The sequence below is a fragment of the Ahaetulla prasina genome, chromosome 7 (genome assembly GCF_028640845.1).
Source record: "Ahaetulla prasina isolate Xishuangbanna chromosome 7, ASM2864084v1, whole genome shotgun sequence".
NCBI classification, from domain to species: Eukaryota; Metazoa; Chordata; class Lepidosauria; order Squamata; family Colubridae; genus Ahaetulla; species Ahaetulla prasina.
Window position 1 is genome coordinate 69,680,313 of NC_080545.1, and position 72,089 is coordinate 69,752,401.

Below are 72,089 nucleotides of genomic sequence, written 5' to 3' on the forward strand. Positions count from 1 at the left end.
GGGGCATTTTGCCCTCCCTGGGCTCCAGAGGCTTTTCCTCAAGCCTCCGGGAGGGTGAAAATGGCCTCCCCAGGCTCTGGAGGCCAGAAACGGGCCCATTTCAGGCCTTCCCGAACTTCCAGTAGGCCTGTTTTTCATCTTCCCCGAGCCTCTGCATGCACCTTGCACTTACCTGCATCCAAAACAGGCTGTGTGGGAACTCCTGGGAGGAGAGGGGTGGGGTGGGCAGGGCCAGCCAGGAGTGGGATTTGGGGTTTTCTGAACTGCACAGAATCTTTCTTAGAGGTTCTCCCGAACCCCTGCAAACCCCCAGCAGCCCACCCCTGTGTATGGTTCTTGGGGGAACCTCATTCAAATTTGAGAGAAACGGAATGGTGATCACTAACCTTCAGTGATGTCCAATTATCATAGATTGCCTGGATAAATCCCTGCAGCTTTCTTGACAAGGTTTTTCAGAAGTGATTTGCCATTCGCTCCTTCCTAGGGCAGAGAGAAAGTGACTGACCCAAAGCCACCCATCTGGCACCTTGCCCAAGTCAAGACTAGGATTCTTCTGGTCTCCTGATTTCTAACCTGATGCCTTGACCACTACACCAAATACCGTATCAAATTTGCTCTCTTGTTTTCCTTACTCTCTTGTAAAGTACTCTTTTCTGGTTATTCTCAGCCTTATATGTACTTTCATTCTTGTAATAGATCAGGAAGAAAACTCAGAAAAATAGTTTGGGAATATTTGTAAGGTAAACTTTCTAGTCCAGGAGTCTCCAACCTTGGCAACTTTAAGACTTGTGGACTTCAACTCCCAGAATACTTCAGCCAGCAAAGCCTTAAAGTTGCCAAGGTTGGAGACCCCTGTTCTAGTCAGAAAAAAATAAATAAACTACTTTTAAGTAGACTCTCCTTCTGATTACCTTTTGCCCTCATTGCAGTATTAGCATTCCAGAGCAGAAATGAAATGGTAGTCCAAAATATGCAAATTATGTGCTGATTTACTACAACTATTTTTGTTTTAATGCAAATGAAAGACATTGAAAAAAATTGCTATATATTAAGACTCTGAGCAATGGAAATAAGGTGCTCCTCTACTTTTTTCTTTTTTTTTCATTTCTTAACTAAGGTTTTATCTACAACCTGGCACAGATATTTAGCTTTTTAAAAAATATGGAGACAAACTTCACCTAGTTAATTTTGATGTTGCTAAAAATGCAGACAAAGGTAATAAAGGGGATGTTAAACCTAGAAAGGAGCTGTAAATTTGTCCCTTTGTGTAATAATGGGAGGGATTTTTAAGACTGTGAGACCTGGGTCAGAATATTCATTTTTGCTCTCTGCATATTTTTTCTCTCTCTCAATCTATCCTGCGTTATCTTAAACTCCTCTTTTATTTTACTCAAAATACTGAAATAACTCTTGGGGTAGCCTTTTCATGCATCAAGATTATTCATTCAAAATGGAAAGTAAAGTTCCATCTGAATAAAAAGAGGAGCCCTTTGCAGTGGATGGGCTCCTCTTTCCCCCCCCCCACTCCTCAAAAGAGATCTGCGGAATGGACATGGGAGGGAGTTCAAAGCATTCAATATCTCAGTCTGGTTTCCTATAATTAGGAAGAAGGATTGGGCAACAGACCATACTAAATGGTTGTCTCATGGATCTTCACAGACTGACAGTGCCTCTTCTGATTCTGAAGCTTTGTGTCAGTTCAGCATCAATTCCAAACCTGTCTGATCATATAGCATCAGCTTGTTTTGAAAGGTGAATCGCTTTTTTCAGAGCCTGCAAACGAAGCAAAAGTTAACATTTTTTTAAAATGGCGCTTCTGCTCTCCAGAGCTTGTGGGTTCTCTATATTCTCATTGGTGGAAATTCTTACCCACTTCCTGGCTTCCGAACTCCAGCCAGGCATCATTCTTCCACCCCAGAGTTTCAATAACTTTCTCCTGCACCTTTCATGGTTACAATTATTAGAAAAATCTCCTATATGTAAAATTGGAAATACATTAATATTTCACTATCCAAGCTTGCAACAAACTTTTATAAATGTATATGTATAAATATGTATATACACATATATTTGTGCATCTGTGAATATCTATCTATCTATCTATCTATCTATCTATCTATCTATCTATCTATCATCATCTAATCTACCTACCTACCTACCTACCTACCTATCTGTCTATCATCTAGCTAGCTAGCTATCTCTATATTTAATCTATAATTTATACATATACACAAACACACACACATACAGACATATATATAAACATCTACATCGTATACATATACATACATACATACACAGATGCATACACACATACATATATTCAGGCTCTGCTGCTAGAATTGTTCCCCTTATAGCAACAACTCAGTTTTGTCAACTGTAATTGAAAGACAAATTGAGGCTGGCTTTGGCTTTCAACTTCCTTTGAGCTGTGGATAGCAACAAAATTGGAACCCAGTGATATAATTACTTATGGGACACCTACTTTGTAGAGATATTGGAAGGATTACAAAAACTTAGAAAAAGCTATTCTGAAAACTGGATATATATTGTGTAGATGTTCAGTTTATGATGGCATTTTAAGTATGTAGCAGCACATCAATCCCCCTAAGGGGTCAACATGTCTGTGGCAGGGATGGGTTCTACTTATCTTTCGGTTCACAATGGGAGATACACATGCACAGAAGCTTCTGCACATGCGCAGATTGCCAAATATGACATCACTTTTACTACCAGTTCACAAGAACTGGAGAGAATCGGGGGCAACCCACCACAGATCTGTGGGCTTGAAAACTAATCTATAGTTTAAAACAGCGGTGAAATGCTCCCAGTTCGGACCGGATCGCTTGATCCGGTGGCGATGGCAGCAGCGGTTCAGAGAAGAGGTAGCAAAAAACCCTGCCCACCCCCATGCCCAGCTGAGCCACGTGATCATCAGACTTTTTTTTTTTTACTTCTTCGGCCAAAAAAATGTTTTTAAAAGTTAAAAAAAAAGCCTCTGATGATCGCGCGGTTCAGCTGGGATCATCAGAACCCTTTAGAAGCATTTTTTCTACAGCCTCTTTGGCCAAAGGATTCTGGCAATCCCAGCTGAGTAGCCTGATCCCTTTAAAAGCAATTTTTTTACAGCCTCTGCGGCTGTAAAGAGGCTGTAAAAAAATTGCTTTTAAAGGGAACAGGCAACTCAGTTGGGATCACCAGATTCCTTTAGAAGCATTTTTTTTACAGCCTCATCGGCTGAAGAGGTTGTAGAAAAAACACTTTTAAAATTTTTTTTTAAAAAAGTTGGCCATGCCCACCCAGTCACATTACCCCCACCACCACCAAGCCACTCCCACAGAACCGGTAGTAACAAATTTTACATTTCACCTCTGGTTTAGAAATTCTAGTTTAGTAGAACAAAAAGAGCATGTTTAGGGTAAAACATTGAGATTGTAGTGTTCAGGAAAAAATGTGTCAAATCTTTTTTCTCTCCTTTAAAAGTTACAAATAAACTTTGTTCTTCTATGTTAATAGTAGCCATCTCCCTAACTTTAGTGGTCTTGGATAATAATAATAATAATAATAATAATAATAATAATAATAATAATAATAATAATAATAATAATAATAATAATAATAATATCATCAGAGTTGGAAGGGACCTTAGAGGTCTTCTAGTCCAACCCCCTGTCCAGGCAGGAAACCCTACACCATTTAAGACAAATGGCTATCCAACATTTTCTTAAAAATTTCCAGTGTTGGAGCATTTACAACTTCTGCAGGCAAGTTGTTCCACTGATTAATTGTTCTAACTGTCAGGAAATTTCTCCTTAGTTCTAGGTTGCTTCTCTCCTTGATTAGTTTCCACCCATTGCTTCTTGTTCTACCCTCAGGTGCTTTGGAGAATAGTTTGACTCCCTCTTCTTTGTGGCAACCCCTGAGATATTGGAACACTGCTATCATGTCTCCCCTAGTCCTTCTTTTCATTAAACTAGGCATACCGAGTTTCTGCAACCGTTCTTCATATGTTTTAGCCTCCAGTCCTCTAATCATCTTTGTTGCTCTTCTCTGCACTCTTTCTAGAGTCTCAACATCCTTTTTACATCATGGCGACCAAAACTGAATGCAATATTCCAAGTGTGGCCTTACCAAGGCATTATAAAGTGGTATTAACACTTCACGTGATCTTGATTCTATCCCTCTGTTTATGCAGCCCAGGATTGTGTTGGCTTTTTTGGCAGCTGCTGCACACTGCTGGTTCATATCTAAATGGTTGTCCACTAGGACTCCAAGATCCCTCTCACAATCCCTCTCTCATGGATTGCCATGCCTTCATTTTGTCAACGGCTCTGCTTAGAAAAAAGAACAGGTGAAAGGTATATATGTAATATGTAATTATAATGATGTCCTTTGTATTATGTATACCTCTGCACATTACAGCCAACATGTGCATAGCTCAGGCATTTGAACTAAAATTTCTTATACAAAGCTTATACAATAATAAAAGTGTTAATTAGTTTGAAGGTGCTGCAGGTTTCCTGGTTGTTTTTAATTTTATAGAGGTTTACAAAGCATTCTGAAATATGCTCCTGATACTATTCCATCTTTTCTTTTCCAGTGGCCAACTTTTGTACTCTGCAAACATGCTGTCTTTCTACAGGATAAAATGGATGTCAGGGTTCCAAGGAACACCCCCAACGAAATAAAGCTCTGAGGCTTGAATGGAAAGATAAGCCCCAGGATTTTTGGTTTTTTTTCTCCCTCACCACTAGTAATATAGTTCTTCTGAGCTCATTATTCTGGCTAGGTATAATTAAAAGGCGAGCAGAAGGATATAGTCTCTTTAAGCATGGACAAATTACTTTGCTATTTCAAGAAACCCATCTTATCTTATCTTTTTTCTAGGTCTAGGACAAGAAGCAATGGGTGGAAACTAATCAAGGAGAGAAGCAACCTAGAACGAAGGAGAAATTTCCTTATAGTTAGAACAATTAACAATTGTTAGACAGAACAATTAATTCCAATGTCAGTGGAACAACCTGCCTCCAGAGGTTGTGAATGCTCCAACACTGGAAGTTTTAAAGAAGAGATTGAATAGCCATTTCTCTGAAGTGGTGTAGGGTTTCCTGCCTAAACAGGGGGTTGGACTAGAAGACCTCCAAGGTCCCTTCCAACTCTGTTATTCTGTTTTCTGTTTTAATTCATATATAGAAAAGCATTTTGGAAGTTATCACAGCATGGAGGGAGGGAGAAGATAGAAGGATTATTTCTTCTCTACTTACTTTTTGAAAACTTTACTCTTTTGTGTTAATGAAACTTAGTGATTTTTTTAAAAAAAATCCTTTGAACCATTTTATTGACCTTCCCTTCCCAACCTCTGTGACAAGTTTTAAACAATAACTCCACTAATTTTATTTGTTATATGGAAGCAAAGGCTTATTACAAGTCTACAGAATATTATAGTGATAGCATAATAACAATAGCACTTAGACTTATTATATAACACTTCATAGTGCTTTACAGCATTCTCTAAGTGGTTTACAAAATCAGCATATTGCCCCCCACAATTTGGGTCCTCATTTTACCAACCTCAGAAGGATGGAAGACTGAGTCAACCTTCAGCCAATCAGGATTAAATTCCTGGGTGTGAACAGAATTAGCCTGCAATGCTGCATTCTAACCACTGCATCACCATGGCTCTTAAAAGTGTACATATTAGAGAACAACTAATAATGTTTCAGTGGTAGGTCATACTGCAATGAAACAGCCCTGTGAAGAGTAAAACTATTTAATAATATATTATGTCAATACGAACTCTTATTCCCCGTCTCATATTAAGGAATACAGTGTTGCTTTTGGTTTAGTGTTTGCATTTGAACTTTCTTTGACTATACAAAGATAATATGACATTACAGCCTTACATTCCTTGATCACAATGTAGACAATTTGAAGCTGTATAGATTATACTGGGTTAAAAAGTTGGTTTAGAAAAATAAGTTTCTCCAAAATGCTGAGTTATCAGTGAGGTAAAAATACATTCAAAATTCTCTCTTAGATGGGCCTACAACCAAATATGGATTTCCACCCTTTGATGATCATACACAGCTGGAGCAGTTTTTCTCAACCTTGGCAACTTTAAGATATGTATACTTTAACTTCCAGATTTCCTAGGCAGGATTTTGGCTAGGGAGTTCTGGGAGTTAAAGTCCACACATCTTAAAGTAGCCAAGATTGAGAAACAGGAAAATAGAAAATCTCCTGTTGTTTTCTTTAGTTATTAACTGCTATTGAGTCAAAGTCAGCCTGGCTGTGATCCTCCAGTTTGGTCATTATCTCCATAAATTAACTCCTAAATTACATTTTATTTCTTATCATCACTCTTATCCCTTACAAGCTTCAAAAAAAGAAAGAGAAGAATAGAACTCATTATGATTTTTCTCCTCTGTTTGACAGAGAAAGGTAAATGTCTTTCTATTCTTTTCAAGAATCTTTTATTTCCAGCTCTTTGGGTAGAGGGTGCATTGCATTTGCATATGTGAGAAATGTCAGGGCAGTTTCCAGAGTCTGACATCACCTAGCATGGATGAGTAGTTTTCTTTGACACTTATTGCATTCCTTTAGATTGGGACTCTGGGGAAATATGTTCATAACTCTGAATGTAACCGAGAACTAGGTGTTGACCTCAATTCCAGAAAAGAAAAGAAAAAAATCAGTGTTAGAAGAAAGGGATAAAATTCAGATTTTTTCCCACTGATTGAAAAAAAATGTTGTTTTATTATGTTTTTATAATTGCCTGAATCCCACATTTTTCTCCTTCCTTCCTTCCTTCCTTCCTTCCTTCCTCCCTCCCTCCCTCCCTCCCTCCCTCCCTCCCTCCAAATTAGAAGGAGGAATGAAGCAGGAAGATAGGCCTTAAGATAATGAAGAACTGATCAGCATACACTGAGTGCAGAACAGTTTCCAAGCAGCCAAAAGGACAGAGGTGCCAAAATGAAAGGAAATTTCACATGCTGCAATGCACATGGAATGATTGTGTCAGCACCTCCGGCAGCCAAAATTATAAAGCAGAAGGATATAGGAGTGTACAAGTAAAGCACGGTCCAATTCAACTTCAAGATTCAAATATGGCATGACTTAACCTAAATTTGTGAACAATAATTTATCAACAGCTTTCTATTTGATAAGATTCAGGGTTTGGCTTGATAAGGACTTTCAGCATTGTCCATAATGGGAAAGCATCAAAATGCCTGCAGTACCTCATTTGACCAAATGAGATGAACACTATATAATATTAGCCCTTCAAAGTTTTAGCCAGATTGTATCAATACTTTTACTGCAGTATATTCTTTTAAAAAAGAAACAGCAAGAATGAGAAAAGGATTCCAGAACAGCTTCTAAATTGCCCAGCAAAGAATTTATAGATAAAGTCTGCAAAATCAGTGAAGAACATTCCAGCTCCAACTTAAAAATTAAAACATTCAAAACTAAAATTATGTAAAAATAATTTTTGGCTACTTGCTTTTGTTTTGGGAATAACTCATTTAACTTTATATAGAATAGAATAGAATAGAATAGAATAGAATAGAATAGAATAGAATAGAACAGAACAGAACAGAACAGAACAGAACAGAATAGAATTTTTATTGGCCAAGTGTGATTGGACACACAAGGAATTTTGGTGCATGTGCTCAGTGTACATAAAAGAAAAGATACCGGACTTCCGCTTGGTGCCACCTTTCTCGCTGGGTGCTAATTTATGGCACTCCACACTGGATATGGTAAAAGCCAGTGAAAACAGCAACGCACAGCTGTTCCCGGCTTCAATTTCCCTCTCTGGTTGAAAGAGAGAGAAAGAGCAGGGGGGGAGAGTGGTAGATTCCCCTAGGGGCTTTGTTTTTGTTATGCAAAGTCCCGAAAGGTCGAATCCCATTGAATCCTCCTTTAATCTCCAGTATTCAGTGCGCTTCTGCAAAAGCAGGAAAAGAAGAAGGTGTCCACTTCTGCTAACAATTGATTTCTTTTTGTGGATTTCTATAAGCAGACGGAAGAAGCATGAGTGAACAATTATTGGTTTGCAAGTATTTTTGACTTTCTGACTTCCACCTTCTTTAAAAAGAGAAAAAAAATTTAAAAAGAGAAAAAAAAATTATTTTTTTTTTCCCGGGCTTCTGGGTGGCGCCATCTTTCTCGCTGGGTGCCAATTTATGGCACTCCACATTGAATACCGTAAAAGCCGGATTTAACAACTGATCCTGGCTTCATTTCTCTCTGGTTGAAAGAGAGACAGAGCAAGGGGAGGAATTGGGTAGATTCCCTAGGGCTTTGTTTTGTAATACAAAGTCCTGAACGGTGAATCCTTATTTACCCTCCCCACCTCCAGTATTCTCTGCGCCCTGAAAAGCAGGAAAAGAAGAAGGTGTCCACTTCTGCTAACAATTGATTTCTTTTTGTGGATTTCTATAAGCAGACGGAAGAAGCATGAGTGAACAATTATTGGTTTGCAAGTATTTTTGACTTTCTGACTTCCACCTTCTTTAAAAAGAGAAAAAAAATTTAAAAAGAGAAAAAAAAATTATTTTTTTTTTCCCGGGCTTCTGGGTGGCGCCATCTTTCTCGCTGGGTGCCAATTTATGGCACTCCACATTGAATACCGTAAAAGCCGGATTTAACAACTGATCCTGGCTTCATTTCTCTCTCTGGTTGAAAGAGAGAGACAGAGCAAGGGGGAGGAATTGGGTAGATTCCCCTAGGGGCTTTGTTTTTGTAATACAAAGTCCTGAACGGTGAATCCTTATTTACCCTCCCCACCTCCAGTATTCTCTGCGCTCCTGAAAAGCAGGAAAAGAGGAAGGTGTCCACTTCTGCTAACAATTGATTTCTTTTTGTGGATTTCTATAAGCAGACGGAAGAAGCATGAGTGAACAATTATTGGTTTGCAAGTATTTTTGACTTTCTGACTTCCACCTTCTTTAAAAAGAGAAAAAAAATTTAAAAAGAGAAAAAAAAATTATTTTTTTTTTCCCGGGCTTCTGGGTGGCGCCATCTTTCTCGCTGGGTGCCAATTTATGGCACTCCACATTGAATACCGTAAAAGCCGGATTTAACAACTGATCCTGGCTTCATTTCTCTCTCTGGTTGAAAGAGAGAGACAGAGCAAGGGGGAGGAATTGGGTAGATTCCCCTAGGGGCTTTGTTTTTGTAATACAAAGTCCTGAACGGTGAATCCCCTTATTTACCCCTCCCCCACCTCCAGTATTCTCTGCGCTCCTGAAAAAGCAGGAAAAGAGGAAGATGTCCACTTCTGCTAGCAATTGATTTTTTTTGTGGATACGAAAAGCAGGCGGAACGAATGTAAGGAGCAATTATTGGTTTGCAAGTATTTTTGATTTTCTGACTTCCTCCCCTTCAGTTTCGATTTAGAGAAACTGAAAGCAGAGCGATACATCAAAGGGAGCTTTGCTGTTGAATCGAAACTGAATGGAGATTTTATCTTATTGTGTTTGACTGTGGACTGTTGGATTATATTACGCTGTTTAAGTACGTTACAAGGGATTCTCAGCAGGAATTTTGTTATGGAGGTTCTTTCAGAAGAATGGGTTCGGGACGTTATACAGGACTACACAGAAAGAATGTATTTAATTATTCAAAAATACAAATTGATAAAAAATGGGGACGTTTTGGATGAGAGTTTGGAGCAAATTAACCAGTGCAATTATTCGGAAAATGGAATGGAGGATATACAAATAAAAGTGGATAAATATGAAGATTTGATCGTGAAGAAACAGGGTGATCTAAAGAAGTTTTCTTTAAATAGTTTGGATAAGCTGCCTGAATTTGTGCTACAGGAGATTGTCCCTCAAATGGAAAAGACTCACAAGCTTAATGTTTCCCAAGAGTTCTCTTTTTGGACTGATGGAATATACGGCAGTAATTTTTGGATTTCTGGACATAAGGAATTACTAGGAAATATTGTGATTGACTTTTTAAAAGGAGCAATGAAGGAAAGACAGAGATTAATGCACCAAAAAAAATGGCAAGAGACTATAGTATTATTTTTGAAACAAGGTTTTTTTAAAATATTAATAGACAAAAATATTTGTGTCCCCGAAAGAATTATATGGTTATATGGTTATAGAAGCTATAAGGGAGATATTCTCTGAACTGGATTGGATTTTTATGTTTTAGCTGGTTTTAAATATTTTAGGATTAATTTGTTCTACTGATTTATATATTTTATTATTGTTTATTGTTAATTTTTTGAAGGATTTGGTTATGTAAGGAGGAAGTCAGAGCTAGAGAGGGAGAATTGGTATAATAGTTTTGGGAAAAAAATTTTTTTTTTTAGCATATGTTTGTTTTATTTTTAACTATACCTTGTGTTTGTTCCGGGAAGCCAGGGGGGGAGGGGGAGGGGGTTTGTGAAGGGAAAGGGGTTGGGGGGAAAGGGGGAAAAAAATTTTTGTAAAACTTTTTGAATAAAAAAAAAAAAAATTTTTTTTCCCCTTCCCTTAATTGTTTAAAATGGTGTTTTAGAGCAACTGAAAGTAGAGCAAGGAGCCTTGCTGTGAAATCGAAACTGAATGGAGATTTTATCTTATTGTGTTGGACTGTGGATTGTTGGATTATATTACGTTGTTTAAGTATTTCATAAGGGGATTCTCAGCAAGAACTTTGCCATGAAGGTTCTTTCAGAAGAATGGATTCATGACTTTATACAGGATTACACAGAAAGAATGTATTTAATTATTCAAAAATACGAATTGATAAAAAATGGGGACGTTTTGGATGAGAGCTTGGAGGAAATTAACCAGTGTATCAGGACTTGGAAAATGGAATGGAGGAGATACAAACAAAAGTGGATAAATATGAGGATATGATCGTGAATAAACAAGTTGATGTAAAGAAGTTTTCTTTAAATAGTTTGGATGAAATGCCTGAATTTGTGCTACAGGAGACTGTCCCTCAAATGGAAAAGACTCACAAGCTTAATGTTTCCCAAGAGTTCTCTTTTTGGACTGATGAAATATACGGCAGTAATTTGTGGATTCTTGGACATAAGGAACTACTAGGAAATATTGTGACTGACTTTTCAAAAGGAGTAATGAAGGAAAGACAGAGATTAATGCATCAAAAAAATGGCAAGAGACAAAAGTATTATCCTTGAAACAAGGTTGTTTTGAAATATTAACAGACAAAAATATTAGTGTCCCTGAAAGACAATATGTGAGGAAGATCTGGAAGAAATGGGTTGATTATATGTTTTATATCTATCATAAAAGACTAGATATTTGGATTTATACTGGATTTTGATGAGGAAGGACTAAAGTTGAATAGATATTGTAATTTTCTGTATTGAAATTTTATAATGTGTTGTATTGAATTTTAAATAGAATATTTTGAAAGATCTTATGTAAGAAAGACCTGGGGAAAATTATATGGTTATAGAAGCTATAAGGAGATATTCTCTGAATTGGATTGGATTTTTATGCTTTAGCTGGTTTTAAATACTTTAGGATTAATTTGTTCTATTGATTTATATATTTTATTACTGTTAATTGTTAATTTTTGAAGGATTTTGGTTATGTTAGGAGGAAGTCAGAGCTAGAGAGGAGAATTGGTATAATAGTTTTGGGAAAATTATATGGTTATAGAAGCTATAAGGGATTCTCAGCAAGAACTTTGCCATGAAGGTTCTTTCAGAAGAATGGATTCGTGACTTTATACAGGATTACACAGAAAGAATGTATTTAATTATTCAAAATACAAATTGATAAAAATGGGGACGTTTTGGATGAGAGCTTGGAGGAAATTAACCAGTGTAATCAGGACTTGGAAAATGGAATGGAGGATATACAAATAAAAGTGGATAAATATGAAGATATGATCGTGAATAAACAAGTTGATGTAAAGAAGTTTTCTTTAAATAGTTTGGATGAGAGTTTGGAGCAAATTAACCAGTGTAATCAGGACTTGAAAAATGGAATGGAGGAGATACAAACGAAAGTGGATAAATATGAAGATTTGATCGTGAAGAAACAAGGTGATCTAAAGAAGTTTTCTTTAAATAGTTTGGATGAAATGCCTGAATTTGTGCTACAGGAGATTGTCCTCAAATGGAAAAGACTCACAAGCTTAATGTTTCCCAAGAGTTCTCTTTTGGACTGATGGAATATACGGCAGTAATTTTGGATTTCTGGACATAAGGAACTACTAGGAAATATTGTGATTGACTTTTAAAAGGAGCAATGAAGGAAAGACAGAGATTAATGCATCAAAAAAATGGCAAGAGACTATAGTATTATTTTTGAAACAAGGTTTTTAAAATATTAATAGACAAAATATTTGTGTCCCGAAAGAATTATATGGTTATATGGTTATAGAAGCTATAAGGAGATATTCTCTGAATTGGATTGGATTTTTATGCTTTAGCTGGTTTTAAATATTTTAGGATTAATTTGTTCTACTGATTTATATATTTTATTATTGTTTTATTGTTAATTTTTTTTGAAGGATTTTGGTTATGTTAGGAGGAAGTCAGAGCTAGAGAGGAGAATTGGTATAATAGTTTTGGGGAAAATTATATGGTTATAGAAGCTATAAGGAGATATTCTCTGAATTGGATTGGATTTTTATGCTTTAGCTGGTTTTAAATATTTTAGGATTAATTTGTTTTATTTTTAACTATACCTTGTGTTTGTTCCGGGAAGTCAGGGGAGGAGGAGGGATTAGTGAAGGGAGGGGTTTGTGAAGGAAAGGGGTTGGGGAAAGGGGAAAAATTTTCTTAGCATATGTTTGTTTTATTGCTTTACATATCTTATTACTGTTAATTGTTAATTTTTGAAGGATTTTGGTTATGTAAGGAGGAAGTCAGAGCTAGAGAGGAAAATTGGTATAATAGTTTTGGGGAAAATTTTCTTAGCATATGTTTGTTTTATTGCTTTACATATCTTATTACTGTTAATTGTTAATTTTTGAAGGATTTTGGTTATGTTAGGAGGAAGTCAGAGCTAGAGAGGGAAAATTGGTATAATAGTTTTGGGGGAAAATTTTCTTAGCATATGTTTGTTTTATTGCTTTACATATCTTATTACTGTTAATTGTTAATTTTTTTTTGAAGGATTTTGGTTATGTTAGGAGGAAGTCAGAGCTAGAGAGGAAAATTGGTATAATAGTTTTGGGGAAAAAATTTTGTAAAACTTTTGAATAAAAAAAAAAATTTTGTAAAACTTTTTGAATAAAAAAAAAAAAAAAAAAAAAAATTTTTTTTCCCCTTCCCTTAATTGTTTAAAATGGCGTTTTAGAGCAACTGAAAGTAGAGCGAGGAGCCTTGCTGTGAAATCAAAACTGAATGGAGATTTTATCTTATTGTGTTGGACTGTGGATTGTTGGATTATATTAGTTGTTTAAGTATTTCATAAGGGGATTCTCAGCAAGAACTTTGCCATGAAGGTTCTTTCAGAAGAATGGATTCATGACTTTATACAGGATTACACAGAAAGAATGTATTTAATTATTCAAAAATACGAATTGATAAAAAATGGGGACGTTTTGGATGAGAGCTTGGAGGAAATTAACCAGTGTAATCAGGACTTGAAAAATGGAATGGAGGAGATACAAACGAAAGTGGATAAATATGAAGATATGATCGTGAATAAACAAGTTGATGTAAAGAAGTTTTCTTTAAATAGTTTGGATGAAATGCCTGAATTTGTGCTACAGGAGGCTGTCTCCCAAACCGAAAAAACTCACAGGGTTAATGCTTTCCAAGAGTTCTCTTTTTGGACTGATGAAATATACGGCAGTAATTTGTGGATTCTTGGACATAAGGAACTACTAGGAAATATTGTGACTGACTTTTCAAAAGGAGTAATGAAGGAAAGACAGAGATTAATGCATCAAAAAAAATGGCAAGAGACAAAAGTATTATCCTTGAAACAAGGTTGTTTTGAAATATTAACAGACAAAAATATTAGTGTCCCTGAAAGACAATATGTGAGGAAGATCTGGAAGAAATGGGTTGATTATATGTTTTATATCTATCATAAAAGACTAGATATTTGGATTTATACTGGATTTTGACGAGGAAGGACTAAAGTTGAATAGATATTGTAATTTTCTGTATTGAAATTTTATAATGTGTTGTATTGAATTTTAAATAGAATATTCTCGAAAGATCTTATGTAAGAAAGACCTGGGGGAAAAAGTATATGGTTATAGAAGCTATAAGGGAGATATTCTCTGAATGGGATTGGATTTTTATGCTTTAGCTGGTTTTAAACACTTTAGGATTAATTTGTTTTATTGCTTTACATATCTTATTACTGTTAATTGTTAATTTTTTTTTGAAGGATTTTGGTTATGTTAGGAGGAAGTCAGAGCTAGAGAGGGAAAATTGGTATAATAGTTTTGGGGAAAAATTTTCTTAGCATATGTTTGTTTTATTTTTAACTATACCTTGTGCTTGTTCTGGGAAGTCAGGGGAGAGGAGGGATTAGTGAAGGAGGGGTTGGGGAAAGGGGGATTTTTTGTAAAACTTTTTGAATAAAAAAAGAAAAGAAAAGAAAAGATACCTTCATCAAGGTACAACACTTACAACACTTAATGATAGTCATAGGGTACAAATTTAACACTTAATGATACAACACTTAATATCTGGAAATAATGAATTATGTTCTGATGTGCAGTTATTTAAAAAAAACATGAGTGCTAGCCTATTGTATATGTAAATAATTGTGATATAAAGAAATTTGTTGTTGTTAGTTGCGAAGTCATGTCTGACCCATCGCCCCATGGACAACATTCCTCCAGGCCTTCCTGTCCTCTACCATCCTCTGGAGTCCATTTAAACTCATGCCTACTGCTTCAGTGACTCCATCCAGCCACCTCATTCTCTGTCGTCCCGTTCTTCTTTTGCCCTCAATCTTTCCCAGCATTAGGCTCTTCTCCAGTGAGTCCTTCTTTCTCATTAGATGGCCAAAGTATTTCAGTTTCATCTTCATCTGACTGCTAAAGAGCAGTCAGGGTTGATCTCCTCTAGAACTGACTTGTTTGTTCACCTTGCAGTCCAAGGGACTCGCAGGAGTCTTCTCCAGCACCAGAGTTCAAAGGCCTCAATTCTTTGGCTCTCAGCCTTTCTTATGGTCCAACCCATACATTGCAACTGGGAAAACCATAGCTTTGACTATACGCACTTTTGTTGGCAGGGTGATGTCTCTGCTTTTTAGTACCCAAGCCCCTTCACCACGACAAGGCAATAATCCATGAAAGGGATAAAGAAATAGTATTCCTTATATTATATTCTTTGTAGTAGTCTAAGGGAAGTATACTATTGTAGACCCACTCTTGCATTTAATCTTTCTTATCTTATCTTCCAACAAATGAACCTGTAACAATTCTCATATAAAAGCATTAGACACAAGCAGGACCATAGTACTCAACTAAATGAATGATGGATCTGGTTTGTAGATTTATGTAGTCACATCAGTATTGGAAAACCCATTCTATCACTCAGTTTCCCCTCCTAGCTTTGCACAAAATCTGCTGGTGTTTCAGTAATTGTATGTTAAGCAAACACAATTAATAAAAAGCAACAATGTTAAGAATCTACAAAATCAGAAAGTCCAACAAATCTCTTCTAAGAAATTTGAAGAAACACAATTCAATTAAAAACAATATTGACTGTTAAACTTTTGGTGTTGAGAAAAACACTTGAGAATATCATGGATACCCACAAAAACAAAAAATTGGACTGTAGAACAAATCAGTCTAGGGTTCTCATTCAAGGCAAAAATGGTTCAAATTATCATAATTTTGAGTCATTATTGAAAGATCAGTTCACTTGAGAAGTCAGTAATTCTGAGAAAAGTAAAAAGAAAGAGAAAAAACAGTGAATAGCAAGATGGATGTACTCAATTACCAGCAATGGTACACTATTGCAAAGGTCAAGTTGCAGGACTGGGTATAGGTATGTGGTATTTACTTGATAGCACATAATCAAACGATTAAAATATATGATGTTAATATATTAACCAGGTCTATTTTACTATTCTGAATCTTATCTCTTTAATTTTCTTTGCTTGGTACTTCAAACTATTTGTGTGTGTGTGTGTGTGTGCTTTGCGTGGTTTCTTCCTTGCATGATGGTAAGATGTATGTATGTAGTCTCCAGTTTTGCTGGCTTGCTTTCAGTTTCTTTTGAAGTGGGGTTTGAGGAATTTTAAGTACTAAATGACAGCAAGGATGGAAAAACATGTATTGTTTTTATTGGACTGTGTATATACTTTATTACAAAGTAGTCTGTATGTGAAAATCATCTTGTATAATAAAATTGTTCTAGGATTAATATGCTACTTCAAAAAGAAGGAGAAAAGGAGGAGGCAATAATTAAAAATAAGGAACAATCACTTTCATTACTAACCAAGGATACACTTTCTTATTTTATTTATTTATTTATTTGTCAAGTATGTATTAGATAATATATATAAATATAAACATGACATGAATACAATTAAAGGGAACATTAGGACACGGATGGTAGGCACGCTGGTGCTCTTATGCACACCCCTTACAGACCTCTTAAGAATAGGGTGAGGTCAACAATAGCCAGTCTAAGGTTAAAATTTTGCAGATTTTGGGATGAAAGCACAGAGTCAGGTAGTGCATTCCAGGCATTGACCATTCTGTTGCTGAAGACATATTTTGGAGAAGAAGCTACGCAAGATTAGGTTTACAACTCTTAGAGCCTTTTTTGTCATGTAGTTGCAGTGGGCTTTGGCGCTTAGATCATTTGATATGAAAACACCAAGATCTTTAACAGGGTAGAGGTCATCTGTAAGGTAATGTCCATCGAGTTTGTATTTAGTGTTTAGGTTCTTTTTTCCAATATGTAAGACTGAGCATTTGCTGGTTGAGATTTGGAGTTGCCAAGTTTTAGACCATTCAGATACAAAGTCAAGGTCTTTTTGAAGGATAGTTGTATCGTTGGTGGTGTTAAATAGTTTGACATCATCAGCAAAGAGATCACAATTACTTGTGATATGGTCATAGAGATCATTAATGTATAATATGAAGAGTGTTGGTCCAAGAACGCTGCCTTGGGGAACGCCACTTTTGACAGGAACAGGATTTGATAGAGCACTGCCAATTTTGACCACTTGTTGTATGTTTGATAGGAAAGCTGTTATCCAATTGTGGAGGGGTCCTGAAATGCCGTAGGATTTTAGTTTTAGGAGAAGTTTATCATGTACTACTGAGTCAAAAGCTTTACAGAAGTCTATGTAGATTGCATCTATTGCTTTGCCCTCATCAAGATTTGTAGTCCATATGTTTTTGCAGTGAAGAAGTTGTAAATTACATGATAAATTTTTTCTGAAACCAAATTGTTTATTAGAGAGTAGGTTGTTTGTTTCTAATTGGAGGGTAATGGATTGGTTGATGATAGATTCCATTACTTTGCAGGTGATGCAGCATAGAGAGATTGGTCTGTAATTTTCAACTAGGCTGGGGTCTCCTTTTTTGAAGACAGGGATGACTGTGGCTAGTGACCAAAGTTTGGAAAGGGAATTGGTCATGAAAGCTTTTTCAAAGATTATGCTTAGGGGTTCTGCTATATTAGTGGAAAGTTTTTTTAAGAAGTATGCTCATAGTCCATCAGGTCCAATAGATAGGGATGGTTTCAGTTTGCGAAGAGCCTTTTTCAACATTATCTTCTGTGAAGTCTATATGTTTTAGGTCGTTGTACTCATTGTTGGTGCGATTGGGGAATGTCGGGTATGAGCCATTACTGTTAACAAAGACTGAGTCAAAGAATGTGTTAAACAGGTTTGCTTTAACTGTTTCATCATTATATTCTTTGCCGTTAGATTCTTTTAGTGGTGGGATGGATATCGAGTTTTTAAGTTTGTTGTTCACAAAATTATAAAAAGCATGGATGGAATTTGTGCGCAGAAGGTCTTCTTCTTGCTTGGTGTGGAAATTTGTGCATTTAGTTTTTTTTTTTTGGTTTACATTTATACCCCGCCCTTCTCCGAAGACTCAGGGCGGCTTACAGTGTATAAGGCAATAGTCTCATTCTATTTGTATATTTTTACAAAGTCAACTTATTGCCCCCCCAACAATCTGGGTCCTCATTTTACCTACCTTATAAAGGATGGAAGGCTGAGTCAACCTTGGGCCGGGCTCGAACCTGCAGTAATTGCAGGCTACTGTGTTCTTAATAACAGGCTTTACCAGCGTGAGCTAAACCGGCCCTTTTTATTTGGTTGTATATATTTCTGTAGCGGTTTTTGAAATTTGCTACATAGCCCTTTTTGTTTCTTCTCCAGAGGGATTTTTTTTTTTGATTGAAGCTTTTTTATTGATATGGGTAATTTGTTTTTTTTTTTATTCTGGTGGTGGTTTGTGGTATGTAAAGTTTAATGACTCTATTGACTTCAAGTAGGAAAATTCTGTAGTGGTCTTCAGCAGTGATACAGGTTGAGAACAGATTTTGCCAGTCAAGAGATGAGAGGTCATTGTTTATAAGGTCATAGTTGGCTTTTTTGAAATTGTAATTTGGAATACTATTATTATGATGATTTATGTAAGGGCGTATATTGAGACAAAAGTCTATCATGCAGTGGTCGCTGTTGGAAAGGGGTTCTTTTATTTGTAGTCCATAAATTGAGTTTGTGTTGTTGCAGAAGATGAGGTCTAGGTAGTTGTTGAGTCTTGTATTGTTAGTTACTAGTTGTTCAACATTGGCCTGATTCTTCCCCATCACCATTAAATGTACATCCTCCCCCCCCCACCTATTAGGTTGTTTTTTATAGCAGCCATTTTAAACAAGGTATCTCTCCAAACTACATGTGAAATAAACCAGGTGTTAGTGACACCATGAGATATTGAACTTCACTTACTATATATAGAGCCAAGCCTTGAGCTATTAAAGCAGATGAGGACATGAAGCAGCAAGGTCTCAAATCACAGCTACCTTTATTGTGTGCATGCCAGTACTTTCATCCACACAAACCAAGAAGACTGCTCCATCTTCCCCATCACAATGTCCTCTGGAACAGTTGGGCTTCAGTCAAATAGTCCCCAGCCAAGTGTTGCCCTGAGTGTTCTCATTGCTCTAACCTATTCTTGGGAGAGAGATAAAATGACTTCCTTTTATTAACAAGATCCATGAGGTTCATATGAGGCAGCATCATGTATATAAGAATCTCCTTCTGTAGCATCACAGTGTAATGAATTGCTTTGTCCACTGAATTTCTGCCCACAGAATTGTGCTGTCCAACAAGCACACATTTCTGTTTTAAACAAAGAATGTCTATTTGTGGGTAAAACATCTGTCTCTATCCTGCACTGGAAAATATTTCTCCCTCCCTCTAAAAAGTTAAAGGATCTAAGCAAATTTTGCAGTAGAAAATTTGTAGTAATTTTGAATTATAGAACTCTGGTGGGTTTTGCAAAGAAAATGTTTGTAGCATACATGTACAGATTACTGGCACTTACGTTCCACACACAAGCTGCTGACGTGGAGCATTATGAAAGAGACAAATCTTAGAGTTGTACTTATGGGACTTCCTGGTTTCCCCTTAAGAGAAAACACAGTGGAACAACCAGATATTTATTTATTTATTTATTTATTTATTTCAATTTTTATACCGCCCTTCTCCCGAAGGACTCAGGCGGTGTACAGCCTAGTAAAAATACAATGTATAAACTCACAGAAAAGAAGTTAAAAAGAAATATTATAACGTGGCCAAAATTTTTAAAACCATTTAAAATCATAAGACATAAATAACCCAATAAAATATCAATCCAGTCCCGCTTGAATAAATAGGTGCGTTTTCAGCTCACGGCGAAAGGTCCGAAGATCAGGCACTTGACGTAAACCAGGGGGAAGTTCATTCCAGAGTGTAGGAGCTCCAACAGAGAAGGCCCTTCCCCTGGGGGCCGCCAGCCGGCATTGCTTGGCGGATGGCACCCTGAGAAGGCCCTCTCTGTGTGAGCGTACGGGTCGGTGGGAGGCAAAAGGTAACAGCAGGCGGTCCCGTAAGTACCCGGGTCCTAAGCCATGGAGCGCTTTAAAGGTGGTAACCAAAATCTTGAAGCGCACCCGAAAGACCACAGGAAGCCAGTGCAAGCTGCGCAGGATTGGTGTTACATGGGAGCAACAAGTCGCTCCCACTATTACCCGCGCAGCTGCATTCTGAACTAGCTGCAGCCTCCAGGTGCACTTCAAGGGCAGCCCCATGTAGTGAGCATTGCAATAGTCCAAGCGGGAGGTGACAAGGGCATGAGTGACCGTGCATAAGGCATCCCGGTCAAGAAAGGGGCGCAACTGGCGCACCAAGCGTACTTGGTGGAAGGCCCTCCTGGAGACGGCCGCCAGATGATCGTCAAACGACAGCCGCCCATCCAAGAGGACACCCAAGTTGCGCACCCTCTCCGATGGGGCCAATAACTCGCCCCCCACAGCCAACTGTACCGGGGTGCCGGCATCCACAGCCACTCCGTCTTGGAGGGATTGAGCTTGAGTCTGTTTCTCCCCCATAGGTCTAGCTGTTATAACTCCAGGCTAGAAATCAGGAAACTGTGAGTTCTAATCCCACTTTAGGCATAAAAACAAATCACTCTCTCTCAGCCCAACCAACCTCACAAGATTGTTGTTGTGGGGAAAATAGGAAGATGAAAGACTATGAAGCATCCATGGAGGAGGATATTTGTAGTTCAGAGTTGAAATGATGGGTGCTTGGTTGTTTTCTTGCAGACATTTCATTACATCTAAAGAAGTGCAGTGATGATATTACATAGTTTACATAATGAAATGTCTTCACGAAAACAACCAAGCTCACAGAGCACCAAGAACCGCTTAATATTAGGTATGTTCTCCGCCTTGAGTTATTTATAAAAATATAAAATAAATGCGGGGTATAAATATAAATAAATAAATACATAAATGAAAGGCAATTAACAGCACTTTTGCGAAGGTTGGACGTGCTGGGAATTAGGTCAACATGTAAGTGCTCTAATGTTTCATTCAATGCAGAAAATTAATCTTTGTTAAAACTGACAAATTATTATTATTTTTATTCTGACATTTTTTTTAAATTTGCATTTATATCCCGCCCTTCTCCGAAGATTCAGGGCGGCTTACATTGTGTAAGGCAATAGTCTTCATCCTATTTGTATATTTATATACAAAGTCAACTTATTGCCCCCAACAATCTGGGTCCTCATTTTACCTACCTTATAAAGGATGGAAGGCTGAGTCAACCTTGGGCCTGGTGGGACTAGAACCTGCAGTAATTGCAGGCAGCTGTGTTAATAACAGACTGTCTTACCAGTCTGAGTCACAGAGGCCCTAGACATTGCCTAGGTTCCTCTCACATTGCTTTCTAGCTTTGCTGGTTGAGAGTGTTTGTTTTTATTTTTTTTATTTTTTTTAGCTTCTTGTAAAGATCAGCTATGGTCAGCACAGTCAAAATAATGGTTCTTTGATTGAGATTGTTTTATTTCTCATCATTTTTATCTCTTTATGATTTTATATGGGGCTGTAGTTGTTATCATCATCATCATCATTGTTATGACTGGCTTTAATCTCACTGTGGAAGATTTAATTTCATTTATATTGCCTGTAGACTGCCAAGACTGATTTGCCTGCAGTGGGGTAGAAGTCAAATAAAATAAATGCGGGGTATAAATATAAATAAATAAATACATAAATGAAAGGCAATTAACAGCACTTTTGCCAAGGTTGGACGTGCTGGGAATAAGGACAACATGTAAGTGCTCTAATGTTTCATTCAATGCAGAAAATTAATCTTTGTTAAAACTGACAAATTATTATTATTTTTATTCTGACATTTTTTTAAATTTGCATTTATATCCGCCCTTCTCCGAAGATTCAGGCGGCTTGCATTGTGTAAGGCAATAGTCTTCATCCTATTTGTATATTTATATACAAAGTCAACTTATTGCCCCCAACAATCTGGGTCCTCATTTTACCTACCTTATAAAGGATGGAAGGCTGAGTCAACCTTGGGCCTGGTGGGACTAGAACCTGCAGTAATTGCAGGCAGCTGTGTTAATAACAGACTGTCTTACCAGTCTGAGTCACAGAGGCCCTAGACATTGCCTAGGTTCCTCTCACATTGCTTTCTAGCTTTGCTGGTTGAGAGTGTTTGTTTTTATTTTTTTTATTTTTTTTAGCTTCTTGTAAAGATCAGCTATGGTCAGCACAGTCAAAATAATGGTTCTTTGATTGAGATTGTTTTATTTCTCATCATTTTTATCTCTTTATGATTTTATATGGGGCTGTAGTTGTTATCATCATCATCATCATTGTTATGACTGGCTTTAATCTCACTGTGGAAGATTTAATTTCATTTATATTGCCTGTAGACTGCCAAGACTGATTTGCCTGCAGTGGGGTAGAAGTCAAATAAAATAAAATGTACTGATAACTAAAGGTTGACAACAAAGTCCACTTGCCCAGTGAAGCTATCATAATGAACTATGTGCAGTATATATTAAAAGGTCTGTCTGGAAGCAGCCTTCAATTGTTTTATTCACTTATACAAATCTTTAATCATTGACTTTTAAATTTATGCATGTAAACATCTTGTCATTCTTAATGAGGGTAAGAAACCAAGAGGAAAATTTACATAGGGGAAATGAGCAATCGCTGTAAATATTTGCATTTCTGATGGAAGTGCTTTAAACAAGCAGAAACACACCAAATGGAAGACCAAAAAGGATTCAGTTGATATTTCACAACTGCACTGGATCTATTGTAATAATGTCTTCTAGTGTCCATTTAAAGCTGCAATAATTTCCTTCAACATGGACACGCTGTAATGTATGTTTGTGTACATGCAGATATTGGCCACTTGTTTATGTATTTGATGAGTTTGTATAATTAACTTACAGCTAACTTTGAAAATGAAGCAAAAATATAACTATCAAGGGTTATATAAGATTCATATATACATCTCTCCAGTACTACACCAGCTGTCTTTAAGAAATGCACAAAAAACACTATTCGTGACAGAATTGTAAAGTTCATTTGTTATGATATCACCTTGGGATTTAGGTTTGAATTCTGTTTATCAAATTCTATGGCTGCCCATCTCAGTTGCATGACTTTGGGCAGCTAACAATGAGAAACAAAATAAAACAATTAAGCTATTAAAAGAATGATGCATTTAGTCCAAAGGAGTGATTTTTCAAAAGAAGATATTTGAATATCATCTTGCCCAACCTCTATCTCTGCACTCTGTACTATGCCATTAATTTGTACTACTTCTTGATAACCACAATATCATTATTTATAGCTTTAATATTATATTGAGTTATTTCACTCATTCTCTCCAAGAGCAAAGACCAATAGGATCAAAACTAAACTGGGTCTTTAAGAAAGAGGGGATGGGAATGTTTAGAGAAATCAAGGTAAGCACCATCATCCTCAGAAACAATTTTCAAAGAAGAATACTTAGAACAGCCCAATGAGAGTTGCAGATTATAAATGGGAAAGAAAAGCTGAAGGCGATGGGAGGAGACAGGATTGTAAGGGCCTGCTTGAGCCTTGAACTCAGCAGCAGGTGACCTTTTTCTCCTGACCAAAGTGTATTGCCTCAGGGAGAAAGCTGGAACTGAAGACTACAGAGGGACTTTGAAATTCTCACTAGACTCTCAGGAAGCTCACCTGTGCTCTAAAAGCTCAGATCAGGGTGTACATTTTTTTTTCATTCAACATATTTATTTATATTTTATATAGCTGCCCATCTCAAACTCAGGGCAGCTCCCAATCAAGAATTAAAGCAGCATAAAATCAATATAAATATTAAAAACATAAACCATACAAAGAAAAAAGCCAGTGCCAAGCGAAGATTCCCACAATGCCGTCACCTCTTCCTACCCCAGTGTGCTTACAGCAGGACTGTCATACTTGTGGCCCACGGGCCAGATGCATCACATGCTGGCCCCAGCCATGCTCGGTTTAGCAAAGGGGGGGAAAGTCCCGATACGTCACATGATACCGCCATGATGATGCGAATTTGACACGCCTGGCTTAGAGGAAGATCTTCAGTACATTTCAGAAGACTAGGAGAATAGAGGCTTGCTGAACTTCAGACAGAAGAGTGGTTCAGAATGAAGAATGAATTAATTAGAATTAATATGATTGCTCTCCACTTATCTATATAATAACAATGCTATCTTTTTGTCACATAAACAATTAAGATTTGGCAATCATTTTTGGAAGTGTTTCTGTCTCTTTTTAGAGGTCTCATGCAGCCTTCGATTTTCAGGTTCCACTCATCAAGTCTGCATAATTCTAAACAAAGGCTTCTAAAATTCTGAAGAGATTCATTCCACAAATGGGATGGTACATAGCGATTGACCTCCTGGAACCCTGGAATTTTGACTGAAAATTGAAAGAGATAGGACCTCTGCGGGACAGAGAAATCGTCCCGTATTTTTTCCACTGATTCTTATTCAATATGAATCATGGTTTGCTTTAGACATATTTCTAAAGAAGAGCAACACTTTGGAGAAAATCCAAGGGTAGCAGGATGGCTATGAAGTTCGCAAACTCTGCATGTGTGAATCAGGGGTGAAATCTACTTACCTTCCTTACCGGCTCAGGTGTGCACGTGCCTCATGTTAAAACCAGGAAGTAATGACACGTGGGTGGGTGGAGCTTTGCTCCGCCATCACTACCGGATCGCTGAACTACAGGGCTCCATCACTACCGGATCACGCGATAGAATAGAATAGAATAGAATAGAATAGAATAGAATAGAATAGAATAGAATAGAATAGAATAGAATAGAATTTTTTATTGGCCAAGTGTGATTGGACACACAAGGAATTTGTCTTGGTGCATATGCTCTCAGTGTACATAAAAGAAAAAATATCTTCATCAAGGTATAACATTTACAACCCAAATGATGGGCATAGGGTACAATTTAACACTTAATGATACAACACTTAATGATAATCATAGTGTACAAATAAGCAATCAGGAACAATCAATATCAACATAAATCATAAGGATTACCAGCAACAAAGTTACAGTCATACAGTCATAAGTAGAAAGAGATGGGTGATGGGAACAATGAGAAGATTAATAGTAGTGCAGATTTAGTAAATAGTTTGACAATGTTAAGGGAATTATTTGTTTAGCAGAGTGATGGCATTTGGGAAAAAACTGTTCTTGTGTCTAGTAGTTCTGGTGTGCAGTGGGTAGGAGTTGAAACAGTTTATGTCCAGGATGTGAGGGGTCTATAAATATTTTCACAGCCCTCTTTTTGATTCGTGCAGTATACAGGTCCTCAATGGAAGGCAGGTTGGTAGTACTTATTTTTTCTGCAGTTCTAATTATCCTCTGAAGTCCGATCCGGTCCAATCTGGTAGCATTTCACCCCTGGTGTGAATGTCCTATCTTTCATTGTACAATCTTTGGTGTGCAGCCATCCTAACATCCCGCTAAAATCCAATGGAATGGCACCATGAGGAAATTCTTTCCATTAGGCTTTCTCATTTCTTTTGCTACCACCACCAATGGAGACGCCTATCTCTGAGCAGTTTTTGAATAATTATTCCTCTCCTGGAGATTCTTCCACTTTCTCTGTCCTCAATCTAGTGGAAAGTTTTAAAATTCTCAATTATTTTCCACTATAACATTTTTTTTCTTTTAATGACCCTGTGACCCCTTGTATCTGGATGGTATTGGATTATTTTTCTTAGAGTTATTTTTAATTAAGCTCTATTGATGTATCCTTGAATGAAGGATTACTGTATATACACTACTGCAATGTATGTCTTTTGTTTAATTTAGCTATACAATCCATAGTAAATCATATGTCTGAATGTGGCTTTTGGAAATTGTTTCTCATTCAAAAAGGCAAAGTAATAATAATAATAACTTTATTGTCATTGTACGTATATACACAGTATAAATTCACTTAAAACCCAAAGACCAGGTCCAACACACATAACAATCCCCAAACACACCCCACCCACCACAAATTCCACACCCCTAAACCACCCAAACATCCACACAACAGACCAAGTAATGTTGTCCAACAGTTCACTGATTGTAGCCCTTTAGTTCATTGTTGAGTACAATTATAGCTCTGGGATAAAAACTAATCAGAAAACGTGTGGCCCGAGTTTTAATTGTTCTGTATCTTCTGCCAGAAGGCAACAGTCCAAAAAGATTGTAAACAGGATGGGAAGAGTCTCTGACAATGTTGTGCAACTTCCTCAAACAGCGAGATTCGAAGATGTCATCCAGGGCTGGTAGCTGGAGCTTGAGTTAAAACTTAAGGAGGAATAGGAATAGTATTCCATATGCAATCATTGCTCATTTGCAGTAGATGAGTAATGCCTCCTAGGAGTTTTTTCCTCCAATCTAATGATGGGATAGTAATTTTGATAACTTTGTGGTTCACAAGGAGAGCTGCATTAAAATGTATTATATGTCCAAGTACCAAGCAAGCAAAAAGGCAAGATTAACCATCTCTACATAATAATCCACTCACAGCTATGGCGGTGATAAAAATATTAGAGGAACCCACAATGCTAGACCACAGAAGAGGATTAGAAAAAGAAAGATAAAGATGTTTTAAATAACATCAAAATGCTTCACCATAGGTACGATCTAAGAGATACATTTCAAAGAGTGAAGACTGAGATCAACTAGCAGAGGAATATAAGCATTTTAAAACCAATGAATAGCCTTCTATCAGCCTTTTCCCATGCTATAAAGATTAGATTATGATTGGCTTCACACATTGCAGGAAGGCATAATGTGGCTTGACAGCTTTTCACTTGGTGAAGGGCACAGTTATTTGTGTGGTTATTCTTAACCTAAAAACCTACATTTAGCATTCACTAGAAAGTAAGTGGGACCACTGCAAAGATGGCAGGATAGAAGAAAAAATAACCCTGATTTGATGCAAATGCATACCTGGCAACTCTATCAGATTGGACAAGTCAGTCTCAATTGGAGGCTCAACCTACCAGGAAAACCTTGTTTGGTTTTTACCTGTAGCAGGAAGAAATAATCCACTAGGAAGGATGTGGATGCAGGAGCAGATTTTATTTATTTTATTTTATTTTGTCACACAGTATATATAAGCATAAGCATGAAATAATTGTACAATATATAAGCATATATATAAGTATGGGTACATAATAACTATATTAATTGAATACAATGAAAGGAAACAATAGGACAGGAACGGTAGGCACACTTGTGCTCTTATGCACGCCCCTTACAGACCTCTTAGGAATGGGGTGAGGTCAATAGTAGACAGTTTTTGGTTGAAGCTTTTGGGATTTTGGGAAGAGACCACAGAGTCAGGTAGTTTATTCCAAGATTGGGAGCTGATTTTGACACTTCCAATTAGTTGTGAAGGAGAGGAAAAAAGAAGAAGGGTGTTCTGCAGCCAGTTAGAGATGCTGCACTCTCAACATAATGGAGATGCCTAGGGAAGATGGGAAAGGAGTGGTCAAGGCATATTTCAGGAATTACTGTTCATAAAAAGATGGAAGGTGCAATGTTAAGTGTGGGTGAAGACCTTTGCCACAACCCAACTGAAATCAACGAAGCTAAAAAGGCATTTAATCATCACTCTTTTAGTTTCAGTAATAAGCACTAAAATTGCACTCCTTTCCATTTTATTTTAAGAATGTTTTTAAACAGTTTGGTTAAGAGGGCTTCTTTACCGTATTTATTTTCAGAAACTGAGAGTTCTCAGAAATTCCACAATATGGTGAATTTGGTCTAATGATTAAGGCACCAGGCTAGAAATCAGACGTCTGTGAATTCTAGTCCCGCCTTAGCCATGAAAGCTAGGTGGGTGACTTTGGGCACAATGTCAAACTCAAATGGATCAATTTCCTGCACTTATGGGAAAATGCTAGGAAGAAGATTTATTTTCACAAACTGCTTAAGTGCTTTAGTCAAAAGCTTTTCACATCCTTAACATCTAATGCTTAAGTAAGAAAACTCCTTGTCCAAAAAGTAGTTTCCCTTCAAAATCTGATGGTTGTGTTGTATCCAAAGCAAAAACGTTGTGAAACCCGAGTTATCTCAGAAAGAAAACATTTTTGCCTGTTGTAAAATATTCACTCGTACATTCCCAATATCCTATTGTGAGATTTATGATGGAAAGGGGCATATAGCTATCAAACAAAGGCGCAACATGGAAATCCAAGTTTAATATCCTGTCCATGGCAGGTGGAAATGATCAATTTCACACAATCCAGCAACAGGGAGAGGAATGGGGGGTGCGGGAGTGTGATATGTGGTTTAATGCAAAAACCAAGTCCTGACATTCCTGGGATAGCCATGTGCAACCAACTTAATATTTTTAACTTGTACCTAGCATTTCCCTATTACTTCTGAATCTGATTTGCTAGTTTTGGTACTAATAATTTTTCATGAAAAGTGCTGGAACTTCTAATTTTTTTTCCAAAAAAACAAACAAACAAAAAACCCTGAATCCAGAATGCAAATAAATTTAAATATGGCTTGTTAAACCATACAAATGTACACTTAGATGGTTCAGTTTCTCTCTCATACAAAGTAATGCCCTATTTGTGAACATGAACTAGTCAAACAGGGTAAATTCTTACTTCTTTGTAAATCAAATAACTAAAAGAAGCTTTAAATATTTTTCAGCAAGTACATTAAGGCAGAACTACAAAGCTTTCACTTGAAAGTATGGCAGGGTCATATATCTGTGTATTTTCACTTTTCACTATATATTCAAAAGCATGATTTAATTAATTGAATGCTACAACTTTTATGCCAGTTTTCTGGCTCATGGTTTTCAAAAGTAACTATGAGGAAGTCATTATCAGCAGGAAATGGATGCATCTATCCTTTTCCTCTGTCAAAATAGTTTGTGGCAGAATGATAATTAATCTCTACTTTGTCATTGCAATCAATAATGTATTTATACTTTTGCCATTCTGAACTAGCATTTTCTTGAGCTTTGTGCTCTCCAGAAACATTGGACCATAATTCCTAGAATTTCAAGCCAGAAATTGAATTATGGGAATTGTAGTCCTAACATATCTGAATCTGTAGAGATTCTCAGTCATCCAGGTCATGGTTGTCCCAAAAGTGCTTTTTCAGGGTTTTTTCCCTGTGGCAATCCGTTCCTATTCCACACTATTCAAAGGGTAAAGCTTCTTTCATGAGAAGCGAAACATCTTCAAAGAAAAAACAAAGTCCAGTTGGCTCCTGAAAAAGCACTTTTGGGACAACCATGACTTGGATGACTGACAATCTGTACAGACTTTTAGCTATACAATTTGGGATGAACACCTTTGAATGGTGTGGGAGCAGGAACGGATTTCCAGGGGGAAAAAAGTACAGACTATAGGAACCAAGAGCACCACTCAAATGACCCTGAGGACACAGATAAACCTCCAAGTGCTTCAATGACCCTCTAAAAGGATGCAAATGACCAGCTGTCTGCAAAGAATATAAATCCTTCCATTCCCCTCTATCCTGTCAGAGCTGAAGAAGCTTCTTGGATGAGAAGCAAAACGACTTAAAAAAACCCCAGCAACAAGAAAGTCCAGTTGCCTCCTGAAAAAGAACTTTTGGGACAACATATCTGAGGTTTGAGTTTTGAGAAAAAAACTATCTTGAAAAGCTAGTTATTTCTGCAGTTTCACGAACTGGACTATTGTTAATATTGGATGAATAATCATCTACAACTATGACATATTGCCTATTCATGCACCACACACAAAAAGGGGCTTGGATGATTGTGGGTCAGTATATTGTTAAAAAGAACATTGTTAAGATATTGCATGAATCAGCCTATTATAATAAACTATTATATGGTTTAATTATTTTGGCACAGCATGACCTATCAATTTATGAGCTGTGTTTTATTGGACTGGAATTAAGTTGTAGCAAACCTCATCAGCCAAGCCAAAGTGTCCATCCACAGAGGTTTGATTTTCCAATGAATGAACACCTGCTTTGGGATGGCTGCAGTCTTCTGGACTGTTTTTCAGAATTTCTGGCTCTGGAGAAGAGTCAAAAGAAGGGATGCTTGTAAGAATACAATTAGGAAGAAGGTGAATTCAAATTTGGTTAAATGGGGGCCAGACGCCAGAGTATCTGTAGGTATGTGAAATAGTCAAAATGGCAGCCACATTGGTGAAATGGAAACTGTCGGTTTTTATATGCAAAACATACACATATAAATGGATAGAATTTTGATCACACCATTGCAGCTGTCATTTTATTTTACCATGCTCTACACACACACACATACACACACACACACACACACAAATGAATGTATTAGAGAAAACAGGAAAAAGGCCCATTGGCACAGTTTATGTAGAATAGAAGTACAGATAGAGTTAAGATACAGAGATACTAGAAAACAAGTTTCAAGTTCATTTAAGTCAAATGTTAAATGACGTTTTTCCTTTCTCACCTTTCCTCTTACCTCACCCCCACCCGATCATATATTGCAGACTGAACTACCTAACCCTGATGTTGAAGAAAATGGAAAGCAAATTCATTTTCACATGATCATAAACTTATGTTCCGGAGTTTTGCATTTCTGTGTTCAGAAAAAAGAAAACCTGGAATCTAATCAAGCATAAACATCAAAGATTCCTATAGTCTCCAGCTGAGCAAAATGCACCTTGAGGAGGTTAACATGATATCTTTTATTGAATCAACCCTTCTTAGTGGAACCACTGCACAGCTCTTCCTCAGGCAATAAAAAAATAGGTCAAGAAAGGGAAATGTTTTTGTACTCACATGGAACTGAACAAAATAGGTGCTACTGAATCTGCAAATCAGATGCCCCTGAAACTAAGAAAGTATTTGTTGAAATTCATTCCATTTCATTTCAGGAGCAATAACCACAATCCACATTTACTAATACTAAGGCAGCATTTTCAACCCTTGGGATGTGAATCCAGAAATATCCATGATATTCATACCTGGGCCTTCAAAAATAAAGCAGTTAGATGAGCTTGGCTTGGGAGGCTATTGATCCAACTAGTGGTGTGTAGGCAAATTGAAAAGAAAGCCCAAATTATGAGGAGAGGTTGAAATGCCCAGAAAGTGCAATGAATTGAAAAAAGATTTGCATTCTTTAAAAAAGATGGTTTTGCCTCTGGACAAAATTGCTAATCTGAAGGATTGGGAGTAGACAAATCATGTTTACTTTTGTTTTCAGATCAGTTTGTAGAAAAACAAGAAGCTAGGCTACCCCAACTCCTAAATTTAATTTGTTTTGTCCATTATTTAATTATTATTAACTTTAATTTTAACCAATTCTTTTTCTAAGGAGCTCGAGCAAATGTAGCTGCATTCTGCCTAGTTCCTCTCTCACAGTACTCTGTAGTGAGAGTATTTAGACCAGGGAATGGAGGGTATTTTTTAAAAAATGCAAGGACATTTTTAGAATTCTGGAAGTACTTAATGGGAACACTCACAAAATGACTGCCACAGGACACTTTTCAGTTCACAAAATGGCTAGCAAAGTGGGTAACAGCTAATATGAGTTAAATTTCAAGAGCTGGCAAGGCTGGTTTCTGAATTACATAGTGATATACAATTGCCACAGGCATCTAAAAATGCATATTTTAACATTTACATTTAGCCTTTTAAAATCCCTTTATGTGGCACAGGAGCAGATGTCCTCTGATGATGGAATTGCTTTATTTATTAGCCCTGCGCAAGGCGACTTGGATTTGCTTTAACTGGGTGCTATATGTCACAGAAGTAATGGGATTCTTCCTGTGGAGGTGAAATGACAACATGAACCGCCTGGACAAAGCACTTTGCATTGCCTCAAAACCTCAACCATGAATTGGTGCTGCAGGAGGAAGCCTCAGAAGTGAGATCAAACAAAGCAAAGAAGCCACTTCAGTCCTTGAAGGAGGAGGAGAGGGGAGAGAGACACGAATTACCTCATAACACATTTTGAAGCATGCTCCAGTTGAAGGATCATTGAAGCAAAGCACTCCTTTGAAACTTTATACAGTTCAGATATTGATGTCCCCATAAACACAAAGTGTTATTTCCCCAGTATATGTACCTGTGATCCTGTGCATCATCTTTCAACTTTCTGATGGATGTTGCAGTGTGCTCATGCTCACTAGCCAGCTCATGCAGAAGGTCCTGCTCAGAGGTGGGTTTCAGCAGGTTCTGGAGAACTGGTAGCAGAAATTTTGAGTAGTTCGGAGAACCTGTAGTAAAAATTCTGATTGGCCCCACCCCCATCTATTTTCTGCCTCCTGAGTCCCAGCTGATTGGGAGGGAATGGAGATTTTACAGTATCCTTCCCATGCCAAGCCCACCAAGCCCCACCCACCAAGCCCCACCCACAGAACCAATAGTAAAAAAATTTGAAACCCACCACTGGTCCTGCTGAATGCATCATGATAATCTCAACTATGCACTCTATGCAGAGTTCTCCCTGTTTCTTTTTCTTCAATAAGAATAGAAGAATAGAACAGAATTCTTTATTGGCCAAGTGTGATTGGACACACGAGGAATTTGTCTTTGGTGAATATGCTCTCAGTATACATAAAAAGAAGATACACACATCAAGAATCACAGGGCACAACACCCAGTGACAGTCATATGGTACAATAAGCAATCAAATCATACTAGGAAACAATCAATATCAATATAAATCACAAGGATACAAGCAACAAAGTTACAGTCATGCAGTCACAAGTGGGAGGAGATGGGCAACAGGAACAATGAGAAGACCAATAGCAGCCTAATGTGAATAGTTTTTTGAGGGAATTATTTGTTTAGTAGAGTGATGGTGTTCGGGAAAAAACTATTCTTGAGTCTAGTTGTCTTGGTGTACAGTGCTCTATAGCATCGTTTTGAGGCTAGGAGTTGAAATAATTTATGTCCAGGATGCAAAGAGTCTGTAAATATTTTCACAGCCCTCTTTCCAATAATGGAAAGCTGAATATCAAAGAACAAATGGTAGCCTCTGGAGCAGCAGGTATACCTGAAAAGAAAGAAAGACGCTTGGACATCATGAAGGAATCCTGAACTGAAGCCATCAGGAATTGAACAGGAATGGTAGTGTTGAGGGAGATGTATTATAGCCCATGTGGGCATGAATGCATTGTAGGGCTGGCCAAGTATTCTAGGATACAATTCTTTTTAGAAAAGTAAAGCAGAGATGAACTTGGGGTGCAGTTTTGTTGTGCTTGTTTCATGCAAGTTGACAGGGATAGTTTTGTTGTGAAAACTATGAGCAATTCTCTCCATGGCTGTGTGTTTAGTACCATTAATCATTTAGTCCCATTAATTATTTGTGACTAATCATTTGATCTATGTTCAGAAATGATACTGTTCACATGGAATGTATACAGAGGTTGAGCAGGGAGTAGCGCATGTGAAAATGGAGTTTGGAAGCATGAATATCTGGTTGTTTATCTACTTGGCTTCCATGTGTGGGTTGATCTTTCTTATTTCTATTTCTGCTATCCACTGCTAGTTCCTCATCATTTGTTCCTGTGCAAGCATAGGTGAAGCATCATAATGAGAATGACTAGAATACTTTGTATTTTCTCCCAGGCCTGGTTTTGTATTGTGCAGCAGAAAATTACTTCCACCTCTGCTTGGTGGCATCTGTTGTACATGATGGAATCTTTATCATCTAGCAGCACATTTTTAATCTCTTCTCCCCGTCCTCTACCTAGCTAGCATTCTTCACTGTTTGCTCTCAATGGAATCTGCAAGTTGTCCAAATCGAAGAAAGTAAGGTATTTTATTATTTGTTGTCAGAGCTGAGTCAATTGCTTTGTTGTGAGGTGAGGTCAAGACGGAACTGCAATTTAGCCACTGGAACCTAATTTTCAAGAAAATTGTAGAAATACATGGACAGGGATACCATTAAACAGTAACAGAGGCCAGACAAAAATGAACATGATGCATTTGGACTGTAAGGATGTCATGCTACAAAACTCTACATCTGGGATTGTTACACATCTCAACCTTAGAATTAATTAATTAAATCTACCTTGGTTCTTGAAAATAGGTGGTATATAAATTGTTGCACAATTAAGGAAGCAAACTGATCAAAAGGCAATTTATATTATAGATTTGCATTTTGTCCAAAGGTAAACACATGCACTTAACTACAGGAACTGTAAATTAAAGAAATTTCAAAAGTGTGCGTCCAAGAATGCAGTGTTTGTCTTCAGCACTGCCTTCTTGGGGAAAGTTAATATCTGTCTGCTGATCTAAACAGAATGTTGCATTTTATTTGAAAAGGCACATTAGAGTCTTTGCTTCTTGTATTATTGTTTCTTAGGTATATAATATCTCCACACTATAAGACAAATCTCTCTTCATGGAGCGTATTTTTTCTCATTATTTTGGTAGGTAGTTGGCTGCCATTGTGTCAAGCCAGACTGTAATTTTCAAGATGACTCCTGCTCCCTTTTCTGTGCTCACAATAAGTCTTCTAACATCACAAAGTAAACTGTTACTACACCAAGTATATATTTATTAGTTTGCATGAAAATTCATCAAGAGGTTACAAACTGGAATGCACAAGTGGTCTAGTTTTTCTTTATTTCTTAGATTTATATCTGCCTACCCTCCAGAAATTCAATGAAGCATTTCTTTCTCCAGCGTTATCTCTACAGCAATGATCCCTACAAAGTAAGTTACAAAGGAAGTATAGCCAGCCGGACAAACAGGTTTAAAAACAGCTTTTATCTAGTGGTGGGTTTCAAATTTTTTTTACTACCAGTTCTGTGGGTGTGGCTTGCTGGGCGTGGCTTGGTGGGCATGGCGGGAGGAAATTAGGATTTTCTCCTGCCATGCCCACCAAGCCACGCCCAGCAAGCCTCACCCACAGAGCTTGGTGGGCATGGCGGGAGAAAATCCCAATTTCCTCCCGATCAGCTGGGACTTGGGAGGCAGAGAATAGATGGGGGCGGGGCCAGTCAGAATTTTTACTACTGGTTCTCAGAACTACTCAAAATTTCCACTACTGGTTCTCCAGAACAGGTCAGAACCTGCTGAAATCCACCTCTGCTTTTATCCATGGGCTGTCAGACTCCTAAATACAACTGTAATCATTCCATGCATACATGGAAACATATGACTGGTTTCTCCCTAATTACTTGTATAAGGACTATTTTCTATATTATTCATGTTGTTTTGTATTTTGTTATGGATTGAACCAGTAGAGGCTAAATCAATTTCGTTGTATATATGTACAATGACAATAAAGGTTATTATTATTATTCTTTTATTCATTAAACATGAAACTCAGTCAACTGAACATTTAAAAATGTATCATAAATACCATTGACTGGTGCTAATGGTTGATACAGGTTGCTGCCAGCGTCCTAGGTAGCAACCAGTGGTAGGTTTCACTTACCTTTGCTACCAGTTCGCTCGCTCGCACGTGATCAGGTCGCTTGTGCGTGCGCCATTTTTGCACATGTACAGAAGCTTCTGAGCATGTGCAGAGTGTATTTTATGACATCTGGGCAGAGCCTCCCACCACCAATGCTACCGGTTCACCTGAACCGGTAGCAACCCACCACTGGTATCAACCAAGTATTTTTTTAAAATATACGATGCTCCGAGTAGCACAGTTTTTTGTAGTTCCGCTGGTGTTATTGCAGGAAGCTGCAGTTTCTTGATGTGTTTTGTAAAATTCTTTGACATGGTACCAAGTACCCCGTTGACTATGGGTCTCACTGTTTCATCAATAACCGTGTAGTTTCAATGGCCAGGTCATGATATTTCATGATTTTTTCCAATTCTTTTTCTTCAGCAGTATCAATAAAATGTACACTTCGACTCAAGACAACTGTGATATCTGGTGTGTTGTGTTATTATTATTATTAAAGTTGGGCTTAGAGAGTGAGAGAGGGAATGAACAAATTGCCCCGTTAGCTTATGTGGCTGACCCCACCAATTGGGGTCTCCTCAAAGATAGTCAGCATGCTTACTATTACACCATACTGTCTTTCAAAGAGGGAAGGTTATCTTAATTGAACTCAGAGAACTGGAATAATATTGACAATGGGGTTTGTCAGAATTTAGTCCTGAAATAGATTTTAAGTGAATCATTATTGCAAGTTGGTTATATCTTATGAATTGCATTAAGATTGGATTCATACAGTATGACATTTCATTTTTCATTATTCTAATGAAATGTAGCCTGGTATAGTCTTTTATACATATTATCACTTTTATGAAATAATGCTACTGACTTTCTGTTATAACTTGTAATGCAATGTAAGTGATGGGAAGAATAATCCTAATTCTTACCAAGAGAATGCTGATATTGGACGTTATACAGAGTTTTGCCAGCAAGAATCTGGGAAGGTAAAAGAGAAACATAAGAGTCCCTCTCTATTTTTTTAAAAACTGTTTCTTTCCCACTGCAAATAATGGGAGGGAAATTATTTTAGCATCATCAATGCTTGCATTTATTTCCTTGTTTTGGGTTTACAGACAAAGACAGTTTCAAATCTGCAGGATCCTCTATTTATCCTTCCTAGAATGTTGGAACTATGATTGTTTCAAGTGAATTTAGAAAAGGTAACCGAGGCTGGATCTGCCTTTGAGAATGTGGGATAAAACCTGGATCATTCTAAACGTGCAAGTAAAAGGAAAAATAAAATATGCCTGTCACAACCCTTTGAAATAGTTGGATTTCCTTAAAAATTTTAATTAATGATCTCCATGTTAGAGACACCCCATTAGCTTTTGAGAAAGTAACCAAATTGGGATTTTTAAAAAAATGAATTTCACTCTTAGCCTCTGGGGTATACCCTTGTCCCAAGAATTTACTGGAATACATATAATCTCTACATACATTATAATGTTCTCCTGAGTTTTGAGTACTTCCGTGGTGAACCTCTGCTTTATTTATAGAATTATTAAACACGGTGTTGCCTTTTTGCCAATCTGTGCATTGCAGTTTCACCAGATTAGGAACAGTATGAATCAAATATGATTTGATGATTCCCTCATATGCAAGAGGTACATATGTGATATTCAAATAACTAGAAGTTTCTTCCAGTATATAAGGGATCAGAAGAAAGTCAAGGAAATGATAAGTCCACTAATGGGAGAAGATGGCAAGATGGTGACAGGCAGCAGGGAGAAAGTGGAACTGCTTAATTTTTTTTCCCCCAATTTGTCTTCATGCAAAAAAAGATAGCCCAACCTATCAAAATCATCACAGTAGGAGACATAACAGGAAAAAAGTTCATAGTAGGCAAAAAATTAGTAAAAGAATGCCTTTCCATTTTAAATAAGTTCAGGTTGCCAGGATTAGATGAATTACATCCCTGGGTTCTGAAGGAACTGACAGATGTGATCTTGGAACCACTGAATAAAACCTTTCCTTTTTTAATGATTCTATTCCAATATTAGTGTAACTCTTGTCCTGTGGCATGTTGTCCTGCATCGAATTGGCAGTGGCGAGTTGTCCTAAACCCACCAGTGTAATAAACATACCTCTGGTCGCCTCTCCAGATGCTAGTTTGGAAGAGGAGAATGAGCCAGTCCCTGGCACCTCCAGAGAAGACAGGGCAGTGAGCTCTGGGGCTGTTGGAAATGCAGATCACAGAGCAGCAGACTCCAGCTCACTCCAGCTTGATGGAGCAACTACAGCTGGAACAACCAGAGGGCAGCCAGCTGAGTCTGAGCCGAGAGAATGACAGCTGCAACAAATTAGCCTGGAGGCTCCAGGCAGGGAGCGAGAGCAGCTGCCAGTGGTCAACACGGATGAAGAAGAGGAGTCGCCCCTCTGATCTAAGGATGTGAAAGGCTAAGAGGTGAAAGGAACAATGCCAGTCGGCCAAATTACTCTTTTGAGACAGAATAATGTACCTATCATATACTTAGCATAGTATAGTTCAGGGGTCTCCAACCTTGGTCCCTTTAAGACTTGTGGACTTCAACTCCCAGAGTTCCTCAGCCAGCTTTGCTGGCTGAGGGACTCTGGGAGTTGAAGTCCACAAGTCTTAAAGGGACCAAGGTTGGAGACCCCTGGTATAGAAGTAAGCATATAATAGTAGCATAATATTTCTGCTATTTCCCGGAACACCCTCATACATTCTTAACATAGAACATCTAACCAAATTATAAAAAGATGCCGACCAAGCGTTTCAAGCTGTCAGGATCTTTTTCCTCTGATGTTTTCTCCTCTCTCACTTCTTCCCCTTTCTTGTCTGCTTCCCCTTCTTGTATTTTGCCTTTGAATTTCATGTTCAGCACTCTGGAGCCATTAGAGACCTGCTGCGGACATGGTTAGTGAGCATTAATTAAGAACCATGGTGGGACTCTGCTGATGGTTTTTGCTGCCTCCCTCTCAGAATGGAGACTCTGGGCTTTCTACTCTATGTCAAAAGTAGTCACAGCAAGAACAATTATCAGTGATGGTTATTTGCAATAGTAAATATTTGGATAGGATGAGATGCAGTAGTCCTGGTGAGTCTGAAAAGATAATCCATATCTTATTATTACTCAGTTGCTTTCTTGTTCTTGGACAGATTCTTCTTGTTTAAGAATCAGTAGCACCCGCCTCAAAAAAAAAAAAAAGTCCCAAATACATTTTATTCACCCCCTACTTTTGATACCAGTGCTATGCTTCAAGTATAGTCTATACCCTTCAAGTAAAATAATTGGCACATTCAGGAGACAGTCTGGTTCCTATCACTTCCTGATGGGCTAGCTTTCAAACACTCAAGGATGTCACATTAACACAGAGTCTGAACAAACACATTTGATATATTTAGAATGGCAGGAGAAACACTGGTAAATAAGAGTCTTCGGCAGATCAGATCAAACAACCCTGGAAACAACATAAAGTATACACAAAAGCACAGTCTATCACAATCGCTTTTTTAAAAATATGAAATGTTATTATAAACATACAGCCATTTTACTTTCTTCAAGCTGATGTTAAAAAAATAGCGTATATACAGAAACTGAAATACTGAAACAAAGTAAAAAAACAATAGAACACATAAAAATGTTAAAGGAGGAATTTTCATTAATTCTGTTCTCTCTTCTCTTTCATTGTCCTTAATCATTAATCACTACTTAAGTATTTGGCCTTTTCTTAAATTATTGGAGATGGTTGTTTATATTTATTTAAATTGTTTTTTTCTGCAGAACAAATGGCAAAGTTCCTTGGCTCCACCTGTTTGCTAGGCCTCGTGAATATGCAGCAGCCAACAAATTTTACACTCTTAACTATACCTCAAGAGCTGAGGGAAAAAGAGACAGAGCTGAATAGAAGTGCTCTCTATTCATCCTTGAGTCAGCAGAAAATTATGCTGGCATAAAATGTTGTTGATTCCTGTGTCTGTTGGGGGATGAGATGAAAAAAACATCATAGAGACATAACACACTGCCAGGGTATGTTTGTAGATCAGGCTTGTTGGAAATGGCTTTGAGTTGGACTATATTGTCTTGATGCAGCATTATGCCCAGGCTTGGATATTTGCCTTAGCTTCACCATTTCACTACCCAATTTGCAATTACTAAGATGAAGGGGGGAAAAAATGGTACACCAGCCAACTGACTGATGCTACAACCTCATGCCATTTTATTTATTATATTTTTATTTTGCCTTTTTTGCCAAGGGAATTTTTCTCTCCTCAAAAGCAAACTTGTGTCGTACAGTCAGTTGTTACCATGCTTTTTTTTTTTTTTTTTTGCAAACTGGGCAAAAAAATTAAACATAGACAAAAGAATCCAAGGCCTTCTGATAAGTAATTTATTGTAGAAAAGCTAACAGGCCACTGTGAAAGAATTCTAGCAACTCCTGAGTAAACAAATGCAAAGTCTCACATCTATCAATATTTGGGTTTCTTTCATCTTTTTCTCCTGTCCCCTCTACATAAACAGCTAGGAGTGATTCTCTTTTAGGCAGGAGAAGAAGTTTCTATTTGTTCTTTGTATTGATTATGGCTTGATATACTGTAGTTGATTGCATGAGAACTAACACTCATTCAGTGTGAGAGAGACGGTGCCTGGCCCAGAGTTCCCCAGTGAGTTTTCCTGGATGGGGGTACTGTAAACCTAACTCTGGAATCATCATCATTGAACGACCCCATAATCCCTTGCGAGGTGGAGTCTGGGCAACTAAATGGAGCTAGCAGAGCGTTTAATGGCCAGATGCCCTTCCTGTCACCAGTGCAGAGCTTTGTTCAACAGATATATTCTCATTGTGCCCAGAGAGAGAAATATCTGCCTCTACCTAGGATCAAACTCACAGCCTCCTGATTGTGAGGCGAGAGCTCCACCTCTAGGCCACCATACCACTCTAAACGTAACTCTGAAATCCCAAGTCGTAATCCAATACTTTTACCACTTTAACCATCTTGGTTTTCATGGTACAATAATTTTTCAATTGTACTAAGTTGAACCATTAGATCAGTGTTTCTTAACATTGGCAACTTCAAGACATGAGGACTTCAAGTCCCAGAATTCCCCCGCATGGTGGCGGGTGGGCGGATTCTGGGACTTGATATCCACACATCTTAAAGCTGGCAATGTTGAGAAACATTGAATTAGACACCGTTTCTCGGTATTGGAGTCAGTTTTTGAATGCACTGTTCGTGTGCATTGTTTTTCTAGCCATAATAATAACCCTATGAACCATGGTGGCACGGTAGTTAGAATGTAGTATTGCAAGCTAACTTACTGCTCACTCCAGAAGCTTGATCCTCACTGGCTCAAGGTTGATCCATCCTTCCAAGGCCGGTAAAATGAGGACCTAGATTGTTGGGGGCAATATGCTGACTCTGTAAACCGCTTTGAGAGGGCTGTAAAGCACTGTGAAGCAGTATATAAGTCTAAGTACTATTGCTGTTATGGGCATCATTTGTGGTTCTTCTAGATCAAAGACCCCATTCTTTGTTCTATGGGCACAAACCACTTTTTCAATAATTCATTATGTGGAATTGTATTTAAAACACTCTCCCAGCTCAGGAGTCTAATGCTTTGAAAAAGAAAATCTCTAAGAGGTGAGTTATTTTCTGCATTTGATTTAAATTCATGTTTTTACTTGGATGTAGGGCTGTGAAAGTTGAACCATAAGAAAGGCTGAGTGCCAAAGAATTGAGGCCTTTGAACTATGGTGCTGGAGGAGACTTGCAGGAGTCCCTTGGACTATAAGGCAATCAAACTGGTCAGTCCTAGAGGAGATCAACCCTAACTGCTCTTTAGAAGGCCAGATCCTGAAGATGAAACTCAGATACTTTGGCCACCTAATGAGAAGGAAGGTCTTACTGGAGAAGACCCTAATGCTGGGAACAATTGAGGGCAAAAGAAGAAAGGGACGACAGAGAACAAGGTGGCTGGATGGAGTCACTGAAGCAGTAGGCGTGAGCTTAAATGGACTCCAGAGGATGGTGGAGAACAGGAAGGCCTGGAGGAATGTTGTCCATGGGATTGCGATGGGTTGGAGATGACTTTGCAACTAACAACAACAACAATTTACTTGGGTATTGACAACCTAAAAACTCTGAATGGCTTATATATTTTGCTTCGGAGAAAACCCTGACTGAAAAGTACAAGGTGTGTTTGGTAGGAAGTAAGTCTGAGATTCAATCCAAGTTATCTGGGGCTTAGAAAAAACTCCTGACTGGTAACCCTGGATGGTCAATGAAATATAAAGTTGCACACAGCTTAAGCCTAACCGAGTCACTCTGCCAGGTGCTACCCAATTAAAACTGACCAGAGAACAGAAATTATTAAAAAGATGAAGAATAGTTATATTAACTGGATCTGAAATGGTTCAGTTCAAAGTAAATTAAGGCATATTTTATCTCTGCTTTGCTTTGCCTGCTCTGGTGTTCTAGCCTTGCTTACATTTTGGAGTAAAATCCTTGGCATCCCACTAACAGGCTTAATTGCCTAGCATAGACAATCATAACATACTAAACATCCAAAGAACTTTTATTATAATAATAATAATAAATAATAATAATATTTTAATTTGTATACCGCCCTTCTCCCGAAGGACTCAGGGCGGTGAACAGGCAGATAAAATATAAATACACACAGTAATTAAAAACATCCCTTAAAAAACTAATTCAAATGCCCAAAAATGTTAAAAAACGTACTCCCCCGTAAAATAACAAAATTTTAAAAACCCATCCAATAAAAATAAAAATCAGGCTAGTCCAGCCATACGAAATAAATAAGTTTTAAGTTCGCGGTATACAAAGGGTATTGCTCCCTTTGATTTTAGTATTATAACTTAATACTCAAATAATTGTAATATTAACATAAAATCGATATAAAAGGAAAGAGTAGAAATGTAGGTCACTACCCCCGATGTTATGAACTGTCTTGCAGATAGAAAGTGATAGTCTTGTATTTTATTTGTAGTCCTACAGCCACTAGCTCACTGGTAGGAAAATGCTTTCTAACAGATTTGATGGCCCCTCCAATCAATGCTTGGGATCAAACTGATCTTTCCTATGAGGGTTATAAATATTGCAAAGGAAGTAATGGAAGCAGTGGTTATTTATATGGAAACTACTTCATCCCACGGGCTACAATCCAATCAACCCTTGCATTCTGTTAACCAGCAGGGATTTAAAGTCAGTTGTAGTAATCCAGGATCTTAGCCAAGACAACTGTTCAATCTATTGTCCTATGCAATTAAGTTACAGAGTTTAATTCCCTGGCTTATCTTTCAAAGATGCTGTACAAGATTTCCTTTTAAGACAAGGCTCAAGAGAACTGGAAACAATGTTTGCCCACAAGCAAAAAGGGGCCTTTTTGTTTCCCCCTTTTTAGTTTATAATTATAGAAAAGTCTAGGAACTGTGAAATTTTTAGTGCTCTCTGAGCTCGGCAGATATTACATTGCCCAACTAGCTGACATTATCAGGGCACCTATGAGCAGGTGCAACCACAGCTCTCCTAATAACAGTCAGAGAAGATGATGGTTATAGTCCAATACCAGCAGATTATATACTCTTGTAACCTCCAAAGCACCATGCAAAGAAAAGAAGTGGAAATATTTAGTTCTTTTGTTATTACATACCTGGAGGGTAACATTCTCTGACTTCTGCCAGCTTCCAAAAGATCAATTATTGCATGCATCTATAGCTTTCCAAGATAAAAATCGAAGCAACAAGGAATTCAATCATCTCGTGCTGTCCATGTGTCACGGATGAAGCAGTTGCTTGCACCTCCCTATGATAAAGAAAAGGTAGAAGAATTTTGCAATTAGGTACTGGTGCCCTTGTCTTTCTATTTTAATCAATTTCTGCTTTTTAGCCATTGTTTTTGCACTGCATGACTGAGAATAAGGGCTTTTTAAAATACTGATCTGTATAATCCCCTCTAGGTATGCTTGTTGGGGTTGGCAGGATGGAAAAGCATAATAAACATGCTTTGAATATATATATCACATTTCCACCCTTGGCTTAGCTTTATAAGATGATAAATGTCCTTTGCAGCACACCAAAAAATAGTGGGAATGGGATTCAATTATTTTTCTGGAAAAGAAAAAAAAACTTTGGATCTTAGAATTCAGCTAACGTTGATACTGTGTAATAAATACAAATAGTTTTAGTAATGTGGAAAAATAAAGTCAGTGGGTAGGAGGAGCAAATTAGGATCTCACAGCTGCCGTTCTAGCAAAACAGCTCTTTGTTTTGGGAAGAAAACTTCCAGATGTGTCCATGGAGCTGTCCTCTTGGTTTAATTAAATGCTTCATGGAATTGAAGCAGGGCTGGAAGTGATTATACTACCCTCCCTTTACCAATATGACTCTATCTCACCCCTATTTTACTTATTTGAATCTCCTAGACATGGAAGCAAAATCTTATTGGCTTAGCCATGTTGCCCCCCCAGAGGCTTAAATTACCCCTCTCCTTTCCCATTCAGAATGTAAATGCTCATTTTTTATAAACATTTAGAAATAACTATAGCATTTGTGATAAACTGCACGTAGTATCTAGTGCTGAACTGGAGTAAAAGAAATCAAGATGATGACCATGGCCCCATCTCTTTTTGCATGTGTCATTCAAACACTTATAAATATAAGTGGGCTTCAGTTACATCCTTGTAACTGACAGCTTGATTTTGTGATACACCCCTTCCAGATACCCCTGGTTATTCCACTATAAAATATTCATAGCATTTGTAAAATGGTACGTGTTGTAACATTTTCTTCATCTCCCTTGTGAAATCATGTGATTCACCATCTCACTGCCAATGCTGTTTGAAAGTATTAAGTGCTCTTTTTTCAGCAGCGGTATAATTTTTGCTGGGATCATGTGGTCCACTTCTGGCAATTAACACTTTATGAACTGATTAATCAGTTACCTACAAATTACATTACAACATGGAGATGCATGAGAAAATGCCACCAAAAGAGTTTGGTAGGTTATCACTTTCTGCCATTTCTTTCTCCCCGCTTCCGGGCAGACGGAACAATTTTTTAAAATGTAGCATAATTAAGATTGGAAGGAGGGTCCTAACCATATCCCACTCACATATACTGATTTTCAGCCTTTCCCTTCCCATGTGCCTAAGTCATAAAGATGAAATTCCTAGAAAGGCTCTATTTTCACTAAACCATTCTAGGTTTTAATCTCACTCTGAGGAGAGTTAACAAACACACACACACACAGATCAGTGAGCAGAGCACTTATTCCAACCCAATTAGGACTAAATCTAACCCCTTCAGGGTTAGCTGGCTGGCTTAATTGGAGTTCCCCTAACAAACTTTCTTCCCCAGTGATCTTATTAAGTGTGTCATGGAAATAAGGAGGCTGAATCACAAATTACCTAACTGCATTATATCTTAGACAATGATTGTGTGAACCAACCTTATCTATAGAAAGTCTTTATCCCACTTGCTCAGTTTAAAAATAGGCTTATAACTGACACTTTAGAGAATGAGAATCTGAAACCAAAGCACAATCATTTGAATGTAAGAAATCAAAAATTGCAATAACCAGCTTCTATAATGAACAGAATATGTAGCAAAAGGGAAAGTTTCAGTCAATTTAACCAAAGCTTACAAAAGAGGCTACCAGACACCCTTTATCTGAGGGATTGCTCCCAGAATTTCAAATTATTGCAGAGTGGGCCCATGTTTTACCCTTATAATACAATTTTCAGTGACCCTAAGAGTTGTGAAAGACATTTAAGCAGAGATGCTTCTTCAGATAACATGGGACTTGTGTACCTGGTGTTTTAAATGGAGAAAACCTGCCCTTTGAATCAGACCCTGGAAACAGGCTGGCAATGAAGCTGAGAGTCAACGTTATATGTCATATTGTCATACGGACAATATGTTGTTCTGCAAATACTGTAATTAATCAAGTGTTCACACAGATGTAGAGACAGGGAAAGAGAAGGTGTAATGAGAGTGTCAGAAGCATTCCCGAACCATAAATACGCTCTTGGCTGCTATTAATTTATATTGTGCCAACCAAAAATAATTCTCACACAGGTGGAAGATCCTAGGGAAAGCTGGGATAAGGTAAGAGTTTTAGTTTGATTTGGAGAAAGCTTAGACCCCAGTGCTGATATAAAGGAGCCCTTTCTTCCTCTAGGGGACAGGAGTGCCCTCTGCTGGCAGCTTCTTGGTGCTGTGACCTTCCATTGGAATGCAATGATGGTTCCCCATCAGGCTGGTTCACCATGATCCTGGCATCTAATCAGCAATAGCTCCACTGATCCATTAACCTTTTTGCCCCTCCGTACTTTCTTCGCCTGGCTTGCAATCCAAGTTTGTGTCCTGAGGTTTAATGTCCTGACAACTGGTAATTATCTGCTGAATACATGCTTGGCCCAAGCTCTGGTTCCCTTCCTTCCCTCTCTTGAAATACCAACATGAATGCCCCTCCACCTCTCCCTTGTTCTATCAACAATTATTCTTTTACCCATCATTCCTTTTTTTAAAAAAATTCTTTTTGTGTCTCAGAGCATTTTTCTACCTCTTTTTATGTTCAACTTTTTCTGTGGGGGAGAATGAGATTTAAAAGAGAGTAGAAAGGAGAGGGGAGGGGGAGGCCCCAGCCCACTAGAAACACACACAAAGGCAGTTTATCTATTGCACAGTTTTTAATTGGTGGCTTTCTGACAGATCAGCCATTTTCCTGCTGATGAAATGGCGTTTGGCTGCTCCTTTACAGAACCTGCCTTAGGTTCTGATGAGGGGTGAGGAGGTGATTAAATGGGAAGCTGCAGAACATTCACCACTGATAGTAGCTTGCTGGGAAACCGGGGTGTTTTTCTTGTGTGTGATTTATTTGTTTATTTATTCAATTTATATAGCCACCAATTTCTCATACATGACTCTAGGCAGCTTATAATAAAAAAAAATGTATGACATATATCCAATGGTGGGATTCAAATATTTAACAACCGGTTCTCTGCCCTAATGATTTCTTCCAACAACCAGTTCACCAAACTGCTCAGAAAGTTAACAACCGGTTCTCCCGAAGTGGTGCGAACTGGCTGAATCCCACCACTGCATATATCCAGTAAAGTAGAAAAAAAATAAAAATACAAACCAGACAAACATTGTAGGACAAAGATCAACATAGCCAAGGGATTGCCTCTGTCACTCATGGGGTTCCAAGTATGTGATAGGTCTCCAGTCATTTGTATTTGCCCATTAAGAGTAAGAGACCCACCCACACCATGGTGGGTCTCTTTTTGGCTGAATGGGTGCAGAAGTCTTGAGCCATTTTACTCAACCTGGTGAGAATCATATATTTATACTGGTGAGACACACTTTGGAATACTGATCCAGTTCTGGACACCTCAACATAAAAAAGTGTTGAGACTCTGAAAAAAGTGCAGAGAAGAGCAACAAAGATGATTAGGGGACTAGAGAATAAATACAATAATAGTTTCAGGAACTGGGTATGTCTAGTCGAAATGAAGAGTAGGCCTAGGGGAGGCTTGATAGCAGTCTTCCAATATTTCAGTGCCACAGAGAGAAGGGGGTAAACTAAAGGTGGGTTTCAGCAAGTTCTGACCAGTTCTGGAAATTTCTGTAGCGAAAATTTTGAGCAGTTCGGAGAACCGGTAAATACCACCTCTGACTGGCCCCACCCCCATCTATTCTCTGCCTCCCAAGTCCCAGCTGATCGGGAGGAAATGGGGATTTTGCAGTAACCTTCCTCTGGATTGGGGAGGGAATGAAGATTTTGCAATATCCTTCCCCTGCCACGCCCACCAAGCCATGCCACGCCCACCAAGCCATACCCACAGAACTGGTATTAAAAGTTTTTGAAATCCATCATGGGGTAAACCTATTCTCTAGAACAACCAAATCCAGAACAAGTTGGATAGAAGTTTAATAAAGAGAGATTCAATCTAGAATTAAGGAGAAATTTCCTGACAATGAGAACAATTAATCGGTGGCTTTCTTCCGGAAGTTGTGGGTGCTCCGACGCTGGAGATTTTTAAGAAGAGATTGGACTGCCATTTGTCTGGAATAATATAGGGTCTCCTGCTTGAAGACCTCCAAGGTCACTTCCAACCCTATTATTCTCTATTCTCTTGTAGAGGGATTGTAGCTCCCCTCACTCCAAACATAAATGAGGATGATATGATATGCATGCATCTACCATTTTTTGTGTTTGTGTGTTTCCTTTACCTAGAGACCTCTGAACTTTACCAATGTCTTCCTTTGGGAAAGACAGGGGGACAAAGGTGCAGAATGCTACAACCCTTTTCCCCTCAGTCACTTGACCAGAGAGGCACAATTATTAAGGAGGTAACACAAATTCCAGGCTGTAAATGCTTGCTACCTTGTTTTATTTTCCTCTGTTGGTTAAATCAAACTGGATAAAGAATGGAATTTGGAAATATCCGTACCCTCTGATTTATCATATTATCTGTCTCTGAAAACAGCCCAAGAAGGCTGACATTTTCAACTTAGTCCATTTCTTCCAAGTAAAGTATAGCATGTCAATTGGTATATGTTGTGGAGACACCAACTCTAATTCACTCAATGCAAGATCAGGTATAGCACCCCTGAGAGATGGCTGGCCACCCACTGATTAAATAACTTCAGGAATTATGTAGTCCAAAGCTGAACTTCAATGTGGCAGTCTAAACTGACTTAGAAAGCGATTTCTGGGATACCTGCCTGTCAAAAGGATAGCATCATTACAATAGACAGTTCAACATGCCTGGGTTGATGAATGGACTATTTGTGATGGACCACTTTGACCTGTGTTTTTGCAGTGGATAGTGCACTCTGAAAACAAACAAAACACTGAAAAGAAGAAGCAGTGGGGTGAATTTTTGTTGTCTCGGTGGTTGTTATAAAACCATCTGGAATTCTTGAAGATTTTTTTGTATTTTTACTCATTTGTGCTGTCAATGTGTGAAATGGTTGAGTATGAGAATTTCACACCAAAGCAGTCGTATTGTTCTTCTGTCTATCTAGGAGCAATGTGGGAAGGTGGATTTCTTTCTTGCAGAACTCATTTCAGCCAGTGACTCTGTAGCATGCTGGGCTGGCTGCCAGGAGGCTGCATACATTATTCCTTCATGGGTGGTGGTGTCATTTGTGTAGCCAACAGCAACCAAGGCTCCGTTTTTCATTTTTGGAAGAGAAGGTTGATCACCCTAGAATTTCGGAATTGGGCTTTCTTCCATGTGGATAGGCAAGTGGCCATTTTCCATGTGGATAGGCAAGTGTTACAATATTTGAGAGGCTGTTACAGAGAGGAGGGGGTCAACCTATTTTCCAAAGTACTTAAGGCCAGACAAGGAATAATGGATGGAAACTGATCAAGGAGAGATTCAACCTAGAAATAAGGGGGAACTTTCTGGCAGTGAGAACAATCAACCAATGGAACAGAAGTTGCCTACAGAAGTTGTGGGAGTTTCATCACTGGAAGCTTGCAAGAAGAGATTGGACTGCCAGAAATGAGCAGTGGGGTTGGACTCAATGATCTACAACAGTGATGGCTATCCTTTTCTGGACCGAGTGCCCAAAGTGTGTGTGTCCAAACTCCCAAAATGCAATGCACATGCAGCCTCCTGCATGCACCTTGCCCCTGTGCATGCGTGTGTGCCCCCCCGCACATACCCTGCCCTCATGCATGTGCACGTGGGTCCCCAAATGCGCCCCACCCCCGTACTTGCATGGCAGAGACCTGAAGACCAGCTGGCCGGTGGGAGGCGCATGCACATGCACAGCGGACCTGAACTGGGGCAACAGCTTGTGTGCCATCAGAGAAGGCTTTGTGTGCCACCTCTGGCACGCATGTCATAGGTTTGCCATCACAGATCTACAAGATCCCTTCCAACTCTGTTATTCTATTCTATTCAAGTATTATTTTGGTCCATATGCATATTTAAGACTTTTTCTAAATGAAAGCCGAAACAGTACAATTATTACTGTTGGTGATAACAATATTACAACCCTATACATTAGTAGCAAGCAGACTGAAGTAGGAACAATACAAGGGCTCCATTAGGCAACATATGGTATTCACAAATGAGGTGCTTTTCATAAGATACTCAGGGCAAGAATATCTAATTGGTATAGCTTCACAAACCCTTACACACAGATCACATTCTCCATATTTTTCTAATTATTCTTATCAGGGATACAACTGGGGAAATTCTTTTTAAATGCAGCTGTTCCTGGGAGTAAGAAATCCTGGGTGTTCTAATTAAAATCATCCAGCAGTTTACAGTATACCTTTGGCTACTTTCTGCTTGAGTGAAAATACTGCATTATCCAAGATGGATAAATTACATTTGGATAAATTACATGTTTCCCAAAGTCAATCAATCATAATTCCAATTTCTCAGATTCTTTTTTTTTTTCAATTCCCGTGCCCTGTATAACCATAATTTGTCAAAAGATAGTTTTGGGAAATAATTCAGTGTCATATTAACATGTTGAAATTTAAGGATTTCCCCATAATTCTATCTACTGAAATGCTATTCCAGAAAGGTACCAACCGCTCACCATTTCAGATTATAGGGCTCAATGATCCCTCAATTTGTTTACATTTCCAACAAAAAACATTCAATCTCCATCTTTTCAAATATTGTACATTCTTTGTAAAGACCAGAAGAAACAAAATGCAACTTTTAAATGAATCACTTATAGTCTGAAATCCAATTCCACTTTAAAGTTTTTAAGGACTTACTTCTATTGGTTTTGTGATTGATATATGTCATTAGCATCTACTTTTGAAATGTTAACTTTTGGTAAATGTACAATACTGTGTTTCCCTGAAAATAAGACCTGGTCTTATACACAACAGTGTATAACAAAGTGTATAATACAGTGTATAACAGTGTATAACAAACACAACAAAGACACAACAGTGATTGGTCTCATTCGAGACAATGACGAATCTGCATATAGACGAGAGGTCGAACGACTAGCCTTGTGGTGCAACCAAAACAATCTGGAACTGAACACACTCAAAACCGTAGAAATGGTGGTAGACTTTAGGAAAAACCCTTCCATACTTCCACCTCTCACAATACTTGACAACACAGTATCAACAGTAGAAACCTTCAAATTTCTGGGTTCTATCATATCGCAAGATCTCAAATGGACAGCTAACATCAAAAACATCATTAAAAAAGGACAACAAAGAATGTTCTTTCTGCTGATCCAATTCTACAGAGGAATTATTGAGTCTGTCATTTGTACCTCTATAACTGTCTGGTTCGGTTCTGCAACCCAACAAGAAAAACACAGACTTCAGAGGATAATTAGAACTGCAGAAAAAATAATTGCTACCAACTTGCCTTCCATTGAGGACCTGTATACTGCACGAATCAAGAAGAGGGCCGTGAAAATATTTGCAGATCCCTCGCATCCTGGACATAAACTGTTTCAACTCCTACCCTCAAAATGACGCTATAGAGTACTGCACACCAGAACAACTAGACACAAGAACAGTTTTTTCCCGAAGGCCATCACTCTGCTAAACAAATAATTCCCTCAACACTGTCAGACTATTTACTGAATCTGCACTACTATTAATCGTTTCATAGTTCCCATCACCAATCTCTTTCTACTTATGACTGTATGACTATAACTTGTTGCTGGCAATCCTTATGATTTATATTGATATATTGATCATCAATTGTGTTGTAAATGTTGTACCTTGATGAACGTATCTTTTCTTTTATGTACACTGAGAGCATATGCACCAAGACAAATTCCTTGTGTGTCCAATCACACTTGGCCAATAAATTCTATTCTATTCTATTCTATTCTATTCTATTCTATTCTACTTTTTGGGGACTCCAAAATAAGCACTAGGGCTTATTTTCGGGGATGTCTTAATTTTTCTCCATGTACAGGAGACATAGTTCTTCTGCTTGTTCACAGCACAATAGGACAGGAGACCACACAGAATGCCAGTACCACCGCCATGAGGTGGGGGGGGAGTGGAGCTGCCCCATGCACCCTCCACCAGTTTACCTCAGGGCCCCATAGCTAGGCAATCCATGCCTCAACACCTGCCTCACCTTGCGATGGCAGCTCCAGCAGCCCCATTAAGTAGGATCCCGCATGGCTGCTGGCCCACTTCTTCTGCTTGCTCGTGGCCACAACAGAGCAGGCAAGCTGAGAGGTGGTGGAACAGAGTGGGAGGCCAGTTGCAGGAGGCTTGTCTTCATGTGGTGGCACCGGCAGCAGACAGAGGTAGAAGTGTGGGGAGGAAGGCACACAATCTGGACATGCTGCGTAGGCCGCAGGCAAGTCAAGAGATGGTGGAACAGGGTGGTCGGTCAACTACAGGCGACTTGTCTTCACCCCACTTGGCTTGCTTGCAGCTCGTGTGGATCATCAGGATAGCCTGCCTTTCCCCCCCCCCCATACCTCTGCCTCCATCTGCTGCCAGTGCCACTATGTGAGGCAAGCCTCCTGTGGCCAACTGCCTCCTCTGGCCCACCAACTCTCAGCTTTCCCATGGTTCACACAGCACATCTGGATTGCCTGCCTCCCCCCAGCTCTGCCTCCACCTGCAGCTTGGATAGGCAATCAACTCACCTGTGCTGTGCAGGCTACAGTTGCTACTGGACACCGTCAGCCCCCAGTGCCCTTGCTTCCTCCGGTGCTGGCCATGCCCCCCCCCCAGCTGATGACAATCTTCACTAGGGCTTATTTTTTGGGTACAGCTTATATTAGGTGCATGTTTAAAAAATCAGGGTAGGTCTTATTTTCAGGATAGGTCTCATTTTCGGGAAAACAAAGGATGATGTGAGTTTGTTCCATTGTAGATTCTATCAGATAAGAAGCCACCTCAATTCCCTCTGAAGTGGCAAAGACATCTGGCTCGTATTGGAAGACTGATCTAATATAGTCACATTTCAAATACTAAGAATATGACATTTTGAATTTAAATCTGATATTTGCAAAATGTTCATTTAGTTAGAAAATATAAGAAAGTCACCCAAAAAATTGCAGACAAGACAAAAACTAGGATTATGGAAGAAGTAAATATTTAATATAGTAAACGTATCTTTTTAATTAATTAAATGCTAATTTACATAAAGTATATGTCCTAAATCTCCATAAAGGTCACGGGCCTGGTAACTGAAAGAAGCAAGATAATTTCTTCTAGAGAGTAATAGAAACAAAAAGATAGAAACAGAGAAAATTTATGGCAGAAAAAGACCTAGTGGTCCATCAAGTCTGCCCTTTGAGGTTTTTTATTTTTTATCTTAATTTATAATTTAATAATAACTTAACAATTCTTTTAATAATACTTAGAACTCAACAAACAGGTGGGGAAATCTAGGTTTCATTCTTTTTTTCCCATTATGCTTGAGGCTGTGGCATATTTCATGTTACTCATCACAATCAAAATGAATTAAAAAAATAAATGAGCAAATTACATATGCATATCCCAGGTTTGAGAGAGGCACACACAGGTACTAAATTAATACCATGCAGCCGGATTGACAGTTCTGATGGCATATCCTTTGCTTGCTCTTTTTGCCCAAAGGAAAAGGAATAATGTTCTTCTGTTTTCTTCCTTTTGTCTTGCAATCATTTGAGCAGAGGAAATCACAAAGCTGCTGCTCCTCCTTCCACTTCCACCTCCACCCCCTCTCTCTTTTGCATGTTAGAGTAAAGCAAAGCCCATTTGTCCTCTTATCTTTGGATGGCTATTAATGGTGTAGATACCCAACCTGTTGCCTTCTTCAAGGCAGGGCTGCAACATCAGCTGCAACGTTTTTCCACCTGGCTCTCTCAAAGATATAATCGTTTTCCCTTTTAATGTACCTTACATCACTTAATGACAAGCAAATTTATTATGACATCTGATTTCACTGGCTCAAAGCTCTCCTGGGTATATTGTTTTGAAGTGAACTGTAGAATTTTAAGATCTCTGTTTATGCATGTAAAATGCTTAGAGACATGGCTTTTATATAAGAGAGAGGGGAAAAGGGGGAGAGAGAGAGAGAGAGAACACACGAAAGGAAATCTAACCATTTATGTCAGGGGTATCAAACTCAAGGCCCATGGGGTGTTTAAATCTGGCCCACGGGACTGGCTTGGAAATAGCAAATAGCCTGCAGTGCCTCTGGCAGCCAATATGGGGTGGTGGTGCTTGCAACTCCTGTATGGTCTATTTTCAGCCTCCTGAGGCACTCTGCCGGCCAAAACAGGGCGTGTGGGGCCATGCACCCCGTTTTAGTTGGCAAAGTGCTTCAGGAGGCCAAGAAAATGCCCTCCCCCTGGCCTGTGGAGGAGAACTACAATGCTGATCTGGCCCTCGAAGAAATCCAGTTTGACATCCCTGATTTATGCCACTGTAGTGTAGGATTTCATTGCTGGTATCTATTGGGCTATGTTGGGTTTCCAGGTTTCAGAGAACTTTAAGATCTCTGTTTATGCATGTAAGAGTAGCTTAGTGGCTAAGAGTAGCTTAGTAGCTAAGCTAAGAGTAGCTTAGTGGCTAAGACACTGAGCTTGTCGATTGAAAGGTTGGCAGCTCAGCGGTTTGAATCCCTAGTGCTGCTGTGTAATGGGGTGAGCTCCCGTTACTTGTACCAGCCTCTGCCAACCTAGCAGTTTCGAAAGCATGTAAAAATGCAAGTAGAAAAAATAGGGACCACCTTTGGTGGGAAGGTAACAGCGTTCCGTGCACCTTTGGTATTGAGTCATGCCAGCCACATGACCATGGAGACGTCTTCGGACAGCGCTGGCTCTTCGGCTTTGAAACGGAGATGAGCACCGCCTCCTAGAGTCGGGAATGACTATCACGTATGAGCAAGGGGAACCTTTACCTTTACCTTATGCATGTAAAATGCTTTCAAATACTATAATATATATTATATATGTTTGTGTAAGAAAGAAAGTAGGAATGTATGAATGAACCAAGAGAAATCTAACCATTTATACCATCATACTAATGTAGGCTTTCACTGATAGTATCTGTTGGTAACTAGAAATTGTTGTGTAGACCCTTGTTGCTAAACCCTTTTTATGAACTGTAAAGAACTTCTGGCCGTCATAAAATATGAGTTCTTATGACCATAGCGCTTGCTTAATGATTGTGGTGATTCACTTAATAACCACCACAAAAATGTCATAAAATTGGGTCACTTGGGTGCCTCAGTTTACAATTCTAATGTCTTACTAACAGTCATAAGCTGAAGAATTATTGCATCAGAACTTCCATCTCTATAACATTAGACTACAGTTTCATAATTACTAATTAATATGACAACTGGATATATTGGTTGGAAATTTCAGTCCCATTGTGTTTTACTTGTTTGGGAATAGCACCTCATTCTGACCGAGCTACTATTTTCTGATAAATCAGACTTAGGCTTATGCTGGTTATGTGAACTCATCCACTATTACATTTGTGTGTTATATGAAAAGTATACCAGTGGTGAGATTCAGCCGGTTCTGTCCGGTTCAGGAGAACTGGTAGCGGCAACTACGGTAGGCCCTCCCCAACCGCCCAGACATAATATAGTCCTATTTGGCCACATTTTGGAGGCAGTAGGCATGCACGTGTAATCACATTTGCGAACTGGTAAGGAAGGTAAGTGAATCCCACCTCTGGGGTATACAGCAGATAATATTGTCAGGCAGGAAAAAGAGTAAGTGGTAGGAATATGATGAAAGCAAATATGTCTTAACAGATGTTCCTATAAATTTGGTGCAATTACAGAAGGCATGGGATGGGTATACAAGCGCATGTGATGAAAATAAGAGCCAATTAGAAAGGGTGTGTGTGAATCCAAAACCCCCGCTCAGCATCAGTTATTCTGTTGTGCAGCCTCCTTCCTTCTTCCTCTCCTGATATTCAACCACCCGTCCCCTGCAGCCGCCTTGCTCTCTAATGATCAAGGACGGTGACAGATAACAACCTCTGCATATCAATTCCTCCACACCAGAACACACTTCTCCCCCTCCTTCCCCAGTTCCTGCTCTTTCTTAGTTGCCATAGTAGCTGACAGAATTACTGGGTCCTGCTTCCTTGGGGACCACAACAATTCCAGCAGTAGAGAAATGTTTTCTAGTGTCGTAAAGCTCCCCTTTACTTTGCTACTATAAGACTCCCTCAGACCAAGGTTAGGACTATACCAGGCTTCCCTTTCCTATCTTTCATTTTCTCTGTCTCACATGCTATCTAATAAAAATCGATTGACAGGTTCAAATTCTGCAAAGCTTTGCTGGAACTTGGGTGGGATGAAGGGTCCATTGCATTGCATAGCACTTTTCTAGAATTCAGAGCCCTTGTGATTCCCATGTGTTCAATCATAATTACAATAGTGTTGTTAGGTTGGCCAGCATTGTTTTTCATATACTGCAGATGGGAGGACTGAGACAAAGAGAGCACAGAACTTTAAGCTTTATAGAAAAATACCGCTGAAAGATTTCCAGTCTACATATGCTCCTTCAAAGGACAAAACTGTGCGGTGCAAACTTTAAAGAAATAGATGTTGCACCAGGACAAGCTTAATGACATAAGATTTGAGACAGTGAAACAGATTGCTTTGTAGAGTAATCTTAATCTGGGAAGACTAGTTATCTACATTCAAAATCCAATGAAGTATCTGAAATCTTTCAGCAGTAGCAATGCATTGTTTTTTTTTAGTAATAAGTAAATTATGTTAACCTTATTTGCTGCATATCATAAGTCTACCAATCAGCAATACAGATTTATTTTAATTGCTAAGCTTCTGAGTGGACAAAAAATATCTTTATATTCTCATGGATACTTTTATTCCTGGGATTTGTCTATTTATTTCTCTCAGAAGTAAATAAAAACACATATATGTCTACCTTCCAAAACCATTAGTGGCAGTTGAACACATGGACTGCCTACCAGGTTGGTTTGGGGTATAACTAATCTAAATAATAATAAACATTGCAATTTAATTTTGGAATCAAACCCAGTAACAATAAATTGCATAACATACCACTCTTTGAATTTCACATGTAGATTGGACCACTTATTTGAGCATATGTAGTTTACCTAGTCCTCCTATATGAACACTCATCATCTACGCCCATGTTGGCAAACCTATGGAACGCATGCCAGAAGTGGCACGCAGAACCATCCCTTGAGGAATACATGGCCTCACTGGCTCCTCTTACGCGTTCCTGTGCACACACAAGCACTGGTCAGCTGGCCGTCACACGCACAGGAGCTATGACACCTGGAAGAGCGATGTTCCGTCGTGCATGCGCAAGCCGGCACCCAAATACCTGGGTTTATGTCATGTGCATGCGCAATGGGCAGCTGTTCATCGGGCATACGTCTGTGCTGGAAATCGGAAGTTCGGGTGTCAGCTCACGCATGTGTGACAGACTGCCGTTCTTCCGGGTATCGGCACTCCCACTTGCACAAAGGCCAGTAAGGACGTGCGGTCCAGGCGGGATGGTTTCACGTGCCATTTCCGGCACGCAGGCTGGCACGCGGTGATGTAAAAGGCCGCCATCACTGATCTACGCTATCTGCTAGACTGCAAAACCAATGGCACTTCTAACAGAATAGAATAATAGAATAACAGAGTTGGAAGGGACCTTGGCGGTTTTCTAGTCCAACCCGCTGCTCAGGCAGGAAACCCTATACATTTCAGGGAAATGGTTGTCCAATCTCTTCTTAAAAACCTTCAGTGTTGGAGCATTCACAACTTCTGGAGGCAAGCCGTTCCACTGATTAATTGTTCTGTCAGGAAATTTCTCCTTAGTTCTAGGTTGGTTCTCACCTTGATTAATTTCTATCCATTGCTTCTTGTCCTTCCTTCTGTACACTAATCTCTCTCTCTGGGTTCCACTCTGAGGTATTTCTCTTTTCCTTGCCTTTTGAAGCACTTCTCAGTTATGTGAAATCAAGTGATGATAGCATTTTGTTCTTTAAGAAAATTATCTTCCTACAACAGCCTTCATATGAAGAAGCAGAAATCCTCCTGAAAGGTTTTCAAGCATGTGATCATACAGCGAGAGCTGCTGTACAGGAACACAATGGGGGATATTTTCTTTGAGAATGTTCTAGCCGAGTAAAAGAATATATAACCAGCAGGAAGAATCTCTGCAAATCATGTTGCATCTGCTGTCCACTGTATATTACATATTTGCTCTCTCTAAACCATCTGAGGCAAACAACTCGCCTCCTTGACAACTTGCTTTAATGAACACATATGGACCAGCTAGCAAAAGCCAGAATTTGATTTAACCTGGGGATACTGCATGCCAAGCAAATTGATATTTCGTTATAGTAAAAGCTATGAATCTGTTTAGCTTTAAAGTGCTGCAAGTCTCAGAAATGCAACGTATTTTCTAGATTTATGCAAAGCTTTAAAAGAATTGCAGCATTGCTTTGTATAAAAAAGCAGCTTCTGCATGTACAGAAACCCTTTTTCAGATGCCAGGTAGCTGGTCAGGATAGATTAGCTCCTATTTGACATTTTTAATTGAAGTATTGAGGCGAACTGCAAACCTTCCATGAAGCCAAAAACATTCACAGAAAGAATCTACCTACCTGTGCAGGTCTAAGAAATGCCTGCTTGCATTTCCTATGGCAAATGCAAGCAGGCAGAATCATATTTAATCTTTGTCCAGGTTTCTAGAATGTTTCTAGTTATTTCCATATGATGATGTGATCTTTTTCTCCTGCTGCATTCCTCATTTGATTATGCCGAAGTTGTTTATATATATGCAAATTATGGGAGAACACCTACACCAGGCCTATCAAACTGGCGGCCCGCGGCTGGATATGGCCCGCATAGGCCACGCCCACCCCAGTTATGCAAAGGCAAAAAACAGTATGATATGTCACAATAGAGCCTACCGTGCGATTAGGTTTGACACCCCTGACCTACATTGTTTTGGATATATAAAAACTGGAACTCAACATTCCTGCACATTTGGCTACAGAATTCACATTGTAACCCATTTCCTTTTTCTATAAATAATGAAACGGGTTCTTGGAAGAGAGAAATCATAGAAGAGAGTTTTGCAATGGTTTTATGAAACTTGCTTAAAGTACAGATCCACACAGATCATAATTGCATCCATGAAGGCACTCTTAAGGTAAAGGTTCCCCTCGCACATATGTGCTAGTCATTCCCGACTCTAGGGGACGGTGCTCATCTCTTTTTCAAAGCCGAGGAGCCAGCGCTGTCGAAGACGTCTCCATGGTCATGTGGCCGGCATGACTAAACACAAAAGGCCCAAAGAACGCTGTTACCTTCCCACCAAAGGTTGTCCCTATTTTTCTACTTGCATTTTTAGGTGCTTTCGAACTGCTAGGTTGGCAGAAGCTGGGACAATTAACAGGAGTTCACCCCATTACTAGGGATTCGAACCGCTGAAGTGCCAACCTTTTGACTGACAGGCTCAGCATCTTAGCCACTGAGCCATTGTATCCCTAAAGAAGGCACTCTTACTGAATAACAATTACACTACATTTTTTATTGGCCAAGTGTGATTGGACACACAAGGAATTTGTCTTGGTGCATATGCTCTCATATCATATCTGAACTAATAGGTCTTAAAACCATGAACCCCAAAATATTAGCTGATAGGGAATTTTCTTTTCTAAGCTCTGATGCCTGCTCATTTCAAACACTCAAGATCCTCCATAGTTTCCTATCCATTCGTTTAATGAAACATCATCCTGATCTATTTGCATACCATCTGCCTGATTAAAAACGGTGAACCAGGCCAAGAGAATTACACCATAATTGTAATTACCAAAATTATAAGTTTTCCATCATTATTCAGTCCCCGGTTCTTTTGATTATATGGAAATCATCCCCCAAAAAAATTCCGGAAAAGATGAAAGATTATAGAAATCAATGGAACCAAAGAGATTAAAGTTTCACTGGTTTCATCTTCTCCAAAAAAGACACAAAGCTAAATTATAATGAGAAGCAAGGATTAAAATATAAAGCAAGCATTACTGTTGTTATTTCGCTGAGTTTTAAACTTTTTCTACCCATTTTGTGGCAATTGTTAGGCGTTAACATATGGCTTTTCAATGTTCAAAGTGCATGTCACATTGCTCTTGGCAATACATCCAACAATCCTGCATAATGGGATTTCATTTCTGCATTTTTGATTATTTAAAGATTAAAGACAAAAATAGGTACTTTTTCAAATCCCCAGAACATGTCCGTTTCCACTGCCCCTTTAATGTTCGTGCTTTAATGTTTCTATGAATTTTTGGCAGTGCGATCTGGTTATACAAATTGGAGACTAGTGGCCCAATGCAGGTTTTTGGTGGGTTATCACTGAGGCAAGTCTTCTTTTCTGGCAATTGCTGCAGGCTGGATTAGAACATCATCCAGGCTATGGATGATGCAGGCTATCGTTATTGCTATTTATGTGGTATAGCCAAAATGGACCTAAGAAGAAAAGTCAAGAGCTCTGTACACAATGAAGAATGTGACCTCTGAAATATGACCTGAAAGTGAAGCAAATGGAAGTTGGATGAGATGGAAGAAGAATGTTCCAGATTGGACACTGTATGGAAGGATTTCAAACTGTAACACTTTGTGCAGGTCCTGCTTGTACATCTGATATAGAGAGGCTGCCTATGAAGACTTGTAGACTGAAATGGGTCTCTGGCTTCACTTCTGAAGGGGAGAAGGGGAGAAGGGGAGAGAAATGAGAGACAGGATTAAGGGAAGAAATGGGATGAGAGAATGGCAGGAAAAGGCAGATGAGAAAAGGGAAGAAGGAACCATTATTTACATGCAAAATATTCAAGCAGAACCTGTCAGCTCCTCCCCATCTTTAGGGAGAAAGTTAATTTCTGCTGATTAGAATTTATTATAAAATAAAAACCCTTTAATTGAAAGTAACTACCGGTTATTTGTATTAATAATGGAAGAAATTATCAAATAATGGAATAGTTTAAAACCTATTTGCTCCATGTGAGAGAAAAAAGGGCTGATTATTTGCAGTATATTGCAATGAACAGAGAGCCCAACTTTCTAGTCCCAAGTGCAGATTAAATATATAATTTATTGAAGCAATTTATTTTCTAGTGCAAAGTGTCTTTCTCTTGGTGTATGTGTGGGGAGGATTAAAAAAAAATATGATTACGGCTGCAATCAAGAGTCAGATTCTTAATTCACTGACCTGCCTCTTATCTAGCTTGTTTCGATCTTAAGGAATGGATTAATTTCTTAGCTGGGTATTAAAACTGCAGGAAAAAACAGGAAGGTTGATGGGAGTGCAAATGTGCTGCAAAACTAGGCCCCTTACTTACCTCTCTAGATTTGTATCGTTAGCTACAGCAACTGCAAATCCTGCATCAATACAATCAGGATAGTAGGAACATTCCACAACGTCTATATTAACATCTTGGATACGTTTGGGGAAATTTAAAATTGTAGCTAATAACTGTCAGCCAGCGCTACCAGGTTAACTCGTGGCTTCTAGCTTTGTTCCTTTGTCTTTAGAGCCTGTTATCTGAGGCTTACGTTCCTCTGTTTCATTAAATGTACTTTGCTGAACCAAGGCCAGGTCTCAATAGGCCAGCTGGAGGCTTCAGCCGGTGAAATCCACACATATATCCTGACAGCAGCAACTCATATTGACCTAATTAATAGCTTCAAATTCTACTTTTCTAATTCTAATGGGAGGCTGGAGTCAGCTTAATCAAAGACAGTGATTAACAACCGAAATGCCTGCTTAAATAAAGAACTTCCAGTCATTTCAGAAAAACCTGGTTGTACAAGAGTCAGCAGATTCCCTAGGGCAACGAATCTGAAGACTGAACTGAAGAAAGGGCCTGATGCATTTCATTACAACTGGATGCCTTTGATGGGACAGTGAGGCAGAAGCTGACCTTCCAGTGATCTAAGTAGACAGCAAATATATTGCTTTACAAATCCTAACTTCCATACGGAGCATTGAAGGTGATTGTGTCTCTTTACTGGGATCTTGCATATAAAAAGAGTGCTTATGTTTTTATCTGCATTGGATCTCTCTGTGACCGCCCCCCCCCCCAGTACAGTTCAAGGACTGAAAAAGCCCAGTCCCTGTTTACATTCACCCAGCACGGTTGTGGCCTACTGGCAACTACAGTTTACCTTCATCTTATCTCTATGACTAAAGCTGTCCAGTTATCATTTCTCTCCTAGCATTTGCTGTCTTCATTGATACTTAGTTTCCTGAGTCCTTTGGCTACCACACAACCCTTTTATTTCTTTATTATTGTGTCAATGATGTCATCAGTTCCAAAAAGATTCTATGAGTCCTACAAATACAAAAAAAAATATCTTAAAAGAAAAAATAATAAATTCCCAAACCCAATAACAATTGGTATTCCAAGGGAAACAATCACACGAGCAACTATAACTTTTTGTAGGGCGGTAACCCACTGTATCTTCCAAGGGAGAGGGACAACTACAAAATTGCATGATATAGTGGTCCCTAATGATAGTAATCCTTCAAGGAAGGCATGTGAAGGGTGCTTATTGCAGTAGATATTGAGGGGTGGGTAGAAAACACTGGGGGGGAAAGAATGTCACAAATATCCCAATCCTGGACCATATAGATCAGAGGTGGGGAACTATGGGCTTTTTATGCCAAGGGGCCCTAGTTCCCCACTCCTATGTAGAGTTTTAAAGGTGAAAGCCCAACACTATGAATTGCACCTAAAGGCAACTGGAATCAATACAGGTCTTGCAGTAGTAATATTATTCAGGCAAGGAAGGAAGTGTCCTTAGCTAATCAAGCTGCTTTATTCTTTAGCCTCCAGGTAGTCTTTTAGAGCAGTCCCCTGTACTATGAGTTGAAATTGCTAATCAAAATGTGACTAAGATATAAATGACTGTAAACACTGCCTCCTAATCCATGACTGATTGTAATTGGTTCACAAGATGGAATTACACAAAGCCCTTTTAGCCACAAATGCAGTGTTCTTCCTCAAGCAGGAATCGTGAATCCAAGAGGTCCCCTAAGTTATGGACTCGTTCAGTCTTGGGAGTGTGCAACCCCATCTAGAACTAAAGAATGATGATTACAGGTCTTACTTGATGTCCATACATTTAGTATTGGTAGAATCAAGCTTTTCCTTGTCCAGACCAGCACAGACTTCAGGCGCTGGGATCACCTCAACTGGAAGGTCTCAGAAGTGCTTTTTCAAAAGGCAACTAGATTTCGTTTTTCCTTGAAGGTGTTTCGTTTCTCATACAAGAAGCTTCTTCATTTGTGACTGAATGGTGGAAGATGGGAAGATTTATATTTCTTGCAGTCACCTGGTCATTAGCACTCTTTCTGAGAGTCATTGAGGCCACTTGGAAACTTATCTGTGCCCTCAGGGGCACCTAAATAGTGCAAATGTGGAACCTTCTTGGAACTGCTAAAAGGACTGTATTGTAAACAGAAGATAGGTGGTGTCATATCCCGCTTCCCTCTGTTGAGAGAGGGCTGTTCAGTCTTAATGTAGATGGCCTCTTTGACCCCTCTTTCAAATCCTTCCATCCTCCACCATTGTCTCAGATATGTTTTTGTTCTCGTTTGCTTATCAGGATGCTGCCTGCGTAGACTCACACTCTTAGCTGGGTGAGCATATAATCTGAATGAATAAAGATACTCCATAAACTATTTTTAAATATGTCTCCATTGTCAATCCACTGCAAAAGTCGCTTAAAACAGTTCCAGTATTAAATTGTCCTCTACTCCTAATACAATTTTTTTTTACCATGGATGCAATCTACAATATTTCCTTAACAATGTGGTTAATGATGTGATCTTCCTGACTCCCACTGGACACTTTAGGTGGCTGCAAACATAACCTTCCAGTTACTGAGCACTTCCCTCTTTGACCTATGCCCTGTCCAAAATACATGTCCCAAAATAGTTTGGATGTCTGGTCTCAGAAATACCAGAAGAGTAGCAATGAGTATCAAGGGCACTGTCTTCTGATTCGCCGAGCACCCCTCCACCATATCCGTGACCTGACATCTGTGCTCCTTTTAAACACAGGTCTTAATGTGATGAGCCAAAGGGATGACCTTGAAGAAATTACATGATGACAGTTACAAAAAAAGTTTTCAGCCTTGGAAATTAAGAAAGAAGCTCTGCCTTCATTCTTTGAAAGGGAAGAAACTCACAGTTAGGATTTTAAGATTCTGTTACTTTGACCTAAATCAATAAAATAGAATTCTAGAATTCTCATGGAGTTAGATACCTCAAAGGACTTTTAAGTCTAGCACTCTTCTAACTGCTAGATCCTTGTTCAAAAATAGTTTGATTCCATTTTCCCATCCCTGCATCCTAATAGAAACTGAAAGGTAGATAAAACTTCCATCCCACCCAGGCACCACCTACATTCACCCAACCTTCTGAACTGTACATTATTGAGAGTGATCAGTGGTAGTGATTCTTACCAACAGGTGATACTCAATGGATGGAAAATCAAAACTAGAGAAACTTCTGTCCTGTTTCTCATGGTTATTATTCTTTAAACTCGGTAGCCTAATAGAAGAAAGATGCATTTATAAAAGAGTATTTTCTGACAGTCCTCAGAAAAGGAAACCTGTTGTGCCTCGCTCGCTCCCCCCGCCGCAGCCGGGCCCCTCTTATCTCCTGCCGGATGCTGATAGTTCGGAAGAATGTCCTGGCATGCCTCCAGCCCCCAGCCCTGGCACCATGCCCGGACAGGCCGAGCAAGACGAATGGCCTGACGTGCCTCCAGCCCCCAGTCCTGGCACCATGCCCAGACAAACGGAGCAACTAAACCCCTCCCCAACAGCATGTGAGCCTGAAGAATGTGAAGCCAGTCATGAGCTAAGATTACCAACAGCTGGAGGCTGGAGAGATCCTCGCTTCCAGAGAATAGAGAGGCGACGTCAGCAAAAGGAAGGGAGGGGCAGGCCTGGATAAATGCAGAGTCATGGAGCCACACCCCATGGCCTATATAAAGGATCTGCTTTCTGGCATTTTCTGAGTCAGGCAAAGTCTAAATTGGATTGCTGAAGTCACATCCTGGTCTCCTGCCTGCCCTGAGAACTCTGACAGAACTTTGGCAAAGCTGCAGAGGCTTTGCAGCCATGCTTGATACGGACTTCCCCAACCCGGCCATCAGAGGAGGAGTGGGACACGACAAAACCATTGCAAATGAGTACATCTGGCCACCTCACTACTGGTTAAAAAGTGTTCAAAAACTTGAAGAAGAGCATCAACTTAGTAAAGCATGTTCATCAGGATGCTGAAATATACACAAGGCACTTTTCATTTGAGCTCCTTTGGATAACTTCATTTATTAAAAGGGTGGTGAAAACAGCTAGAACAAGTGTGTCAACTCATGAAGCTTTCCTGACCTGCTCCCGAGTTGCCATAGGCAGGGAGATGGGAAATGACGCCTCGTAGCTGCACCAAGGAATTCACACCTCAGTCAAAACAAAACACATCCTAGTCGGCTGAAGTCAAGGCCATTTCCACAGAGACCTACAACGGGAGGAGGGAGTAACTTCTACAACCCATGAAATTGCTTCGTTGGGGAATGTGACTGGTGACATACCTTGGGGGGAGGGGGAAACAGGGTCAGAGCCAAGGCGTGAACTGGGTGAAGTCAGAGACATGGTGCTTCTAATAAGCAACTGGATTTTTCTGGAAAAATGGCTTGAGGCGCCTACTTTTATTAGGGCATTGGTTAGAACCCTGACAAAGTGCCCCTATGAATAACTGGATGAAAGGAAAATGGTGGAGGCATTTAGGCATAAGGAAAATGGTGGAGGCGTTGGTGGAGACAGTAGGGTTCTCCCCACATGTGAAATAATTAGCCTTGTTTTCCACACCGCTCCCTTGAGCACAAAATCATTTTTCTGTCTACCAAATTCAGCTGCTTTTTTTCTGACCTATCAGGAGTGCCCAGAATCCTTTTTCAAAAGGCTAGAAAGGAGAGTACCTACTCTCTAGGAAAATGATTTTATGCTACTAAAATTCTCCTATTTCTCTAACTTTTAATTGGGAAAAAAAAGTTCATTGGTTATGAGCTAGCTTGAAGAGCTTATCTTCCTATGAGATTGGACTTTGACAAAGTTATGCTGTCCGGTGATGGCAATGGCTTACCATTTCCAATGGTCCTTGCCAGCTTCCCATAAGAAAAGTCACTGGTCAGGTGATGTGTGTGTGGGTGTGTGATATGTGGGCAATATAAGAGATAAAATATTAAATTAAGATAAAATCATAATAAAATCACCATAATATGGGGCCTTAGGTTTTTAATGGGCTAAATATTATAAATTGATATCTAAGGAAGCTAATCACCTAACTGCTTTGATGTGGCTGTGAAATCATTCCAAGTGCCTTGAAATTTTCTCAGGATACATTCTTGAACTGCCTGCATTATAGTTTGTTCCAAAGCACCACAGCTATATTGTATGCTCTCTGCCATTCCCCACTTAAAGAGCCTTGCCTTAGTTCTGGACAGCCATGGTCTGTCCTGGTTCTATTCAGGTGCCTCCATACATTTCAGGGCAACTGCATTTCTGGAAGTGGTTTTGTTGTATCTGAGTGATCTGGTTGTTATTAAAAGTTGCCCATCTTAATCTCCATTCTTCATCTAGAATTCAAAGGTCACCTATAAATGACCTTTGCGATCATATTATAAGCAACTGCATTCTCTTTGCCGATGATGTAAAACTATTCAACACCCCTGACAATGGTGCTACTCTACAAAAAGACCTTGACTATGTGTCCGAATGGTCAAACAATTGGCAACTCCAAATCTCAACCAACAAATGCTCTGTCTTACACATTGGTAAAAAAAATCAGAACACAAAATACAAGCTGGACAGATACAACCTAACAGACGACCTTCACTCTGTCAAAGACCTTAGAGTACATATCTCAAATAATCTAAGTGCCAGAGCCCACTGTAACAGCATGTTTAAAAAAGCATTAAGAATTGTTAACCTAATCTCGTGTAGTTTCTTCTCCGGTAATATTGAACTGCAAACTAGGGCATACAAAACTTTTGCCAGACCAATTCTTCAATACTGCTCATCTGTCTGGAACCCGCACTGCAGGGATGAAATGCTCCCGGTCCGGTAGCAATGGTGGCTGAAGAACTTGTAGAAAACCTCCTTTTAAGAGATTCTAAGCACTTACCTAATTATTGATCTAACGCATGGCTTTCCCAGCCCGAAAGGAGCAGTTTCAGCACGCAGACAGAATCAGTTGCTAGCTAATCTATTTCCTCAGTGAACAATTAATCTGCCTGGCTGAGGAACTCTGGGAATTGAAGTCCACAAAGCTTAAAGTTACTAAGGTTGGAGACCCCTGATTTAAAAAATATAAATAAAATAAAATAATAAAATAAAATATTTGTGCAGCTTTCTGAGATTTGGTGCGTTTCTGTAGTGTTTCACTCTAACTACATAAACACACAAAATCTCACAAAGCTGTATGTGGCATTTTGTGTGAGTGTGTGAGTCAGTTGTGTTGTGTGTGTGTAAAGTGTGAAAGTTGGTTTTTGAGCTTTTTGTGGCTGTGTGAGGTTCCTGCTTGTTGCAAGAGCCATTTTGGGTGAAGTGCAGTTGCTTTTACATTGCGTGTGTGTCAGTTGTGTTGTGTTGTGTTTTGTGTGTGTGTAAAGTGTGAAAGATGGTTTTTGGTACCACTTATTGTTTTGTATACTTTGTTTATTATTTTTATTATTTATTGTTATTGGCCACGCCCATCCAGTCATCTGACCACCAAGCTATGCCCACCAATTAAGCCACACCCACAGAACCGATAGGGAAATTTTTTAGATTTCACCCCTGCCGCACTGCATTTTGGACATTAATACAATCAAACGAATCCAGAGATATTTCACAAGAGCTGTCCTCCACTCCTCGGCTTGCAACAAAATACCTTATGTTACCAGACTTGAAATTTTGGGCTTAGACAACTTAGTACTTTGCCGACATAAAATCATCTGCTACAATCTCTTACCAGCCAATGAGTACTTCAGCTTCAACCAAAACAATACAAGAGCACACAATAGATACAAACTCATGGTAAACCGATCCAAACTAGACTGCAGAAAATATGACTTCAGTAACAGAATGGTCAACGCCTGGAATGCACTACCTGACTCTGTGGTTTCTTCCCCAAATGCCCAAACCTTTAATCTTAGACTGTCTACTGTAGACCTCACCCCATTCCTAAGAGGTCTGTAAGGGGCGTACATAAGCACACCAGTGTGCCTACCGTCCTGTCCTAATGTTTTCTTTTATTTGTATCCTTTTCATGCATTTATAATTATGTTTACACTTGTATCTGTCATAAAAATACATGCTTGACAAATAAATAAAATAATAATAAAACTGTGGTATGTATCCCAAATTGGTTTCTTAGGCTTAAACCTGGTGAAACATAGAGTGTCTAATATTTTGTGTATTGGAAAATCTCTAGGAGTCGATGCCATGTTTATCTTATTCCACTCTTGTCAGAATTACAGGAGTGCCATTGTCAGTTGTTGTCGCCTGATATCAGGAGGGGCAATATTAGAAAGAATATGAAGCCATGAGAGTGGTATAGATTTAAGGGTTTCAGATATACTCATTGTATCATTAAGGTGGACATCAGTCTTGTATTATGACAACTTCTTCCCCGTACAGGTATGCAGTATTTGGCAATAGAGTATACTAATGATTGTGCCATTATACACAATGTTTTTGCTTGTGCTCCCCAGCTGAAATAAAAATAATAGCTAGACCACAAATAGCTAAGAAACTACATAATCTTCTGTGAACAATTATATCCAACAACATAAGAAACAAGATTTAATTCATGGAAAGTATTCATATCCATCCATTTGAGATATACTGACAGAATAAACCTAAGAACTGAAACCAATGTCTAACTGCATACAAGTAATGATGGGAAAGTCTGTATGCACATAATTCTATGTACATCATACATAACTTTGCCTCTGCTTTCTGTTCATTAATGCAACCCCGTTCCTCACTTGGAAGTAACTTATTAAAACCTCCATCTTTCTTCCCTGAATCTTTCTCGCCCTCCCTGCCTCACAAGAAGAGAGGAAACTTAGGCGAAGCTAGTCTTCCTGGAAGAAAACCACCCAATTTAGTTGGAGCGGAGGAGGACGTCTTAGCTTTAAGCTCCGCCGAGAATCAGCAGGTCCTCACTTGTACCTTGCAAAGGATTTGGTGTGAACTGATAACTAAAAGGGCTCACTGTTGAGGAATAAATGAGCACCTCCGTATATTAATCGCACTTCACGCTGGGAGTGCCATACAAAGTCCAGTTGAAACAGTCCCACAAAGAGGTGAGCTACCTGCCCGCCACTTTCAGTGCCTTTCATGGCTGCCTGACTCAAGGCAGCTGAGCGCAGCTGGGCTCAACAGCCTCTGTTCTTGCAGCCATTGTCGTTCTGTCATTTGCTTTGCCCCCTGTAGGCTGTAAGGGGAGGGGGGAGAAGGGTGTGTGGGTGCAGAGAAGGCAAAAAGCACATTTCCCCCCCCCCCTTCTACTTAGATTTCTTCTCCTAGATTTCCATCCTGGGTTTTTTTTTGTTTTTTTTTGTAATTTATAATATCATAGTGATTAAGGCCTTTCAAAAGCATTGGTGTGCGGGAGGGGGGCTCTTGTAAGTTGCTTGCATTCTTTATTTGCATGCCAATCAGCGATCGGCATGGAGTCACTGGCACAATAGGAAAAATGATCAAGCTTGGAAGTGAGAGGCCTTTTCTTCTTTTGCCACGCATCACATCCTGATTAGTGAGAGAACCTGAATCTATGTTTTCTTCTTTAACGCTTGTGATTGCAATTTCCCTCTTTATGATTCTAATTATAGTGCTGGAGCAAAGAATGTAAGACATTGTTTGGGATAGACCTAAGGTGAACCCTTTTTCACAGAGCAGAGATATGTAACAGAAAGGAAACTGAACAGCGCTTAATTCAGAAGTCTGAACAGAACTAATATTTTCTGATCATTGTTTTCCTTGAAATTATTTAATTTATGACATTTATGACTCTCACAGCTCTAAGAAGCAAAGGAAGGCTTAAGTAAAATCATAAGCGCAGTCACATTTTCACTTAGTGACAGCTTTGTTTAATGACCAAGTTGCCGGTCCCAATTATGGTCGCTAAATTATACTTTGCTCCATTTTGGGAATAGAACTGCACTATTTGCTTAAACAAATGTGAGATCCTAAATGGTTCAGGAGACAATTTGCTACTCCATGGCCTTCTTAGCTTCACCTTCAATTTTGGGAGATCCAATTTTAGGAATCCAAGACATCAGATATTTGTTCCCTGCCAAACATTTACAAGATGTTATCTATTTTTACCAAATGGTAGAAATTATGAGCTCTGTAAATGTGTAGATTTACATTTAAACCTCATACATATTACTTCATCCAACTTTTAGATATTAATCTTCAAAGCAGAAGACGAAAGTCATAAATTTGTACAAAATTAGAATATACTACTAGGTATGCACATATTCAGTTAGGGCAAGCAACACAATGACCATAATATTCTTATAAGGACTTTTCAACCTGTCCACCAAAGTTAAATAAAGTGAATTTATATACAGGAAAAAATAAAATTTGGTTAAAGTCGCTACATCCCATGAGGTTTCAGTTTTGTTACATTAGATCTTATAAGGTTTTAGATGTGAGCATTAACATCTCAGATGTTTAGGCTTATACAAACCTTGTAAACCTGGATTCCAATTGAGTAGCCATATTTAAATTTTAAAATAATTACAATAAAAAGAGTAATTTTAATAGGATATCTTGCAAGCCTTGGAGCCAAACAGATATTGCTTAGACAAAGAATTTTAAAAAATGTGGCTGAGTGAAGAATGTATGCGATTGAGATACCAAAGGGAAATTCCAGTCTGTAAGCATTTAAATTTAAAGCCTAGAACCTAGAAAAAAAAATGTGTTAACCCTGATTATTTTCCTTTGCTTTTAGTGTGATCTATTTTCCTAAAAATAAATCTAAATAGCTATCATGTTATTCCCTTTCATGGTAAGCAATGTTATGCAAAATACGGAGAAAATATAACAGATATTAAGGGAAAAAAATTGGCAATGGAAAGTAAGAGAAAAGGAGATCTAACTAAATCCATTTACTGTATTTCTCTGTAACTTTTTTATCCACACATACCATCCTTACACTCATACACTGAATTATATAATACTTTTTGTTCTTTAAACTTCTCATCTCTTGCATATTGAATATCTCATCAAATCCACCAAACCATAAATTTCTTTGTTTTCCCTTTTCTGTCAACACGTTCATTCTTTTGTATATTTATTTTGCAATTGAATCTTCAGTCATTCTCTTTATAGGACAAAGTTACCTCAATATACCTTTTTCATACTGATCCTCACATTTCCCTGAATCCAACATTCTCTCATTCTTGGTCTTTTCTCTTTCTGGAACCATTATTTTCATGTTTTATCACATATACTGGTTAAGTAACCAAGTCCCATTGACTGCACTTAATTGCAAATTTCTCTTGATATACGCAATTCTTATTGTCTTATATAGACATTTCTTTCTTTGCAGTAGACCATAATATTACCTGCTACATTTTTAACAGAATTTCCATGTCTTGAAATTTCTCCATCAATTTTTCCATCTTTAGGGATCATTCTATTAAGGTACACAAATTTGTCTATGTGTTCTATTTTTTCACCACTTATGGTGAAATGGAGGGGAATGGAGTGCAGCTGTTCACTCCATTCCCCTGTCAAATACAAGTACCTTAGCCTTCAATATACATTAATTTTCAATTCCTTGTTGCATTGTATAAATTATCTGGTATTCACTAGAAATTATAAAGCTATTTTTTTTCATGAATTACTTTTTTCCAGGGGTTTGAAGGTTTGCATAAAATTGGATAAAAGTGGTTTTTCTTTGGGTAACACCACATAAACCTCTTACCCAATCACAACAGGGATGCTTAAGTTGTCTTAAGGTATTTTATCTACATTGATCATAAAGAACTTTCTGATAAGCGATTTGTGAAAGAAAAGTTTGTAAAGCACTGCACTCTATGGTACTTATAGTCTTCTAGTTTCGTATTTTTTATTTATTTATTATGATATTGCTGTGCCACTACATTTCAAGTGACTGAGCAGAACACGACACAAATAAGACTGAAAATAGCAGAAGAAAATGAGAATAATATAAACTATAAAGGCACAATCCATTATAGTGATAGGTCTCAGTAGTGGCAGATCTCAAATGCTGCATTCTCTGCTTTAATGCCTCCGTCCTCAAGGCAATCGCAAGCAGTTCAGATCGCTAGCCAATACGGCTTCAGGCACGATAAATTCAAAATGAAAATAATTTTATGGTTGGGGTCGCCACATCGTGGGGAATTGTATTAAAGGGGTCGCAGCACTATAAAGGTTGAGAACCACTGTTTTAGCCAAACTGTTGTTTGGAGACATTCAAATGGATGCCTATTTCGCCCCTTAAACTATTTTTTAGTGGAAATAGCTTATAAATTATTTTTTTGCACATTAAAAGCTGCCAGGAGGACATGTTTTATTATACTAGATGATTTGCCTTCAATCCTAAGTGCAAGAAGATTTATGTAAGTTTAAAACTTAAAGAAAAACTTTTTTTGCTTGGAAATAAGCACAAAAGAGTGAT

The 72,089-nt window shown here is 38.7% G+C and overlaps 1 long non-coding RNA gene across 1 annotated transcript; it reads right to left on the bottom strand.

The window, feature by feature from the left end:
• Positions 1 to 32,458: 32,458 nt before the first annotated feature.
• On the bottom strand, positions 32,459 to 43,602 carry LOC131202259 (uncharacterized). The gene is made up of 4 exons (XR_009156109.1): positions 43,049 to 43,602; positions 37,496 to 37,792; positions 36,299 to 36,347; positions 32,459 to 33,851 (listed from the first exon to the last, which is right to left on the bottom strand). It is a non-coding gene; the product is annotated as an uncharacterized LOC131202259 (long non-coding RNA).
• Positions 43,603 to 72,089: the final 28,487 nt, after the last annotated feature.